The sequence below is a fragment of the Bufo bufo genome, chromosome 6 (assembly GCF_905171765.1).
Source record: "Bufo bufo chromosome 6, aBufBuf1.1, whole genome shotgun sequence".
Lineage (NCBI taxonomy): Eukaryota > Metazoa > Chordata > Amphibia > Anura > Bufonidae > Bufo > Bufo bufo.
The window spans coordinates 308,642,836-308,714,924 of record NC_053394.1 but is presented as its reverse complement, the minus strand read 5'-3'; the positions used below and the strand labels follow the sequence as shown (position 1 = coordinate 308,714,924).

General features: G+C 45.4%; 2 protein-coding genes across 2 annotated transcripts in view; one reads left to right on the top strand and one right to left on the bottom strand.

Annotated features, from left to right (window-relative positions):
* Positions 1–46,042: 46,042 nt before the first annotated feature.
* Positions 46,043–65,751, top strand: SNF8 (SNF8 subunit of ESCRT-II). Its single transcript, XM_040437276.1, has 8 exons — positions 46,043–46,179; positions 49,774–49,824; positions 51,118–51,256; positions 52,135–52,239; positions 52,851–52,923; positions 59,275–59,416; positions 62,634–62,708; positions 65,573–65,751. Exons 1-8 carry the CDS (start codon positions 46,126–46,128, stop codon positions 65,708–65,710), a joined length of 777 nt encoding a protein of 258 aa, XP_040293210.1. The 5' UTR covers positions 46,043–46,125; the 3' UTR covers positions 65,711–65,751.
* Positions 65,752–70,810: 5,059 nt separating this feature from the next.
* The window catches only part of UBE2Z (ubiquitin conjugating enzyme E2 Z), a 17,766-nt gene continuing 16,487 nt past the window's right edge, over positions 70,811–72,089 (bottom strand). The window contains exon 7 of the mRNA XM_040435043.1: positions 70,811–72,089. This exon is cut by the window's right edge and continues 45 nt beyond it. Coding sequence (XP_040290977.1) covers positions 71,964–72,089 — 126 coding nt within the window. The 3' untranslated portion in view covers positions 70,811–71,963.

Genomic DNA, 72,089 nt, shown 5'->3' with positions numbered 1-72,089 from the left:
GAAGAACAGCGTACCTTGATTAAAAAGTTGATTGGAGAGGGGAAAACATATAATGAAGTGCAGAAAATGATAGGTTGCTCAGCTAAAATGATCGCAAATGCTTTAAAATGGCAACCAAAACCTGAAAAACGTGGAAGAAAGCGAAAAACTACCATTCGAATGGATAGAAGAATAGCCAAAATGGCAAGGACTCAGCCAACAATCAGCTACAGGAAGATCAAAGAAGGTCTAAAGTTACCTGTGAGAACTGTTACAATTAGAAGACGCCTATGTGAAGCCAAGCTATCTACAAGAAGCCCCCGCAAAGTCCTACTGTTGAAAAAAAGACATGTGCTGAAGAGGTTACAATTTGCCAAAGAGCACATTGACTGGCCTAAAGAGACATTTTGTGGACTGATGAAAGTAAGATTGTTCTTTTTGGGTCTAGTGGCCGGAGACAGTTTGTCAGACGACCCCCAAACACTGAATTCAAGCCACAGTACACTGTGAAGACAGTGAAGCATGGTGGCGCAAGCATCATGATATGGGGATGTTTCTCATACTACAGTGTTGGGCCTATTTATCGCATACCATGGATCATGGATCAGTTTGAATACATCAGAATACTTGAAGAGGTCATGCTGCCTTATGCTGAAGAGGAAATGCCATTGAAATGGGTGTTCCAACAAGACAACAGAGAAACATAGAATGTGTCGGCAGATAAGAACCATTTGGCCCATCTAGTCTGCCCAATATACTAAATACTATGGATAGCCCCTGGCCCTATCTTATATGAAGGATGGCCTTATGCCTATCCTATGCATGCTTAAACTCCTTCACTGTATTTGCAGCTACCACTTCTGCAGGAAGGCTATTCCATGCATCCACTACTCTCTCAGTAAAGTAATACTTTCTGATATTACTTTTAAACCTTTGCCCCTCTAATTTAAAACTATGTCCTCTTGTAGCAGTTTTTATTCTTTTAAATATTCTCTCCTCTTTTACCTTGTTGATTCCCTTTATGTATTTAAAAGTTTCTATCATATCCCCTCTGTCTCGTCTTTCTTCCAAGCTATACATGTTAAGGTCCTTTAATCTTTCCTGGTAAGTTTTATCCTGCAATCCATGTACCAGTTTAGTAGCTCTTCTCTGAACTCTCTCCAAAGTATCAATATCCTTCTGGAGATATGGTCTCCAGTACTGAGCACAATACTCCAAATGAGGTCTCACTAGTGCTCTGTAGAGCGGCATGAGCACCTCCCTCTTTCTACTGGTAAATATACACCCAAGCATTCTGCTAGCATTTCCTGCTGCTCTATGACATTGTCTGCCTACCTTTAAGTCTTCTGAAATAATGATCCCTAAATCCCTTTCCTCAGATACTGAAGTTAGGACTGTATCACTGATTTTATATTCTGCTCTTGGGTTTTTACGCCCCAGGTGCATTATCTTGCACTTATCAACATAAAATTTTAGTTGCCAGATTTTTGACCATTCCTCTAGTTTTCCTAAATGCTTTTCCATTTGGTGTATCCCTCCAGGAACATCAACCCTGTTACAAATCTTTGTGTCATCAGCAAAAAGACACACCTTACCATCGAGGCAATCTGCAATTTTGCTGATAAAGATATTAAACAATATGGGTCCCAGAACAGATCCCTGAGATACTCCATCGACTACAACCCTCTGTTGTCTGTCCCTCAGCCCCCAAACACACCAGTAAACGTGCAACATCTTGGTTCCAGACCAAAAAGATTCACATTATGGAGTGGCCAGCCCAATCTCCGGATCTTAAGCCAATAGAAAACTTGTGGATGAAATAAAAAATGCAGTTTCTGAGGCAAAGCCAAGAAATAGAGAAAAACTGTGGAATGTAGTCCAATCATCCTGGGCTGGAATACCTGTTCGCAGGGGCAAAAAGTTGGTTGACACCATGCAACACAGATGTACAGCAATTCTCAGAAACAGTGGTTATACAACTAAATATTAGTTAAGTGATTCGAAGGAAAGAAAATCTTCAAACATTTTTCAGTTTATATAGTGGATGTTTGAGTTTGTAAAGAAGAATAAAACAATGCTATTTTTTTTAACAGTTTAATACTCACTTTCCTTCAATTGTTTTAGATGAACAACACAAATTTTATATATTTTTCTTCATGTTTTAATTTGGAATAGAATGTGTAGTGTTCCCAATGCATTTGTGTGTATGGAAATAGAAGCTATTAGAAGGATTTTGAGCTTTATTCACTTTTCTAAACACACTGCTATTATTTTGAACACAACTGTATATGTATATATATTGGCCCCTTATAACGCCAATAGGGATATATATATATTCCCTGTATGGAAATATATACACTGCTCAAAAAAATAAAGGGAACACTTAAACAACACAATGTAACTCCAAGTCAATCACACTTCTGTGAAATTAAACTGTCCACTTAGGAAGCAACACTGAGTGACAATCAATTTCACATGCTGTTGTGCAAATGGGATAGACAACAGGTGGAAATTATAGGCAATTAGCAAGACACCCCCAATAAAGGAGTGGTTCTGCAGGTGGTAACCACAGACCACTTCTCAGTTCCTATGCTCCCTGGCTGATGTTTTGGTCACTTTTGAATGCTGCCGGTGCTTTCACTCTAGTGGTAGCATGAGACGGAGTCTACAACCCACACAAGTGGCTCAGGTAGTGCAGCTTATCCAGGATGGCACATCAATGCGAGCTGTGGCAAGAAGGTTTGCTGTGTCTGTCAGCGTAGTGTCCAGAGCATGGAGGCGCTACCAGGAGACAGGCCAGTACATCAGGAGATGTGGAGGAGGCCGTAGGAGGGCAACAACCCAGCAGCAGGACCGCTACCTCCGCCATTGTGCAAGGAGGAACAGGAGGAGCACTGCCATAGCCCTGCAAAATGACCTCCAGCAGGCCACAAATGTGCATGTGTCTGCTCAAACAGTCAGAAACAGACTCCATGAGGGTGATATGAGGGCCCGACGTCCACAGGTGGGAGTTGTGCTTACAGCCCAACACCGTGCAGGACGTTTGGCATTTTCCAGAGAACACCAAGATTGGCAAATTCGCCACTGGAGCCCTGTGCTCTTCACAGATGAAAGCAGGTTCACACTGAGCACATGTGACAGACGTGACATAGTCTGGAGACGCCGTGGAGAACGTTCTGCTGCCTGCAACATCCTCCAGTATGACCGGTTTGGCATTGGGTCAGTAATGGTGTGGGGTGGCATTTCTTTGGAGGGCCGCACAGCCCTCCATGTGCTCGCCAGAGGTAGCCTGACTGCCATTAGGTACCGAGATGAGATCCTCAGACCCCTTGTGAGACCATATACTGGTACGGTTGGCCCTGGGTTCCTCCTAATGCAAGACAATGCTAGACCTCGTGTGGCTGGAGTGTGTCAGCAGTTCCTGCAAGACGAAGGCATTGATGCTATGGACTGGTCCGCCTGTTCCCAAGACCTGAATCCAATTGAGCACTTCTGGGACATCATGTCTCTCTCTATCCACCAACGTCACGTTGCACCACAGACTGTCCAGGAGTTGGCAGATGCTTTAGTCCAGGTCTGGGAGGAGATCCCTCAGGAGACCGTCCGCTACCTCATCAGGAGCATGCACAGGCGTTGTAGGGAGGTCATACAGGCACGTGGAGGCCACACACACTACTGAGCCTCATTTTGACTTGTTTTAAGGACATTACATCAAAGTTGGATCAGCCTGTAGTGTGTTTTTCCACTTTAATTTTGAGTGTGACTCCAAATCCAGACCTCCATGGGTTGAAAAATGTGATTTCCATTTTTTTATTTTTGTGTGATTTTGTTGTCAGCACATTCAACTATGTAAAGAACAAAGTATTTCAGAAGAATATTTAATTAAGTCAGATCTAGGATGTGTTATTTTTGTGTTCCCTTTATTTTTTTGAGCAGTGTATATTGGCCCTGTATCGCCAATGGGGACATATGGATCCCCTGTATGTGGGCCCAGTATATGGGTATATATGTGGGCTTATATCTGCCCATTTATGCCCCAGGTTTATCTCATGTATATACAGTTGCAAGAAAAAGTATATGAACCCTTTGGAATGATATGGATTTCTGCACAAATTGGTCATAAAATGTGATCGGATCTTCATCTAAGTCACAACAATAGACAATCACAGTCTGCTTAAACTAATAACCCACAAAGAATTAAATGTTACCATGTTTTTATTGAACACACCATGTAAATATTCACAGTGCAGGTGGAAAAAGTATGTGAACCCCTAGACTAATGACATCTCCAAGAGCTAATTGGAGTGAGGTGTCATCCAACTCGAGTCCAATCAATGAGATGAGATTGGAGGTGTTGGTTACAGCTGCCCTGCCCTATAAAAAACATACACCAGTTTTGGGTTTGCTTTACACAAGAAGCATTGCCTGATGTGAATGATGCCTCGCAGAAAAGAGCTCTCAGAAGACCTACGATTAAGAATTGTTGACTTGCATAAAGCTGGAAAGGGTTATAAAAGTATTTCCAAAAGCCTTGCTGTTCATCAGTCCACGGTAACACAAATTGTCTATAAATGGAGAAAGTTCAGCACTGCTGCTACTCTCCCTAGGAGTGGCCGTCCTGTAAAGATGACTGCAAGAGCACAGCGTAGACTGCTTAATGAGGTGAAGAAGAATCCTACAGTGTCAGCTAAAGACTTACAAAAGTCTCTGGCATATGCTAACATCCCTGTTGGCGAATCTACGATACGTAAAACACTAAACAAGAATGGATTTCATGGGAGGATACCACAGAGGAAGCCACTGCTGTCCAAAAAAAACATTGCTGCACGTTTACAGTTTACACAAGAGCACCTTGATGTTCCACAGCAGTACTGGCAAAATATTCTGTGGACAGATGAAACCAAAGTTGAGTTGTTTGGAAGAAACACACAACACTATGTGTGGAGAAAAAGAGGCACAGCACACCAACATCAAAACCTCATCCCAACTGTGAAGTATGGTGGTGGGGGCATCATGGTTTGGGGCTGCTTTGCTGCGTCAGGGCCTGGACATATTGCTATCATTGAAGGAAAAATGAATTCCCAAGTTTATCAAGACATTTTGCAGGAGAACTTAAGGCCATCTGTCCACCAGCTGAAGCTCAACAGAAAATGGGTGTTGCAAAAGGACAACGACCCAAAGCATAGAAGTAAATAAACAACAGAATGGGTTAAACAGAGGAAAATACGCCTTCTGGAGTGGCCCAGTCAGAGTCCTGACCTCAACCCGATTGAGATGCTGTGGCATGACCTCAAGAAAGCGATTCACACCAGACATCCCAAGAATATTGCGGAACTGAAGCAGTTCTGTAAAGAGGAATGGTCAAGAATTACTCCTGACCGTTGTGCACGTCTGATCTGCAACTACAGGAAACGTTTGGTTGAAGTTATTGCTGCCAAAGGAGGTTCAACCAGTTATTAAATACAAGGGTTCACATACTTTTTCCACCTGCACTGTGAATGTTTACATGGTGTGTTCAATAAAAACATGGTAACATTTAATTCTTTGTGTGTTATTAGTTTAAGCAGACTGTGATTGTCTATTGTTGTGACTTAGATGAAGATCAGATCACATTTTATGACCAATTTGTGCAGAAATCCATATCATTCCAAAGGGTTCACATACTTTTTTTTTGCAACTGTATATATACAGTATGTATACATGTATATGCCCCAAGTATCTATATAGATATATATAAATACTTATGTAATGCGGCCAGAATATCCCCCATTCCCCCCCCCCCCCCCCCCCCCCCCCGGAATGCGCCTGCAGGAGGGAGAGGCTGACAACTGGACAATTATGCCCAGTTTCGGCCATTTCAAATGACAGAGGATCAATAAAGATGTTATGCATAACAGGGACAGGGGAACAAAGAGCTCCCCTGCCCCTGTATGCAGTGTACCTCCGGCGTTGAAATTAAAGCGTCGGAGGTATGCGATATCTCCACAGGCGGGAGGATCAAAGGATCCCCCGGCCTGGAAGCACGCTCCAGGATGCACAGGCTGGCGCGGTGACGTCATATCACTGCGCCGTCCCACGTGGACTGGACTGCAGCGCGGGAAGGCAAAAGCGAGCACGCCGGGTTTAAATAACCCGGCAGCGCTGCGCTACAGGCAGTTATCCCCCGCCACCCCAGAAGGGAGGAGAGCGCAGGCTGTGCTCTGGAAGAGGCGGTGTTGCACTCCAAGTTGAGCCGTGCAGCCCGATAGTGTAATGTGTGTAATAATTAGGTAGTGTTTGGGGTGGAATTGTGTATTATATTGTACAGTGTGTAGTGTAGTTTAGGTATTGTAGTGCTATTACTGTACTGTGGTATGTATATATATTTATAACCATTGATATATAAACATATATAGATATAGCGTAATAGACTGTATTTGTATTGTGTAATAAATATTTCTTTATTATTTATAATACATTGTTTGTAGTCTTTTGTTGTAGCCGCAGTAGTAAATCGCATGTAGTTCAGTAAATAGGTAAGGCAACAGAGATAGTTAGTTAGCTAGACAATTAGCTAAAGAGTTAGCTTTATTTAAGATATAAATAGGCGGAATCATCGATAGACGACTCACGCCTATTTATGAATATTAGTTATTGATATTAACCAAAATATCAATAATTAATAGTCCCTTTTAACATTGGCGAGCCAGGCCCACTGCTAGGAATTTGTATCTGTGTTGGGTTCTGGTGAGGAAAATCGCTTACGCTGTGAACTAGTCAGGGGGGCGGGGCGCAGTCAGTGGATTCTGAGCGTTCAGTGCCTGATAGTTCGGACAGGTAAAGCGGTTTTCTCAATCAGAATTAGACACAGGGCAATATCTACAGCAGAGAACCTAAAATCTTTCTGATTTTTGTGTATTAACGATTTTCTGATTGCCTTGCACGCCCATGGAGCACTTGCAACCATCCTGAGAAGAAGTCATCACATATCGTCACGGGAAGAGAACCATCACCGTTGGAGCTGATCAGAAGAAGTCTGGCTGGTCGGTAGAAGGCGTTCCGGATACAGGACCTTCTCCATGCAGCACACAAAGGACAAGAAAGTACAGCACCAAAGAAGATGGCCTCTCATCAAAAAGTGAGTATGGACTTCTCCACACTGATACACCTAGCAAAACACAGCACTTTTAACCCCATCCTCCCCACCACTAACAAGTCAGCAGAAATGCTGTGGTCCGATTTGTTAGCACAGGCTTGTAGTTATGACAAGTGTAAGGGGTAGCTCTCTTTCAGGGGGTCACACTCACAGATATCTTCACAAACACCAGGATTTAAGGGCCAAAACTGTGTTTTATTGCAGCACGTCCGCGTAAACATAAACAGTTATACAAAATAAACTCCTGCCCGTCTGGGCTCTACCTAAACACATAGGTTTCCCTGACTCACCTCTAAGTACCGCTTAGTGTTAGGGTCTCGGGCTCCAAGCCTTAGCAGGTTCCGCTCATCAAGCGTCAGTCCACACAGGGAAGAGATCAGGCTTCGCATAGCCTTGTGGCCCCTCAGCCCTCCTGACTGAGACCACACACAGAGCCTCTGCTCCAGTATCACACACCCTTCCCCTTTCTCAGACTAACACCATGGGAGGTGCTTTATGCTTCACCTGCGATCACCTTCCTGCTAGGGAAAAACCTGCCCCGGGCTTGGGGGGGGGGGGTGGATTGGAAGGTCCCACTGCCAAAACCTACCATCCTAATCCAAGTAAAACCCAGCCCGGAATAAACAAAGAAAATAGCTCCACCAACTATATTTAGTGAAACCAGCGTCATTCTGGATTTCACCCACCTCAGCCAGTTGAGGAACCTGGGAGAGATAAACTCCCCTTCCGGGACTTTCCCATGCATTTTACAGTTCACATCGCCACACAAGCTATGTGTTAACAAAAGGACGGTATTGAACAAGGCAACCAAACGGCTTCAGATGCTAGCCAAACTTGTTCATACATTTGAGGTTAGCAACTGCAAGCCAAAGCAAGTTGCGCTGGTGTCTTGGTCAACAGAGACAATTCCTCCGACCATTCACTGCCAATGCTGTGCCAGTAATTCGAACCAGGTTTTGGCATTGCGGGCACAGCTGGCGGAGAATGTACCGTCTACCGTTGACTGAGATGCGTAGATGGCTAATATACAGTCACAGTTAGTAGAGCTGCAGAAGCAGAAGGAGGAAATTGAGGCAAAGTTGACTCAGTCTTATACTGAGATCAAGGCCTTCAAGGAGCGGGCTGCCTCTACTGACGTGACGGTAGCCAAATTGAAGGCTGAGGTTGCTGTAAGGTCCCAGCTAATGACTGGCATGCAACAAGTCATCACCAATTTGGTGCCGGCCCTATCTTTTTCTGTAAAGTCAGGGCCAGAATCTCCCAAAACTTTTCCTAAGCCATACAGGGCAAACCTAAGCCATACAGGGCAAACATTCAATGCTTTGTCTGTGGTAGCTTAGGTCATATAGCGAAGCACTGCAAAATAGGTAAGAGCAAAACACAAAGGAGAGGAAGCCAGGTCAGGTGCTTCAGGTGTGGGAAAAAAGGACACATTGCAAGGAATTGCCCTTGTGCAAGTAATTGCAATGTGTCCAACAGTAGTATTAGCCAGGTAACAAATTGTGCAGTGGGGTCTAGTCAGCTTGGCCATAAAGGGGTCACCTCTCAGCGGCATATGCCTCACTAGCTGCTGAGGGATCAGAATGGCCAAGCTAGGCTAGGCAATATTTGACACCCCTGTACTATTTGTTACACCATTTGTTCCCTGTGTATGTCCATGTTATGTGTTTTTGTTATCTGTTTGTATGTTTTTCTTGATGTTGGTGGTGGTAGTCCTTGTATACGAATGTGTTTCGCCCCGCTGATTTTTGTAGTTTATATTCCTTGCTGTGAGTCCTGTCGCTGCTGTTTTTGATTCATTCTTGTGTCCCCTTTGAGTAAAACTGAGTTATACTGTGGGTGACATTGGAACACGGTTTTGTGGGATGTCACGATGTGCAAACCAGGGTTTCAGTAGGGCTGTGTTATACTGGGGACTGGGGCAGACAGACAACATTGGTGTAAGGTTGTGCTGCGCACTTAATTCTAGTCCGATCAGAAAACACAGCTCTGATTGGGATTGGACACAGAGTGATTGGCAGCAGAGGACTGTGTTTTTGTGTTGTGGAGTCCTGAAGAGTGTTTTGGATCTGTTCAAACTGCCAGTTCAGTTGATGTACTGCTCCAAATCAATGTTAAATGAATACATGCACGGAAAGATCAAACTGAGACACACACAGCTGGGAGTCAAAGCAAGATCTCTGGTTTATTGCGGAACAGCAGACAGTATATAGGACAGCGAATATAGAACAGAAAGGAGTGGGGGGTGTAAGGTGGCATTTATCTTTTCTATTGGCTATAAACTCTGTATTTTCTGTCACATCTATGTGCAAGAAGAAGTCCCCCCCCCCTCCCCTCTAGATGGGGGAAGCTGCTTGCTTGAGATGAACAGAAATTGTCTTGAGGTACATAATGAAGTATGAAAGTAAGATTCTTGTTCTAGTCGTTGGCTGGGTGCCTGGCCGCCATTTTCGCTAAGGTATAGTTCTCAACAAGCAAGTATCCATTTTGTCTCAATATTTCATAACAAGAGTCTAGGCAGGACTCATGCCATTGATTCCGCTAGCCTCCACAAGACAGGATGACAGGGGGAAATCATCCTGAGTACACATGAGTAAGACAGGGATACTGTGCCATCAATTATAAGATGGTTCTTTTTCCACAGCTCCCTTCGGATATCCTAACTTCTTAGTGTGGCCATCCTTATCTGGCCTAAAACCAGACATCTGGGCACCCTACCTTTTGTACCCACACAGTTGCACACAATCAGGTAATAGTGTTACAGTTAAAGGGGTTATCCAAACTATAGAATGCTCCCCCATATGCCATGAGATATTGGTGGCATACCAAATGCCTCCAAATGTCAGATAGGTGTAGGTCCCACCTATGGGACCTGTGCCTATCCCCAGAATGAGCCCCCGAAAGTGAAAGAGAGCTCTCCGTGAATTTCTATGGGAGGTCTAAAAATGGCTGAGCGAGCGCGCTTGGCTATTTTTAGAAGTTCCATAGAAATGAATGAAGAGAGCACCACGCAAGCTTGGCCACCCCTCCATTCATTTCTATGGGACTGCAGGAGATAGCTATTTTTGGCAGTCCCATAGAAATGAATGGAGGGCGGCTGCTCATGGAGTTTTCTCTAGCTTCTTATTAAGTAAAAGTTTAGATATGCGGGGAATACTTTTATTAGTTAAGGATTTCAAAACACGTCAAAAGACCCAGGAAGTTCAGAGTCCTGAAATCAACCATTTAAGATTTCACAGCATGTTGTAATTGATAATAATAACATTCAATATCAGAAAGTGAATGTGTCATCTTTATTTCTTCAAAGCCTAGCAATTTATCACCAACAAAAAGTTGCCCTGAACAGTCTATCCTGTAGATCTTCCAAAATGTGCACTCCCAATTAATCAAAAATGTTAGCTGAGTAGCCAAAAAATAAGAACCCAATTCTGGAATTGAGAAACCTCCTTTCCCCTCCAGGATACTGAAGAAAATGAAACTTCAATGAGGGCTGACGTCCTCTCCATTCCAGCTCTCTAAACAGATTCCCAAAGATTTTGTCTTATGAAAAATCAATACCTGTAATATATTGTATGTCTATCGTCTCATGGGGGTGACTACTGGAATAGCAGGCATAGCAGCTGCTACTTGGCCCAGCAACTAAGAAGGCCCTATCTTCTCATGGGTGAAATGCGCTTAGTGATTATTTTGGAATACAGATCACTGGAAGATCAAGGAAGGAAGACACAGGGAACGAAGTAGAAACCAAAGTAGTCTTAATCATGTCCTGACTGAGAGGGAGCCCATTCCAATTTTTGCTATGGGGCACCAAGATTACTTACTGCTTAGATGTTGTCTTTAGCCAAAAATTGAAAGGATTGATTGTCACAGGTAAAAAATAAAAATCAATAAATCCCATTAACAAAATCTTCAGGTCTATCTAATTAGTTGGGGGTTTTGTGCTCAAATCAACAAAATTAAAGCTATTAAATAAATTATCCACAGTGCTGGCGGATGTGTGTGCTCACAGCACTACTAAGCCTGGAGTTTTACAACATTCTTATCACGTCTAATGAACAGGATGGATAATAATCGCTACTAGACTACATGTTAATAGCAGGAAACCTTCCACTTAAGCAGAACCTTATCACGGCCCTAATAATATAGACAATGCAATGTGTATAATGACCCTCATACAGGAGAAGCCAAGAGTTCAAGAAGAATAATGAGCAGCCCTCATTTATAATCAATACATGATTTTTTAGCAGATCTTAGTTTTTGGACCATCGGGGAGTATTGGAGCATGAGGTTCATCAAGCAGACGGCAGACCCCAACTTCAACTCAAGACATTATAGTAGAACAGCCATTTCCGTAACTCCGGCCACTACCGACCGTAAAACTGATCCACAAAAAATGCCGTCCATGTGCATTCCGTATTTTGCGGAACGGAACAGCTTGCCCCTAATAGAACAGTACTATCCTTGTCTGTAATGTGGACAATAATAGGACATGTTCTATTTTTTTGCGGAACGGACTGCACACAGAATACCTTCAATACCTTCCGTTTTTTTGGCGGACCCCTTGAAATGAATGGTTCCGCATATGGTCCACAAAAAAAAACGGAACGGACAAGGAAAGAAAATGCATTTGTGTGCATGAGCCCTAAGAGTGAGAGGTCTGCTTGCAAAAGTTTACAATCTGTGAGGGATTACACAAAAGGTCAAATTGATTCTTTTGTAAAGAGTCCAGCCATCTTTGTACTAAATAGAGTAGTGCAGACGGATCTGCATGAGCTAGTGCATCGAGAGTGGGGATTAGTGATGAATAACGGTATTCGGTTCTGAATGGGGGTGGAGTAAACGGGGAGTCAGTTTAGGGCACATGATAAGATTGTCTAAAAAGATTTGTTTTAAGGCACCTTTAAAGTTATGGAAGTTGGAAATTAACCTGATTGTCCGGGGCAGTGCATTCCAGAGAGCTAGTGCAGGTCAAGAAAAATCTTGAAGACATGAGTGAGAGATTTGAATTGTGGAGGACGTTAATTGACTTAGATCATTGACAGAGTGGCGAGCGTGAGCAGGGTGGTAGACAGAAAAGAGGTACAGCAGAAGCTGTATAGAAGTGCAGCACTGTGGAGAGTTTTATGGGTGACAGTTTTGAACTACAGTATTTTCTGTGGCAGATGGACAACCAGTGAAGTGACTGGCAGAGGCCAGAGGCATCGGTATAGTGGTTGGACGAAAGATGAGCATGTCTGCAGCATTTAGGACGGTCTGAAAGGGGAGATCTAAATGAGGGAAAGAATGAATGAACCGGCTAAAAGTTCTGGTCCTCACAGTTTGACTGTGTGGATAAGAACCTTGTTAAATGTATGCCTGTAAGCCCCCAATATGCCCGTGCCCAATCGTGCCCCCAATAAACTTCAGGATGGCTGAGTGGCCATCCATATTCAGGGTGGTAGGTGGTAGCAGAGAGTGTCAGAGTGTTATCCAGGCTTGCCATAGTAGCTGAGCTTGACAGGTCCTGGCAGGACCCTGATCAGACGTAGTGTGAGTCACAATACACTGAAAGTGTATTGCAGTGTATTGTACAGCCATCCGACTCACTGGATCTTCAAGAACCAAGTGGATCTGGGTACAAAAACTGTAAAAAAAAAAAAAAGTTTCAAAAATAAAATCTAACTTTTTCCTATATCTGCACAGTTATAATTGGTCAAAAATGAAAAAAATAAAATATATATACACTACACATGTTTGGTATCGCCACATCCGTAACGACCTGATTTATAAAAGGATCATGTTACTTTTCCCACAAACTGGAAAATAATGTTTGAAATGTGAAACTTTGGAATGTGTGATTTAATAATGCTTGGAGGACCTTCATCTGGACATCACCCTCTCGCAGACTTCTTGATGTAATAAACAGCTTTCTATCTGGCCAGTGAAGCATCCATTATTACAGTATCTATTGATTAGTACGATTAGGTGAACTTTCTCTTGGAAAAGATTTCCATTCAGAAATCCCCTATCATAAACATCACTTGGTGATTTACATTAGCTTAATTACCGTACTCTACACACCGACGATGTGGACGAAGCACGATGTCCATTAGTTTCAGGTAGAATCCATTTAATTGGCGCTAATGAAGCACATATAATGAGTCAAGCTCTTGTACAGCTGGCATGTTCCTGGGCAGCCAATAGGCATATGTCACAGGGTATATAAAGCTGGGTCACTCAACAAGTCAGTCAGGAGTACAGGACACTGCTCACGGTAAGTAGCATGGCTTCCTTGGCTTAGGTGTCAAGAGGGCAGTCCTACTAGGTGACTGACAGCTACTTCTGTACAGTCATACAGGGACAGCTGCTAGTCACTGTTACACTGAATCTTTTCAAACAACTATTTTCAACATGACAGGTTCCCTTTAAATCTTTCTGAACCATAAGGGACATGTGCCCTGCAGTGCAATGCTCAAGGAGCAATGATAAAGGAGCAACATGATCATTGGTAATAGGGATAGGTAGGCCTCCAACATCTTGTCCCCGCTATGGTCTAAACCAGTGATCCAGCTTTTGCAAAACTACAACTCCCATTGTGCCCTGATAGTTACAATCTGCCAGGGTATGATAGAAATTGTAGTTTTGCAACAGATGGAGAGCCACAGGTTAGGGAACTTTAGTCTAAACCTGTGTAATAGAGCCAAAAACTATATTGTGTTATTATTGGCACTTTTATGTAAGCACTACATGGCAGTATTATGTAGGCATGTGTGCGGTATTCTATTTCAGCAATGTGTAGTGAAAATATTTTATGCACACAAAAATAGAAGTTAAATATTTCTTCTTCTATGCAGATTACAAACAAAATGATGACCCCAAAATATTTAGCAGTCTTTTTCACCTTTATTGCCTTCAACACCATAGACTGTGAAGAAACTAATATCAGGTAAGTAGTATGCTTCTCTATATTGTATGGGGTGGCCAATAAAGGCTACAGAACTCTGCAGTTTATCTACACTTTCTTATTATGATTGCTAGGAAGATTTATAAGAGGGAAAGGGGAGAACCCTCTGGATAACTGGAAAGCATCCCATGAAAGTTTAGAGAACCACATTCTGTCCTGTGCTGATTGCATCTTTTCTCTCTTCTAGGGCATCAGTGAGCAGTGAGGTTGCACAGCCCGTACAGAGACGATACTCAGAGGCCATTCTAGCCAGTGACTACAGCAGATCGGTTGATAACATGCTCAAAAAGAATTTTGTGGACTGGTTGCTGGGCAGAAGAGAGAAGAAAAGCAAGTATGTTGCCTAATTTATATACCAAATCCTGGTTGGTCATGTTCCATTCACACTACTGTCTTGATAATTGAGGCAGTTCCTTACCCCCTTGCTTACGGTGCAGTCCCCTGTAGGTGTTCCACCCCTAGGCACACGCGCATTTTTAAGTTGTCGGAAGGTACTTTTCAGCAGCATCTTCCCTATATTTCATTAACCCTGAATAAAGTGCTTTATACAGGTTTTTCCAGCCTAGATAATGGTGGCATATTTCTAGGTTATGCCATAGTTGGTGAAGATCGAAGCTCTGGTTCTCCTACCAAGCACAAGAACAAAGACCCAGAGATTTGTAGGAATTGTAGCACAGCCCCATTCACTTGATTGGGGTTGGGTTCCAATGCCAAGCACATAGCTGTGGGCACATGGGGCAGATGCTGTACAGAAGAAACTGCCTGCCTTCTGCCAAAGCTGCTTGAATGAGCATATCTTCATGTAAGCTGGAACTTCAGCATTTCTCAGTTGCAGTAAAGTCTGCCTCCCCTGGACACAGCTATATGTCCATATATATGACTATAATATATAGTGTTTAATAAAATAGTGCCTTCCAGCTGCCTAATAAAGAAAATGCACAAAAATGCAGTGTAAGCTACCAGCACCATGTTATAGAGCAGGAAGAGCTGAGCAGATTTAAACATAGTTTTATGGGGAAAGATTCAGTAAAACGTGTGTTTTATTCATTTAAATTCCTGCTCATTCTGGGCTTTGAAGTCGAGGAGGCGGTCCTTTCTGTAATTGACAGCCTTCCCTCTATGACTTTGTATTCAGAGATAGCTGTCATTTACTGATAGGCCCACCTCCTCTACTTCAAAGCCCAGAATGAGCAGGGATTTAAATGAATAAAACACACGTTTTACTGAATCTTTCATTTTACTCAATCTGCTCAGCTCCTCCTGCTCTATAATCTGCTGCCTGCAGCTCAAACACAATATTCAACGTGACAGGTTCCCTTTAAGTGCTTTTTTTTTTTTGTAAAGACGGGTACCTGACGCATGACTATTCTCTTCCATAGCAATATTTCTGACTTTGCTAAAAGACAGGTGGATTTCCAGATTCCAGATTTCGACTCCGACTCAATAGAAGATTTTGAAGGAAACAAGAAATTTATACCTTGGCTCTTGAAATACAAGCAGATGAACAGGTAAATCAGTGAAAATGATTATTTTCCATTAAACCTCATATACAGGAATCGCCTGAACACACGGTACCATCACCTGAATCAGCAGATAATATGTAATTTGGTTGCTCCATTGCAGTGCTCAGAATGATGTGACTGCTGCAGTGTGCCAGAAAACTTTGGATCTACTCATGGCAATGGATTTATGCAATGCTAGGTGAGTTTTAAACTACTAATGTGTATAAATCTGAATAAAGGTGCATGTGTATTGGAAAATACAACATGTTTAAATACATTGTGTGTGATGGATGTACAGGTCTGGAAAGGCATAGAGGGAATTGGTTCCAGAAATAATACACCTGGTGTATATGTTTATGTTCTTTTGGCAGTGATGCCCCTCCTTAATAATATAATAAATTTATACAGGGTTCACATTAATAGCAATTCTCTGTTATTGTAAATGACGTCACTTGCTATGGCTCGAATACTGCTTTAAAGGGTTTTTCCAGGGGAAAAATATTGCTGACAAAGGATAGGTCATCAATATCTTTGTAGTGGGGGTTTAAGGGTACTTTCACACTAACGTTAATATTTTCCGGTATTGAGATCCATCATAGGGTCTGAATACCGGAAAACAATGCTTCCGTCTTGTCCCCATTCATTGTCAATGGGGACAAAAAGTAACTCAACAGAACGGAGTGCTTCAAAATGCCTTCCGTTCTCATACCTGAGAGCAAACTGCAGCATCCTGCTTTCCGTCCTGGGATGCAGAGCAAAACAGGGACGGATCAGTTTTCTCTGACACAATAGAAAACGGATCCGTCCCCCATTGACTTTTAATGGAGTTCATGACGGATCTGTCTTGGCTATGTTAAAGATAATACAACTGGATCCAGATGGATGTATCATGAGTAACTGAAGCGTTTTTGCTGAACCCTGCTAGATCCAGCAAAAACGCTAGGGTGAAAGTAGCCTAACTCCCGGTACCACTGCCAATCAGCTGAAGAAGCGCACATCCGGTGAGCGCAATAGCCTCTTTCTTGGCCAGTGACATCATGTTCATCGATCACATGGCCTATGCGTAACTCAGTCTCATTCAAGTGAATGAGCCTGAGCTGCAATACCAGCCACAGTCCCTATACAATGTATAGAGAAGATGTACTCGTATGCTGTAAGGAGGCCACATCACTCACCACAGCACCCCTGCCTCTTCAAATAACTGACCAGCGGGGGCTGCTGGGAGTCGGACACCCACCGATCACATATTGATGATCTATCCTGAGGGTAGGTCATCAATATTGTACTCCCAGAAAACAGAACCACAATGGATTTTATTCAAACAGATCCCATGAAACCTAACAGATCCCATTGGCCTATAATGGGGTCCATCAAGTTTCCTGTGTTTTTCTCTGCAAGACTATTGCTGATTACTCTACTTGTACCATGAAATATTTTTAACATAGCACATGGGACAGTCTGTTTTTTTTTGTTGGCATACTACTACATATCAGTATGGAGAAAGGTGTGTTGGATAGAACATTTTTCTAATACAAGGATTTTTTTTTTTACCTCCACAGATTCCCCTAATCAGTATCGCACCTCCCAATTCAGTACTGGCTGTTGAAGAGACTGTGGAATTATTTGCAGCTTTAATACAGGCAATGAATGCGTATTCACAATGCAATAAAACGTTCATATAAAAAGAATCAGCTGTCTAGTATTTCTTCCACTTTTGTATAGAGATGTTACTATGAAGAGACTGTAATAGCTGACTGTCCATGTGAGTGGGAACTCATCTGAGGAGCTGAGATAAAGATTATAGAGTTGCAAATCATAAAACTTCAACTTGACTGTCTTTTGGGGGTTATTTATTTTTTAATTGTATCTTTATTAGTCTTTGAGGGTTATACAGGTTGGAGTAGATCTTCTTTTCCTGCATAATCCTGTTGTTTTTGGTTAGTCATTCTTTGAGGTATCTGGGAGATGATAATCTATGGCAAAATAACATGCATATTTGAGGTAAACATGAATATTGGGGTCTCGGCTGACAGCTTATTGGCTGAAATATGAACCATACAGTAAGGTGTACGTCATATCACATCTAGACAAGGTTCATTCAAAAACCTTACATTACCATTAATGTAGTCAATGGAGCTTCTTTCAGATAGCAGCCAAGGGTCTAGCTCCTAGCATATCTAGCAAACAGATGATTTTGCTAGGAGAAGCCATGACAGACAAGTAATGTAGTATAACAGGGCACGCGTGGGTGGACTGGGAACTTAAAGTGGTCCTGGAAAAATAACTAAAAGTGGCCTTATGTTGTAGGTGGGTCCAAATTGACAAAAGATGGTATAACACAAGTAGGCAGAAACAACACAAGTAGGCAGGGCCCGCAATACTGTAGTGCAGCCCAAATTACCACCCCAGCAGAAGCAGATACCACAGTGCAGCACAAAATACTGGTGCCCTCGCCACAGTATTTAACTGTATTACTGAGGACAGTAATAAAGTGGAGTTCAGAAGGGCACCTGCATATGTTGGCCAAGTGCATAAGTGTCTGATGGTCCTAGCATTAAATAATGCTTAGAGCAACAGATCGTTATGTTCCCGGCTGGAGGCTGTGAAGAGGGCTCAGGTGGCCCCTTGGGCCACACAGAAATTTCCCTGTAGGGCCTATAGCCAGTTCACTCCTGACGACACAGAGGCTATTCAGTTGAATGTCAGTCCATGAAATACTGTACACGGATGGCTTCAAGCCGCCAGAGTTACTCCTACAGTGCCGCATTTCTATTTTGGCTCATAAAGGGGAGACAACAACTTTAATGGTATTTTCACAGGAAAAACTGCATGCTGCCAGAATTGTCATGGTTTTGCAATGTGGTAATTGGCTTTGTCGTTTTTATACGTTTCCGCCAAATCATGGCAAAACCTTTAAGTTTTCAGATGCAGTTTTGAAGTGGTGTCACCGCCAGATCTCTGAGAAGTTCTGACAGACGTTCTTCAGTACCTCTTGCATGATGTTCTTTTGTTTTGTCATCTCTTTTCCCTCTCCCAGCTGTCATCTATTAGCAGTGATTGCCTCCCTTTATATCCCCTCCCATACTGCCTCACTTTGCGGTTTATACTACTTCCTGGATTGTGTTCACTGCTAGATGCTGCAACTGCTTGTTCCTCAGATAAGTCTATTCTTTTATTTGTGTTTTCCTGTTTGCTTGATTCTAGGTGACCCTGACTCCCTCCGTATTGAGTGCAGGGAGCCGGTGGTCGTGTCCCCTCACTATTATAGGGTTTTCAGGTGTCACTCAGTCTAGGTACGAGGGCATGCAATTTTCTATCATAAAGATCTTTGCATGGGCTGAGCAGTCAGGGAGAGCTCTAGGGCTTTTAAAGGGCTCACCCATATGTTCCTTAGTTTGGGATCAAGTCAGTCGGATCTTTATTTGTGACTTCTAGTTTTCTGCAACACCATCCGTAACAAGTGGTTTTCAACAGCCCTTCAATTGCTATGTATGAATATAACCTAAAACCATACTTGCTGGGAGGTTGCTAAAATAGGTGACCCACAGCTGAGCAAGGAGGTCTCTGTGAAAGTCTTCTGGTGCCTGCCATTAGGGGACGTTTTGTGTATATTGTGGGGTTTCGCTCTGGTAGACAGGATTAGCGGACACAGTATAGAGGCAACAAACACTGAACTGTTTGATCCAAAGAATTTCTTTGGATCAAACAGTTCAGTGTTTTAGTCACACTTTAGGCAAGTGACAAAACAAGCAGTCATAATCAAAACAAAAAGTCACCTTGCGGTGTTGGTGGTAATTCACACCATGCGACAATTCTGCCTTAAAGAGTCCTTGACCATAGCAGACACAAGACTCCCAGATCCCAACACAGAGACACGGCTTCTGAGGAAGACAACAGGATGCTCCTCCCCGTTGACTTCCTGAGACAGTACAGCATCGAGGCCTACTTCGGAGGCATCGGTCTGTACTATAAACTCCCCTTTGAAGTCAGGCGTCACCAAAACCGGGGACCCGCACAGGGCCGACTTTAAAGCAGAGAAAGCCTCCTCCAACAGATCATGCCAGCGAACCATTATTGACTTGTGTCCCTTCAAGAGTCCTGTCAAGGGCGTGGCTAGAGTAGCAAAGTGGGGAACAAACCTCATGTAATAGCCCACCATTCCCAGGAATTACTTTATTTGCCTAGTGGTGACAGGTCGGGGCCAAATCCATATAGCCTCTATTTTGTTCACTTGGGGTCTGATGACTCCGAGCCAAATGACATACCCTAGGTACTTAGTCTCTTCTAACCCTATCGTACATTTTTTTGGGTTAGCGGTTAGGCCAGCTTTCTGAAGGGAGTCCACTACAGCCTGCACTTTGGGTAGGTGACTTTCCCAGTCGGTACTGTGTGGATGACAATATCGTCCAGGTAAGCCGAAGCATACTGACAATGTGGACGAAGCACGATGTCCATTAGTCGCCGAAAAGTGTCAGGGGTGCCATGCAGACCAAAGGGTAAGACCTTATATTGATACAGTCCCTCAGGCGTGATGAAGGCAGTTTTCTCTTTGGCAGCCTCTGTTAAGGGCACCTGCCAGTATCCTTTCGTGAGGTCCAAAACAGAAAAATACCCTGCTTGTCCTAACCTCTGGATGAGCTCATCCACCCGGGGCATGTGATACGCATCGAATTTGGAAACCTCGTTAAGTTTTCGAAAGTCGTTACAAAACCGCAACGTCCCGTCCAGCTTCGGTATCAATACTATAGGACTGGCCCACTCACTTTTCAAGGGCATTGCCAGGAGACACCTGACCGATCCAGTGCTGGAGAGGGTATGGCAAAGCCCTCCAGAACAAATCGGCCAACAGACGATCCAGCATAGCAGTGGGACTCACCACGTCAGGCTGTAGCCATTTTTGCAAGAGGTGAAGTAAGTTATAATACTGGAGTCTTGCAGGCTCAGCCGGGTTGAACCCCCACTGATGCACCCGCTGGGCCCGGACCAATACATTTACCTCCAGTCTTACATTTCAATGTAAATTAATGCCGGATCCGGCATTCTGTCAAGTGTTCCGGAATTTTGGCCGGAGAAAATACCGCAGCATGCTGCAGTATTTTCTCCGGCCAAATACCGTAGGAGGGACTGAACTGAAGACATCCTAATGCATACTGAACGGAATGTTTTCTATTTAGAATGCATTAGGATAAAACTGAAGTGTTTTTTTTCCGGTATTGAGCCCCTGTGACGGAACTCAATAATGGAAAAACTTTAACGCTAGTGTGAAAGTACCCTAAGAAACTGTGTAAAAAAAATAAGTTAACTATAGCATCCCATATAGCCTTTAAATTACTTTAATTTTGGAAATGAAAGTGGGCACATAGAAAGCCAGTAATATTTCATACCAGAGGACTAAACACAGATAAAACTAAACCTGCTCTATAACATGGCTCCAGTAAGGTGCAACTCTATTCTAGGCGCAATCCTCCCCTTCCGCACTCTTTGCACTTCACTCTAACTTTTACAGTTGAACTTAATGTGACCTTCTCTAAACTTTTGAATGCACGTGTCCAACTGTTCAATGTTTCAATACTTTTCGCACATCTTGCTGTTCTCTAACATGGAGCGGCAAAATTCACAACAGGTGTTTGATCCATGAATCACTCAATAAATTTCCTGGTTCAATTAGAATTGGTATTCAAACAGTCCTCCTCATCATGCTATTCACATTTTGACATCATGAGCAGGGCCGTCTTTAATATTGATTGGACCCTGGGCAAGAATGTACTTGGGCCCCCTGGATCCTGCCCCCCCGCACTTTGCTGTACTTGCTATACAGCAGCACTTACCTGTCACGTCCAGGGCCTCCAGGTGACGTCTCCTCTCTGTCATCATCTTCTCTGTAGATCTTCTCTCTCATCATCTTCTCCACTCGGTCTGGACAACTTCTCTCAGCCGCCTCGTCTCTGCAGAGTGTGACACACAGACATCTTAGCTTCCTCACATTCTATCATTATCCCCCAACTGGAGTCCCCACAGTGTTATCCTGCTGCTTGATGTAGCTATAGGGGGTGCAGAGGTAGCAGTCGCTACCGGGCCCAGGAGCATGAAGTGGCCCAAAGACACTTGTGCCGCATAAGAAGACACACAAAGCACTGAGGGAAGAGGGGCCCAAGCTGAACTCTTGCACCGGAGCCCATGAGCCTTTAGTTACGCCCCTGCCCCCCCCCCCCAATACCCCCAAATAATATCCTGAAGAAACATTACTGCCCCCATAGTAATAGTGCTCCTCATAGTCCCACCAATAGTAATTCCCTTCTAGAATGCCCTCATTAGTAACACTGCCCCAACCGTGATAATGCTCCTCAACAATGCCCCCATTATTAGAAGAGCCCTCCCATATTAATAATACCCTCACAGAGTCCCCAGTAGAAATAAGGCCATCTATTGCTGCCCCAGTGGTAATAAAGCTCCCTACAGACCCCTCGGTAGTAATAAGGCCCCCATAGTGCGCTTAGTAGAAAAAAGGCAGATCTATAAGACCCTCCTATAGAGCCCCCAGTAGTAATAAGACCATCTATAATGTCCCCTGGATCTGCAGTGCCCCCTGCAGTTATAATCCTCCCTCCACCATACAGTCCCATGTAAATAACATCACCTCCTCCCCAGCCGCCTCCAATGCACAATCCCATGTAAACATCACCCCCTAAGGCTACTTTCACACTTGCGTTCGTGCGGATCTGTCCTGTACTTGTACAGGACGGATCCGCACCGATAATACAAACAAATGCATCCGTTCAGGACCGATTCGTTTGTATTAGATTTGAATTTCTAAGTCCCAATACGGATCCGTCCTGACTTACATTCAAAGTCAATGGGGGACAGATCCGTTTACAATTGCACCATTTTGTGTCAATGCAAAGGGATCCGTCCCCATTTACTTACATTGTAAGTCAGGACGGATGCGTTTGGCTCCGCAATGCCATGCGGACACAAAAACGCTGCTTGCAGCATTTTGGGGTCCGCCTCCAAAACGGAACGGTGTGCCGTACGGAGCTGAACGAATGCATTATGAATAAATCCGCATCCATTCAGAATGCATTGGGTTAAACTGATGCATTTGGGGCTGCTTGTGAGAGCCTTGAAACGGATCTCACAAGCGGATCCCCAAACGCAAGTGTGAACGTAGCCTAAACATTAAGTCCCATGTACATAAACATCATTCCCCCCACCATCCACTTTCAACATACAGTCCCATGTAAATAACATCACTCCCTCCCCCAGCCACCTCAAGCACACAGTTCCATGTCAATAACATCCCTCCCTTCAGCCCTAACATACATCCTAGTTAAATAACTACAACCCCCAGAATTGCTCTGCCTCTCCCTTCACTTACCTCTCCTCATATACAGACATCAGCATTAGGCTCCTTCTCCTCTTCACTCCGGTCCAATCCTGCACTGGTCACATGATGGTGACATCATCCAGGTCATCCTATCACACCCTGTTTTGCTGATCACATGACCTGTGATGTCACCACAGGTCCTTCACCTCTTCCCAGTGTATTAGATTCAATTGTATTGCCGTTCTGTGTACGGCAATACAGTTGTATCTAGCAGGCAGGCAGGACATCCGGGGCCTGGAACAAAACATCCGGGGCCCAGGCCCTGACTGTTTTAACCTAGCGACGCCACTAGTGAATGGGAGTCGGGAAACGGAGCTCCCTTGGGCCCCCAGGAGCAACTGGGCCCGGGGCAGCTGCCCCTTTTGCCCTGCGGCAAAGACGGCCCTGATCATGAGACCAAGAGGACACCTAACAAGTGATCAACAGTACCTCACTATTGCGAGGCTTTAAGCAGGATGTTCTCAGACGGAAGTGTAGAGGCTCGTAACTCTGTACCCCAGAACCTCAATGAGCTGAGGGCCGTCCTTCAAGAAGAGTGCCATGCCTTAGCAGACAATAAGTCGACTTGTGAACAGCAAGAGACGTCGTTGTCAAGCTGTAATTGATGCTGAAGGCCACATATGTTACTGAGATATTGAAATTTTTTGGTGAGGGCATACATATAAAATTAATTTCTGTCTGTCTGTTCTTTGTGCATGCCCAAACGACTGGACCAATCTGCACCACATTTGCAACATATGTGCAACGGTAGTCTGGGAAGGTTTTCGTAAAGGTCTCAGCTCTCTAGAACGCATCGTTTTTGAGTTATTCCCAAAAAATGTATTAGCCAATAGGAGCTTGCAGGTTCTTCACTCATATCCTAACTACCCTACATACAGTCACATGACCCTTATTAGCCAATATAAACTAGTAGGTCTTTCAGTCTTCGCCTCACTGGCATACACAAAGTTTTACACCAGGTTTTCATAATAACGTAATTTTTCTTCACTGTTATAGGCTTCTGTTAAGGGGGCGGGGCGCTCTGGAGATCACTGCTAAGGGGGCGGGGAGCTGTGAAGGTCAGCGTTAAGGAGGCAGGGTGCTGTGGAAGTCACTGTTAAAGTGGTGGAGTGCTGTGGAGGTCACATTTTAAGGGGGCGGGCAGCTGTGGAGGTCAATGTTAAGAGGACGGGGCCCTGTAGTGGTCACTAATAAGGGGTGGGGTGCTGTGGAAGTTACTGTAAAGGGGTGGGTTGCTGTGGAGGTCATATTTAAAGGGGTGGAGCTCTGTGTAGGGTCACTGTAAAGGGTGTGGGCCACTGTAGAGGTCAATGTTAAGTGAGTGGGCCGCTGTGGAGGTCACTGTTTAGGGTGAGGGGTGCTGTGGTGGTCAATGTTAAGGGGGCCGGGTGCTGAGAAGGTCACTGTTAAGGGGGTGGGGCACTGTAGAGGTCACTGTTGATATCTTTTAATCACACACACAAATATTGAATGAAATAGTCGAAATATATACCCGTGCAAAGTCGGATCATTCTTCTAGTATATATATATAACCCTGCCTTGCACCTCATGGCAATCACTAACATCAAGGGCACCCCTAAACATCATCAGATAGGAGAACCCCCAACATCAGCGAGTAACCCAAAGGGATTAACAGGTGTGCCCTTCCTATCACTGCAGGGCCCAGGGAGCATCAGAACTGTGAGCACCAATACTCCCATCTGGCCGCATTCACACACGCCCCTGCGGCACGCTGCAGTAGGCTCTCCCTACAGGAACTGCACTCTAGATACTAGAACAGAGTATTTAAAGGGAAGACCTGCCAGGAGCAACTCCAGTCTAGACAGATCATTGCTGAAATGACTAGACTGGAGCTGCTTGCAGGACCTACTCATAGAAACTCCGTTCTAGTGCATTCCCTACAGAAGAGGCTAGAGTGGAGGACCCTGGAGCAATGAGGAACATTTATCAATATTGCTGCAGACCAGTTTATTATTATTCACACACTCACCCTTTTTATTTTTTGCTTATTAGCTTTTTGACTGTTACTCAGTTTTGTAGTGATACAAATATTAAAACTCTAACATGAATTTTTTTACTTACTTTTAAGGCGCCTGCAGATCCACTGTATGATTATTAGGCTACCCTTGCATTATGTCCGCTTTTTACGCGAAGACTTTTCCTGCAGTAATACAGTACAAGCAAAGTCAATGAGATTTGCCAATTCTCATGTACAGTGAGGAACAGAAGTATTTGAACACCCTGCGATTTTGCAAGTTCTCCCACTTAAAAATCATGGAGGGGTCTGAAATTTACATTGTAGGTGCATTCCCACTCTGAGAGACAGAAAAAATAAATCAGGAAATCACATTGTATGATTTTTAAAGAATTTATTTGTCTTGCACTGCTAAACATAAGTATTTGAACAGCTGAGAAACAGCAAGAATTCTGGCTCTCAAAGACCTGTTACTGTGCCTTTAAAAAGTCCACCTCTACTCCACTCATTAATCTAACTTAGTAGCACCTGTCTGAGCTCTTTAACCCCTTAAGGACCCAGGACGTACCGGTACGCCCTATTTCCCGAGTCCTTAAGGACCCAGGACGTACCGGTACGTCCTGACTTAAAATCTGTATTCCGGCGCCCCAGGGGTTAATCGGAACGGGATTTCGGCTGAAATCATTCAGCCGGCATCCCGTAACAATGCAGGGGGGGGGTCATTTGACCCCCCGTATGGGCGATCGCAGCAAACCGCAGGTCAATTCAGACCTGCGGTTTGCTGCGCTTTTTGCAGTTTCTGATCCCCGCGGGCCCTGACCGCGGGGATCAGAAACTTTTGAGTGCCTAAAATCATTACCCCCCCCCTGCACCCCTGCACGATTTTATGCTGGTGGGTGGTGCGGGGGGGGGGGGGGTGTCGCATGCGGTGGGGGCGTTGCAGGAAGCGGGCGGTGCGGCAGGTGGGATCGCGATCCCCCGCCCGCCTCCCATGAATGATCGTTGGCTTCTAGTGGTTATACCAGGGTGCCAGCACATTGCTGGCACCCTGGTATAAACGGCTGACATCTGTGTAGATGTCAGCCGTTTAACCCTTTCCATACCGCGGTCCGTACGGACCGCTGTATGGAAAAAGTTAACTGTCATCGGTCAGGGAGCTCCCTCCCTCTCCATCGGGGGGCTGCTGTGCCTTTGCAGCCCCCCGATGGAGAGGGAGAGAGCCCCCAGAGAGCCCCCCTCAGCCCTGTGCTCACCCTTCCCCGTCTGCGAAGTTCTGAGCAGACGGGGGAAGGTTCCCATGGCAACAGGACGCCTGCTCAGGCGTCCTGCTGTCCATGGTGCTGAACAGATCTGTGCTAAAAGCATAGATCTGTTCAGTGTAAGTAAAATACAGTACAGAACAATATATATTGTACTGTACTGTATTATACAGACATCAGACCCACTGGATCTTCAAGAACCAAGTGGGTCTGGGTCACAAAAATGTAAAAAAAAGTGAAAAAAGTTAAGATAAAAAAAAAAAACATTTATCACTGAATAAAAATTAAAAAAATAAAATACACTAAACATATTAGGTATCGCCGCGTCCGTAACGACCTGATCGATAAAACGGTCATGTTACTTTCCCCGCACGGTGAACGCCATAAAAATAAAAAAATAAAAACTATGAGAAAATTGAAATTTTGCCCACCTTACTTCCCAAAAAAGGTAATAAAAGTGATCAAAAAAGTTGCATGTACGCCAAAATAGTACCAATCAAACCGTCATCTCATCCCGCAAAAAATGAGACCCTACTCAAGATAATCGCCCAAAAACTGAAAAACTATGGCTCTTAGACTATGGAAACACTAAAACATGATTTTTTTTGTTTCAAAAATGAAATCATTGTGTAAAACTTACATAAATAAAAAAAAGTATACATATTAGGTATCGCCGCGTCCGTATCGACCGGCTCTATAAAAATATCACATGACCTAACCCCTCAGGTGACCACCGTAAAAAAATAAAAACAAAAACGGTGTAAAAAAAGCCATTTTTTGCCATCTTATGTCACAAAAAGTGTAATAGCGAGCGATCAAAAAGTCATATGCACCCCAAAATAGTGCCAATCAAACCGTCATCTCATCCCGCAAAAAATGAGACCCTACTCAAGATAATCGCCCAAAAACTGAAAAAACTATGGCTCTTAGACTATGGAGACACTAAAACACTTTTTTGGTTTTAAAAATGAAGTTATTGTATAAAACTTACATAAATAAAAAAAATAGTATACATATTAGGTATCGCCGCGTCCGTGACAACCTGCTCTATAAAATTACCACATGATAAAACCTGTCAGATGAATGTTGTAAATAACAAAAAAAAAAAGTGCCAAAAAAGCTATTTCTTGTTACCTTGCTGCACAAAAAGTGTAATATAGAGCAACCAAAAATCATATGTACCCTAAACTAGTACCAGCAAAACTGCCACCCTATACCGTAGTTTCTAAAATGGAGTCACTTTTTGGGAGTTTCTACTCTAGGGGTGCATCAGGGGGCTTCAAATGGGACATGGTGTCAAAAAACCAGTCCAGCAAAATCTGCCTTCCAAAAACCGTATGGCATTCCTTTCCTTCTGCGCCCTGCCGTGTGCCCGTACAGCGGTTTACGACCACATATGGGGTGTTTCTGTAAACTACAGAATAAGGGCCATAAATAATGAGTTTTGTTTGGCTGTTAACCCTTGCTTTGTAACTGGAAAAAAAATATTAAAATGGAAAATCTCCCAAAAATTTTAAATTTTGAAATTGTGTCTCTATTTTCCATTAAATCTTGTGCAATACCTAAAGGGTTAACAACGTTTGTAAAATCAGTTTTGAATAGCTTGAGGGGTGTAGTTTCTTAGATGTGGTCACTTTTATGGAATTTCTACTCTAGGGGTGCATCAGGGGGCTTCAAATGGGACATGGTGTCAAAAAACCAGTCCAGCAAAACCTGCCTTCCAAAAACCAAACCGCGCACCTTTCACTCTACGCCCTACTGTGTGGCCGTACAGTAGTTTACGGCCACATATGGGGTGTTTCTGTAAACAGCAGAGTCAGGGCAATAAAGATACAGTCTTGTTTGGCTGTTAACCCTTGCTTTGTTAGTGGAAAAAATGGGTTAAAATTGAAAATTAGGCAAAAAAATGAAATTCTCAAATTTCATCCCCATTTGCCAATAACTCTTGTGCAACACCTAAAGGGTTAACGACGTATGTAAAATCAGTTTTGAATACCTTGAGGGGTGTAGTTTCTTAGATGGGGTCACTTTTAGGGAGTTTCTCCTCTAGGGGTGCATCAGGGGGCTTCAAATGGAACATGGTGTCAAAAAAACAGTCCATAAAAATCAGCCTTCCAAAAACCATACAGCGCACCTTTCACTCTACGCCCCGCTGTGTAGCCGTACAGTAGTTTACGGCCACATATTGGGTGTTTCTGTAAACGGCAGAGTCAGGGCAATAAAGATACAGTCTTGTTTGGCTGTTAACCCTTGCTTTGTTAGTGGAAAAAATGGGTTAAAATGAAAAATTTGACAAAAAAATTAAATTCTCAAATTTCCTCCCCATTTGCCAATAACTCTTGCGCAACACCTAAAGGGTTAACAATGTATGCAAAATCAGTTTTGAATACCTTGAGGGGTGTAGTTTCTTAGATGGGGTCATTTTTGGGTGGTTTCTATTATGTAAGCCTCGCAAAGTGACTTCAGAGCTGTAGTGGTCCCTAAAAATTGAGTTTTTGTAAATTTCTGAAAAATTTTAAGATTTGCTTCTAAACTTCTAAGCCTTGTAACATCCCCAAAAAATAAAATATCATTCCCAAAACAATTCAAACATGAAGTAGACATATGGGGAATGTAAAGTCATCACAATCTTTTGGGGTATTACTATGTATTACAGAAGTAGAGAAACTGAAACTTTGAAATTTGAAAATGTTTCCAAATTTTTGGTAAATTAGGTATTTTTTTTGTGCAAAAAAAATAATTTTTTTGACTTCATTTTACCAGTGTCATAAAGTACAATATGTGACGAAAAAACAATCTCAGAACGGCCTGGATAAGTCAAAGCGTTTTAAAGTTATGAGCACTTAAAGTGACACTGGTCAGATTTGCAAAAAATGGCCTGGTCCTTAAGGTGAAAATGAGCCCGGTCCTTAAGGGGTTAAAGACACCTGTCTACCCCACAGTCAGTCAGACGCCAACTACTACCATGGGCAAGACCAAAGAGCTGTCAAAAGACACCAGAGACAAAATTGTGGACCTCCACAAGGCTGGAAAGGGCTACGGGACAATTACCAAGCACCTTGGTGAAAATAGATCAACTGTTGGAGCAATTGTTAGAAAATGGAAGAGGCTAAAGACGACTGTCAGTCTCCCTCGGACTGGGGCTCCATGCAAGACCTCACCTTGTGGCGTATCACAGATAAGAAAGGTGAGGAATCAGCCCAGAACTACAAGGGAGGAGCTGGTCAATGACATGAAGAGAGCTGGGACCACAGTTTCAAAGGTCACTGTCGGTAGAACACTACGCCGTCATGGTTTCAAATCATGCATTGCACGGAAGGGTCTCCTGCTCGAGTCATCATATGTCCAGGCCCGCCTGAAGTTTGCCAATGACCATCTGGATGATCCAGAGGAGGCATGGGAGAAAGTCATGTGGTCAGATGAGCCCAAAGTAGAACTTTTTGGTCTAAACTTCACTCGTCGTGTTTAGAGGGAAAAAAAGGATGAGTTGCATCCCAAGAACATCATCCCTACTGTGAAGTATGGGGGTGGTAACATCATGCTTTGGGGGTGCTTTTCTGCGAAGGGGACAGGATGACTGCACTGTATTAAGGAGAGGATGAATGGGGCCATTTATTGTGAGATTTTGAGCAACAACCTCCTTCCCTCAGTCAGAGCATTGAAAATTGGTAGTGGCTGGGTCTTCCAACATGACAACGACCCAAAGCACACAGCCAGGATAACCAAGGAGTGGCTCTGTAAGAAGCATATCAAGGTTCTGGAGTGGCCTAGCCAGTCTCCAGACCTAAATCCAATAGAACATCTTTGGAGGGAGCCGAAACTCCATGTTGCTCAGAGACAGCCCCGAAACCTGACAGATCTAGAGGAGATCTGTGTGGAGGAGTGGGCCAAAATCCTTGTAGCAGTGTGTGCAAACCTGGTCAAGAACTACAGGAAACGTCTGACCTCTGTAATTGCAAACAAAGGCTTCTGTACCAAATATTAACACTGATTTTCTCAGGTGTTCAAATACTTACTGTATGTTCAGCAGTGCAAGACAAATAAATTCTTTAAAAATCATACAATGTGTTTTCCTGAATTTTTTTCTTTTTTATTCTGTCTCTCAGAGTGGGAATGTGCCTACAATGTGAATTTCAGACCCCTCCATGATTTCTAAGTGGGAGAACTTGCAAAATCACAGGGTGTTCAAATACTTCTGTTCCTCACTGTACTTTTGTGTATTTTTTACATGAAGAAATTGACCTGCCATGTGGATTTTAAAATCCTCAGCATGTCAATTGTTTGTGTATTTCCACACCTTATGTATAGTGGTTTCCCTGTAGACCTCAATGAGATTGCTAAACAGAAAATCAGCACCAAAAAACTGCAATAGTGCAGATTTATATGTGTTTTGATGCTGTTTCACGCAGATTTTCTGCATACAAATCTGCAACTTTGTACTTCTTCTGCCATTTTGACCGTGAGCAAGTCAAAAAAAACACCGAGACATGCACTATTTTGGTCTGTGATGGCATCAGAGTTCTGTGATTTCCATGTTCTAGTTTTCAGCCTGACAGTGTACGTGGAATACAGATGACACACAAAGGGCAAAGAAAGACACACACCATCACGGATAACTCACTGACCATCTTGTCACGGACATGTGAAAGGGGCCTTACTGTACTTAAGAGGGCTTTCAGAAGGTGACAGATTCCTTTTGAAATGTCCTGCGCTGCCACTCCAATCCCTGCTGGGCCTGCAGCAGTCACGTCCTGTTCATCAGTCGTAGGACGCAACAGCCAAACACCAGCGCTGAGGCAAAGGATTGGCTGTAGTAATCAAGGGACCAATGAACATGTCATAATCAGTACAGGGGATCAGTAATGGACACTGATGTTGCGGGATATTTTAAAGGAACTGTCACCTCGTTTTACCCTGTAGAGCTGCGGACATGCACGGCTAGATCGCCGCTAGCATGTCTGCAATATGCCTGTCCCATAGCGCTGAGTGCTTTTATTGTGTTTAAAAAATGATTTTATAGATATGTAAATGACCCTGGTAAGGAGCCCAAGGGGCTGTACTAACCTTCTTGGAGCCCAGCCACACCCACTTTGAAGGAGCCCAGCTCCGCCTTGCTCACAAAGTTAGATTGACGTAATCTCGCGATGAGCGAGCTTGCACATGCGCAGTTCCTTCCCTGAGGCTGATGCCAGCACAGGGAAGGAACACTTTGCCGACACTGCGCATCGCGAGATTACGGCGATCTAACTGTGAGCAAGGAGGAGATTCGGAGGACGCAGGCGGTGCTGGGCTCCTTCACGGGGGGCGTGGCTGGGCTCCAAGAAGGTTAGTACAGGCCCTTTGGCTCCTTACCAGGCTCATTTACATATCTATAAAATCTTTTTTTTTAACACAATAAAACCACTTAGAGATATAGGACAGGTATATTGCGGACATACTAGCGGCGATCTAGCCGTGCATGTCCGCAGCTCTATAGGCTAAAACGAGGTGACAGAATCCCTTTAAGGGGGAGTGATTTTTTTCCCCCCATAATTTTAAGATTTAGCATTCTGTCCCTCTCCTTCCCGCAATGGAGAACTCAGCAGGAATGTTACTTATCTCCATCCAGCCTTGGAAATTGAGAACCTGGCCATCAGGACTTGGTCCTCTCCATGAGTGCCGCGACCTCTTCCTAGGCTAGCGACGTCATGTTCATCGGTCATATAGTCTAAGCGCAGCTCAGTCCCATTTAAAGGGGTATTCCGGTAAAGTAACTTAATTTTTGAAAAACTGCATTAAGGCTGTAAGCTGTGACTCAACCAGAACCCATTCCCATACATATAACCAGAGCTTCAGTTTACCTTGCAATCCTTTTGTCTAGCTCCTGTGTGAGTCTGCAACACAGAGTATCATAGCGCCGAATCTTCCCTCACAAAACTACAATCCCCACAATCCCTAACTTTCCTGCTGTAAGTTTCTGCTTGTTCATGAGTAGAGTTGAGCGAACTTGTGTTTTAAGTTCGGCGTCTAAAGTTCGGGTTCAGGTTATCGAAGAATCGCTTTATGGATTCTGCTACCACGGACCATAACTTATGGTCCGTGGTAGCGGAATCCATAACGCGATTCTTCGATAACCCGAACTTTAGACGCCGAACTTAAAACACAAGTTCGCTCAACACTATTCATGAGTGTTGATGTCCAGTCACGCGCCCTCCTCTCAGTAATCAGCAGCACACTAACACTCCCTTTGTTTCACAAGACATTTAGCAACACACTGAGCATGCTCGACCTAACAAAGGCTCAGAACTACTGGTCGATGCCATGGTAATTATGAGGAAACACAGTGGATAGCAGAGGAAGAAAACTAGTAAATATGGGAAATTAGTCTAAAACATAAGTTATATTAAACACTCGGACAACCCCTTTAAAACTGCAGAACATATAGAACCTATCGGTACTGCCATGGAGAAGACATCAGTGGTAAAGCATACTGTATGCAAAAGTGCCAGAAAAATGCATGTGTGAAGTAAGGGAGCCAATCTCACGTTTGCCCATAGACAAAAATAGGGATCCTACGGGAAGCTTTATTGTGTGTGTGTGTGTATATATGTGTATGTATGTATATATATATATATATATATATATATATACACACACATATATACAGTACAGACCAAAAGTTTGGACACACCTTCTCATTCAAAGAGTTTTCTTTATTTTCATGACTATGAAAATTGTAGATTCACACTGAAGGCATCAAAACTATGAATTAACACATGTGGAATTATATACATAACAAAGGCCTCTTTCACACTTGCGTTGTCCGGATCCGGCGTGTACTCCACTTGCCGGAATTACACTCCGGATCCGGAAAAACGCAAGTGTACTGAAAGCATTTGAAGACGGAACCGTCTTCCAAATGCTTTCAGTGTTACTATGGCACCCAGGACGCTATTAAAGTCCTGGTTGCCATAGTAGGAGCGGGGAGCGGGGGAGCGGTATACTTACAGTCCGTGCGGCTCCCGGGGCGCTCCAGAATGACGTCAGAGCGCCCCATGCGCATGGATGACGTGATCCATGCGATCACGTGATCCATGCGCTTGGGGCGCCCTGACGTCACTCTGGAGCGCCCGGGGAGCGCACGGACGGTAAGTACACTGCTCCCTCGCTCCCCGCTACACTTACCATGGCTGTCAGGACTTTAGCGTCCCGGCAGCCATGGTAACCACTCTGAAAAAGCTAAATGTCGGCTCCGGCAATGCGCCGAAACGACGTTTAGCTTAAGGCCGGATCCGGATCAATGCCTTCCAATGGGCATTAATTCCGGATCCGGCCTTGCGGCAAGTGTTCCGGATTTTTGGCCGGAGCAAAAAGCGCAGCATGCTGCTGTATTTTCTCCGGCCAACAAACGTTCCGTACCGGAACTGAAGACATCCTGATGCATCCTGAACGGATTACTCTCCATTCAGAATGCATTAGGATAATCCTGATCAGGATTCTTCCGGCATAGAGCCCCGACGACGGAACTCTATGCCGGAAGACAATAACGCAGGTGTGAAAGAGCCCAAACAAGTGTGAAACAACTGAAAATATGTCATATTCTAGGTTCTTCAAAGTAGCCACCTTTTGCTTGGATTACTGCTTTGCACACTCTTGGCATTCTCTTGATGAGCTTCAAGAGGTAGTCCCCTGAAATGGTTTTCACTTCACAGGTGTGCCCTGTCAGGTTTAATAAGTGGGATTTCTTGCCTTATAAATGGGGTTGGGACTAGGGATGAGCGAACCCGAACTGTATAGTTCGGGTTCGTACCGAATTTTGGGGTGTCCGTGACACGGACCCGAACCCGAACATTTTCGTAAAAGTCTGGGTTCGGGTTCGGTGTTCGGCGCTTTCTTGGCGCTTTTTGAAAGGCTGCAAAGCAGCCAATCAACAAGCGTCATACTACTTGGCCCAAGAGGCCATCACAGCCATGCCTACTATTGGCATGGCTGTGATTGGCCAGTGCACCATGTGACCCAGCCTCTATTTAAGCTGGAGTCACGTAGCGCCGCACGTCACTCTGCTATGATCAGTATAGGGAGAGGTTGCAGCTGCGACGTTAGGGCGAGATTAGGCAGATTAACTCCTGTTAATGTCACCGAAGTACATTTAACCATCAACAGTCTGGTTATTTTTTGGCCATATACTACATCAGCTGCAGGCTGAGCCTGTGTCACCCAAGTGCATTTAACCATCAACAGTCTGATTATTTTTTGGCCATATTCTACATCAGCTGCAGGCTGAGCCTGTGTCACCCAAGTGCATTTAACCATCAACAGTGTGGTTATTTTTTGGCCATATATTACATCAGGGGCAAGTTGAGCCTGTCACCCAGCGCCTAAAAAATAGACCTGACATTTCTATTCAACCAAATCTGCACAGTTTTAGCTGGTCAAGTTATTTGTAGTGACCGTAAAAGCAGACTTTTTGTTCTGGGTTGAAAAAGCATTCCCAAATTTGCCATTCTCAAAATAACTAGTTTGTGGTATTTGAGGCCTACTTGAAATCTATCCCAAAAAGAAAATCTTACATTGAAGGTATTGATAGTGTCATTCAGAAAAACCTAAGACACGCGCTAGCGTGCTGATAGAAGTGTCATTCTGTGATTAAACCTATAACTGTCACACAGCGCAAAAAAAAACAGGTCTCACATCTCTATTCAACCAAATCTGCACAGTTTTAGCTGGTCAAGTTATTTGTAGTGACCGTAAAAGCAGACTTTTTGTTCTGGGTTGAAAAGGCATTCCCAAATTTGCCATTCTCAAAATAACTAGTTTGTGGTATTTGAGGCCTACTTGAAATCTATCCCAAAAAGAAAATCTTACATTGAAGGTATTGATAGTGTCATTCAGAAAAACCTAAGACACACGCTAGCGTGCTGATAGAAGTGTCATTCTGTGATTAAACCTATAACTGTCAGAAGCGCAAAAAAAAACAGGTCTCACATCTCTATTCAACCAAATCTGCACAGTTTTAGCTGGTCAAGTTATTTGTAGTGACCGTAAAAGCAGACTTTTTGTTCTAGGTTGAAAAAGCATTCCCAAATTTGCCATTCTCAAAATTGTGGTGAACGGGAACAATGAGGAAAACATCTAATAAGGGACGCGGACGTGGACATGGTCGTGGTGGTGTTAGTGGACCCTCTGGTGCTGGGAGAGGACGTGGCCGTTCTGCCACAGCCACACGTCCTAGTGAACCAACTACCTCAGGTCCCAGTAGCCAGCAGAATTTACAGCGATATTTGGTGGGGCCCAATGCCGTTCTAAGGATGGTAAGGCCTGAGCAGGTACAGGCATTAGTCAATTGGGTGGCCGACAGTGGATCCAGCACGTTCACATTATCTCCCACCCAGTCTTCTGCAGAAAGCGCACAGATGGCGCATGAAAACCAAGCCCATCGGTCTGTCACATCACCCCCCATGCATATCAGGGAAACTGTCTGAGCCTCAAGTTATGCAGCAGTCTCTTATGCTGTTTGAAGACTCTGCTGCCAGGGTTTCCCAAGGGCATCCACCTAGCCCTTCCCCAGGGGTGGAAGAGATAGAATGCACTAACGCACAACCACTTATTTTTCCTGATGATGAGGACATGGGAATACCACCTCAGCACGTCTCTGATGATGACGAAACACAGGTGCCAACTGCTGCGTCTTTCTGCAGTGTGCAGACTGAACAGGAGGTCAGGGATCAAGACTGGGTGGAAGACGATGCAGGGGACGATGAGGTCCTAGACCCCACATGGAATGAAGGTCGTGCCACTGACTTTCACAGTTCGGAGGAAGAGGCAGTGGTGAGACCGAGCCAACAGCGTAGCAAAAGTGGGCAAAATCAGAACACCCGCCGCCAAGAGACTCCGCCTGCTACTGACCGCCGCTATCTGGGACCGAGCACCCCAAAGGCAGCTTCAAGGAGTTCCCTGGCATGGCACTTCTTCAAACAATGTGCTGACGACAAGACCCGAGTGGTTTGCACGCTGTGCCATCAGAGCCTGAAGCGAGGCATTAACGTTCTGAACCTTAGCACAACCTGCATGACCAGGCACCTGCATGCAAAGCATGAACTGCAGTGGAGTAAACACCTTAAAAACAAGGAAGTCACTCAGGCTCCCCCTGCTACCTCTTCTGCTGCTGCCGCCTCGGCCTCTTCTGCTGCTGTTGCCGCCGCCTCGGCCTCTTCCTCCGCCTCTGGAGGAACGTTGGCACCTGCCGCCCAGCAAACATGGGATGTACCACCAACACCACCACCTGCGTCACCAAGCATCTTAACCATGTCACACGGCAGCGTTCAGCTCTCCATCTCACAAACATTTGAGAGAAAGCGTAAATTCTCACCTAGCCACCCTCGATCCCTGGCCCTGAATGCCAGCATTTCTAAACTACTGGCCTATGAAATGCTGTCATTTAGGCTGGTGGACACACACAGCTTCAAACAGCTCATGTCACTTGCTGTCCCACAGTATGTTGTTCCCAGCCGCCACTACTTCTCCAAGAGAGCCGTGCCTTCCCTGCACAAACAAGTGTCCGATAAAATCAAGTGTGCACTGCGCAACGCCATCTGTGGCAAGGTCCACCTAACCACAGATACGTGGACCAGTAAGCACGGCCAGGGACGCTATATCTCCCTAACTGCACACTGGGTAAATGTAGTGGCGGCTGGGCCCCAGGCGGAGAGCTATTTGGCGCACGTCCTTCCGCCGCCAAGGATCGCAGGGCAACATTCTTTGCCTCCTGTCTCCTCCTCCTACTCAGCTTCCTCCTCCTCTTCTTCCACCTGCTCATCCAGTCAGCCACACACCTTCACCACCAACTTCAGCACAGCACGGGGTAAACGTCAGCAGGCCATTCTGAAACTCATATGTTTGGGGGACAGGCCCCACACCGCACAGGAGTTGTGGCGGGGTATAGAACAACAGACCGACGAGTGGTTGCTGCCGGTGAGCCTCAAGCCCGGCCTGGTGGTGTGCGATAATGGGCGAAATCTCGTTGCAGCTCTGGGACTAGCCGGTTTGAAGCACATCCCTTGCCTGGCGCATGTGCTGAATTTGGTGGTGCAGAAGTTCATTCGCAACTACCCCGACATGTCAGAGCTGCTGCATAAAGTGCGGGCCGTCTGTTCGCGCTTCCGGCGTTCACACCCTGCCGCTGCTCGCCTGTCTGCGCTACAGCGTAACTTCGGCCTTCCCGCTCACCGCCTCATATGCGACGTGCCCACCAGCTGGAACTCCACCTTGTATATGCTGGACAGACTGTGCGAGCAGCAGCAGGCCATAGTGGAGTTTCAGCTGCAGCACGCACGGGTCAGTCGCACTGCGGATCAGACCCACTTCACCACCAATGACTGGGCCTCCATGCGAGACCTGTGTGCCCTGTTGCGCTGTTTCGAGTACTCCACCAACATGGCCAGTGGCGATGACGCCGTTATCAGCGTTACAATACCACTTCTATGTCTCCTTGAGAAAACACTTAGGGCGATGATGGAAGAGGAGGTGGCCCAGGAGGAAGAGGAGGAAGAGGGGTCATTTTTAGCACTTTCAGGCCAGTCTCTTCGAAGTGACTCAGAGGGAGGTTTTTTGCAACACCAGAGGCCAGGTACAAATGTGGCCAGACAGGGCCCACTACTGGAGGACGAGGATGAGGAGGAGGTGGAGGAGGATGAGGATGAAGCATGCTCACAGCGGGGTGGCACCCAAAGGAGCTCGGGCCCATCACTGGTGCGTGGCTGGGGGGAAACACAGGACGATGACGATACGCCTCCCACAGAGGACAGCTTGTCCTTACCTCTGGGCAGCCTGGCACACATGAGCGACTACATGCTGCAGTGCCTGCGCAACGACAGCAGAGTTGCCCACATTTTAACGTGTGCGGACTACTGGGTTGCCACCCTGCTGGATCCCCGGTACAAAGACAATGTGCCCACCTTACTTCCTACACTGGAGAGTGATAGGAAGATGCGCGAGTACAAGCGCACGTTGGTAGACGCGCTACTGAGAGCATTCCCAAATGTCACAGGGGAACCAGTGGAAGCCCAAGGCGAAGGCAGAGGAGGAGCAAGAGGTCGCCAACGCAGCTGTGTCACGCCCAGCTCCTCTGAGGGCAGGGTTAGCATGGCAGAGATGTGGAAAAGTTTTGTCAACACGCCACAGCTAAGTGCACCACCACCTGATACGGAACGTGTTAGCAGGAGGCAACATTTCACTAACATGGTGGAACAGTACCTGTGCACACCCCTCCACGTACTGACTGATGGTTCGGCCCCATTCAACTTCTGGGTCTCCAAATTGTCCACGTGGCCAGAGCTAGCCTTTTATGCCTTGGAGGTGCTGGCCTGCCCGGCGGCCAGCGTTTTGTCTGAACGTGTATTCAGCACGGCAGGGGGCGTCATTACAGACAAACGCAGCTGCCTGTCTACAGCCAATGTGGACAAGCTGACGTTCATAAAAATGAACCAGGCATGGATCCCACAGGACCTGTCCATCCCTTGTGCAGATTAGATATTAACTACCTCCCCTTAACAATATATTATTCTACTCCAGGGCACTTCCTCATTCAATACTATTTTTAATTTCATTTTACCATTATATTGCGGGGCAACCCAAAGTTGAATGAACCTCTCCTCTGTCTGGGTGCCGGGGCCTAAATGTGTGACAGTGGCCTGTTCCAGTGGTGGGTGACGTGAAGCCTGATTCTCTGCTATGACATGAATACAGATTCTGCGCTGACATAAGGCCAGATTCTCTGTTACGGGACCGCTCTCCTCTGCCTGGGTGCCTGGGCCTAAATGTGTGACAGTGGCCTGTTCCAGTGGTGCGTGACGTGAAGCCTGATTCTCTGGTATGACATGAAGACAGATTCTGCGCTGACATAAGGCCAGATTCTCTGTTACGGGACCGCTCTCCTCTGTCTGGGTGTCGGGGCCTAAATGTGTGACAGTGGCCTGTTCCAGTGGTGGGTGACGTGAAGCCTGATTCTCTGCTATGACATGAATACAGATTCTGCGCTGACATAAGGCCAGATTCTCTGTTACGGGACCTCTCTCCTCTGCCTGGGTGCCTGGGCCTAAATGTGTGACAGTGGCCTGTTCCAGTGGTGGCTGACGTGAAGCCTGATTCTCTGCTATGACATGAAGACAGATTCTGCGCTGACATAAGGCCAGATTCTCTGTTACGGGACCGCTCTCCTCTGTCTGGGTGCCGGGGCCTAAATGTGTGACAGTGGCCTGTTCCAGTGGTGGGTGACGTGAAGCCTGATTCTCTGCTATGACATGAATACAGATTCTGCGCTGACATAAGGCCAGATTCTCTGTTACGGGACCTCTCTCCTCTGCCTGGGTGCCTGGGCCTAAATGTGTGACAGTGGCCTGTTCCAGTGGTGGGTGACGTGAAGCCTGATTCTCTGCTATGACATGAATACAGATTCTGCGCTGACATAAGGCCAGATTCTCTGTTACGGGACCGCTCTCCTCTGTCTGGGTGCCGGGGCCTAAATGTGTGACAGTGGCCTGTTCCAGTGGTGGGTGACGTGAAGCCTGATTCTCTGCTATGACATGAATACAGATTCTGCGCTGACATAAGGCCAGATTCTCTGTTACGGGACCTCTCTCCTCTGCCTGGGTGCCTGGGCCTAAATGTGTGACAGTGGCCTGTTCCAGTGGTGGGTGACGTGAAGCCTGATTCTCTGCTATGACATGAATACAGATTCTGCGCTGACATAAGGCCAGATTCTCTGTTACGGGACCGCTCTCCTCTGTCTGGGTGCCGGGGCCTAAATGTGTGACAGTGGCCTGTTCCAGTGGTGGGTGACGTGAAGCCTGATTCTCTGCTATGACATGAAGACAGATTCTGCGCTGACATAAGGCCAGATTCTCTGTTACGGGACCGCTCTCCTCTGTCTGGGTGCCGGGGCCTAAATGTGTGACAGTGGCCTGTTCCAGTGGTGGGTGACGTGAAGCCTGATTCTCTGCTATGACATGAAGACTGATTCTGCGCTGACATGAAGCCAGATTCTCTGCTATGGCATGAAGAGACTGATTCTCTGCTGACATGAAGCCAGATTCTTTGCTATGGCATGAAGAGACTGATTCTCTGCTGACGTGAAGACAGATTCTCTGCTATGGGACCTCTGTCCAATTGATATTGGTTCATTTTTATTTTTTTAATTTTAATTTTAATTCATTTCCCTATCCACATTTGTTTGCAGGGGATTTACCTACATGTTGCTGCCTTTTTCAGCCCTCTAGCTCTTTCCTGGGCTGTTTTACAGCCTTTTTAGTGCCCAAAAGTTCGGGTCCCCATTGACTTCAATGGGGTTCGGGTTCGGGACGAAGTTCGGTTCGGGTTCGGATCCCGAACCCGAACATTTACGGGAAGTTCGGCCGAACTTCTCGAACCCGAACATCCAGGTGTTCGCTCAACTCTAGTTGGGACCATCAGTTGCGTTGAGGAGAAGTCAGGTGGATACACAGCTGATAGTCCTACTGAATAGACTGTTAATATTTGTATTATGGCAAGAAAAAAGCAGCTAAGTAAAGAATAACGAGTGGCCATCATTACTTTAAGAAATGAAGGTCAGTCAGTCAGCCGAAAAATTGGGAAAACTTTGAAAGTAAGGGCTATTTGACCATGAAGGAGAGTGATGGGGTGCTGCACAAGATGACCTGGCCTCCACAGTCACCGGACCTGAACCCAATCGAGATGGTTTGGGGTGAGCTGGACCGCAGAGTGAAGGCAAAAGGGCCAACAAGTGCTAAGCATCTCTGGGAACTCCTTCAAGACTGTTGGAAGACCATTTCAGGGGACTACCTCTTGAAGCTCATCAAGAGAATGCCAAGAGTGTGCAAAGCAGTAATCCAAGCAATAGGTGGCTACTTTGAAGAACCTAGAATATGACATATTTTCAGTTGTTTCACACTTGTTTGTTATGTATATAATTCCACATGTGTTAATTCATAGTTTTGATGCCTTCATAGTCATGAAAATAAAGAAAACTCTTTGAATGAGAAGGTGTGTCCAAACTTTTGGTCTGTACTGTATATATATATATATATATATATATATATATATATATATATATATATAAAACAAAAAACTGAACCCAAACAAAAAAATCTAAACTTTCTAATACAACTGTTTTATTAAAAATATATAATCACAACCCACACATTAAAAGAGATAGAAACATCTTTAAATATCAATATTAAGAATAGGGAGAATGTTATACCAGGCAAGGAAAACGTTAGCGGCAAAATGGATACAATCAATACCTCCAGATATCTCGGAATACGTTACTAGATTAAATATGGTGATTCGCCTGGAAAAGAGAGTATACCAAAAAAGGAAAAAATCTGTCCAAATTTGAGGCGATATTGGGAAGCTGGATTGATAATTCTGGATGCTGTAGTCCCTGGTTGGCGCTCACAAGAGGTTTACTGTGTGCTAGGTGACTGAGTGTGGAGAATAAGTATGAATTGGAAATAAAAATGGAAAAAAGTTCACAGTGGTTATTGCATGTGCTATGTGTATGCCAAAAATGGTTGCAGGTCAGCTTAAAAGGAGTTAGGGTATGGTTTAAAGTGGATATGGATGCTTGTAGGAGATATTCTATGTGCATGTATGTAATTGGAAGACAGTGTTGGGTGATGGTTGCTAATGAGTTTTACGGTGCCGACACCCCAGAGGAGGAGATGAAACTTGCTAATAGTGGAGGGCCTTGCGCTATTCACGATTGGCATTTCTAAATATTACAGAAGGAATTGATGGGATTACCATAAATGTGTCCTGCTCTTGTAGGGTTAGAGGAGGAGGGGGTTACTTGTTAATGGGAGGTTTTATTGACCACCTTAAGGGTGTTTATATTGTAAGACTATATGCTTGGATATATCACTTGACTATGTATTCATATGTTTTGTACTTCATTTATTGTATGTATCTGACAATGGATATACTTTTTGTCTACAAGCATGACATAATGATGTTAAAAAGATTGAAAAACAATAATAAAGAACTATCTGATTTAAAAAATATATATATAAATATTAAAGAGCATCTGTAACTATGATCAGCCATATTGGAGCAGGCATACTGCCTTGTAGGGTTGATCATGCTAAATTAAATGAGCCCTCTATTACTGAAATATGATGGATCGTTGCAGCAAAATCGTTACTCTTATGCAAATGAAGTGCTCGGAGCATTGGGGCCTGGCCTAGCCCCCCAGAGCACCATTTCACCTCTACCTCTGCCTCTCCCCCATCGCTATTCTAATTTACAGGGCCAAGCATCCTCACTGTCCGGATGCCTGGCCCTGTAATCTCGCACTTGAGCAGGCGAGACTTCATTGGTACATGCGCATTTGATCTCACAAGGCTCTTCCTGCTGAGATCTGCACTGCGCAGGCACATAGGCAGTCGGTCTCCTCTCAGTAATGTCTTCTCCTCCAGGAGTAAACCGACATCCTCGGTGGTTGCACAGTGCAGATTTCAGCGGGGAGAGCCTGGTGAGATCAACTGTGCATGTGCCGATGAAGTCTATTGTAACATGATGCTTGAATAAAAGATATGTCATTGAAAAAAGCGAGTGCTGGGTCTTCTTGTATTTTACAAAATATTGGGACTGACCCTGCTACGTGCCGACCGCACTTTCTTTGCATCACAGCTTGGCCCTGTCAGTTAGGCCAGCAGGGGAATAGCGTTGGGGTAAGAGGTTAAATGGTGCTCCGAGGAGCTAGGCCAGCCCCCTACCGCAGTGCCCTGAACACCTCATTTGAATAAGAATAACAGTAATGCTGCTGTCTATCAGACTGCAATAATAGAAGGCTCATTTAATTCACCATGATCAACCCTACTGGGCATTATGCCTGCTTTAAAGGGATTCTGTCAGCACAATCCTGGACTATTCTGTGGAATACTATATAAGTAGTGCCACAGATAAATACTCCAGATCGCCCTTTTTTCTCTCTAATGCTCCCTATTACCCCAATGTCAGCGCTCAAAGCTGTGCTGAAATACACAGTCTGGACTTCCGAGTGCTGACAGGTACAGGGGGCAGCACTTATCTGCAGTTCTACATGAGTGGTCCAAGATCGTGGTGACAGATGCCCTTCAACAAACTGAAGCCACTTTGTAAATTGCCATTAAAACAACAGGGAGGGAGGCTGCGGCTGCTGTTCAGTGTACAGTCGTGGCCAAAAGTTTTGAGAATGACACAAATATTAGTTTTCACAAAGTTTGCTGCTAAACTGCTTTTAGATCTTTGTCTCAGTTGTTTCTGTGATGTAGTGAAATATAATTACACGCACTTCATACGTTTCAAAGGCTTTTATCGACAATTACATGACATTTAAGCCTCTTTCACAATACCGTTTTTTTTTTCCGTTTTGCAGGCCGTTTTTTGCGTTCTGTATACGAAACCATTCATTTCAATGGTTCCGCAAAAAAAACGGAATGTACTCAGTATGCATTCCGTTTCCGTTCCGTTGAAAGATAGAACATGTCCTATATTTGGCCGCAAATCACGTTCCGTGGCTCCATTAAAGTCAATGGGTCCGCAAAAAAAACTGAACACATACGGAAATGCATCCGTATGTCTTCCGTATCCGTTCTGTTTTTTGCGGAACCATCTATTGAAAATGTTATGCCCAGCCCAATTTTCTCAATGTAATTACTTTATACTGTATATGCCATACGGAAAAACGGAACGAAAAAACGGAACCGAAACGGAAACACAAAAAACGGAGAAACGGATCCGTGAAAAACGGAACGCAAAACACTGAAATCGACATACTGTAGTGTGAAAGAGGCCTTATGCAAAGAGTCAGTATTTGCAGTGTTGGCCCTTCTTTTTCAGGACCTCTGCAATTCGACTGGGCATGCTCTCAATCAACTTCTGGGCCAATTCCTGACTGATAGCAACCCATTCTTTCATAACCACTTCTTGGAGTTTGTCATAAGTAGTGGGTTTTTGTTTGTCCACCTGCCTCTTGAGGATTGACCACAAGTTCTCAATGGGATTAAGATCTGGGGAGTTTCCAGGCCATAGACCCAAAATGTCAACGTTTTGGTCCCCGAGCCACTTAGTTATCACTTTTGCCTTATGACACAGTGCTCCATCGTGCTGGAAAATGCATTGTTCTTCACCAAACTGTTGTTGGATTGTTGGAAGAAGTTGCTGTTGGAGGGTGTTTTGGTACCATTCTTCATTCATGGCTGTGTTTTTGGGCAAAATTGTGAGTGAGCCCACTCCCTTGGATGAGAAGCAACCCCACACATGAATGGTCTCAGGATGCTTTACTGTTGGCATGACACAGGACTGATGGTAGCGCTCACCTTTTCTTCTCTGGACAAGCCTTTTTCCAGATGCCCCAAACAATCGGAAAGAGGCTTCATCGGAGAATATGACTTTGCCCCAGTCCTCAGCAGTCCATTCACCATACTTTCTGCAGAAGATCAATCTGTCCCTGATGGTTTTTTTGGAGAGAAGTGGCTTCTTTGCTGCCCTTCTTGACACCAGGCCATCTTCCAAAAGTCTTCGCCTCACTGTGCGTGCAGATGCGCTCACACCTGCCTGCTGCCATTCCTGAGCAAGCTCTGCACTGGTGGCACTCCGATCCTGCAGCTGAATGCTCTTTAGGAGACGATCCTGGCGCTTGCTGGACTTTCTTGGACGCCCTGAAGCCTTCTTAACAAGAATTGAACCTCTTTCCTTGAAGTTCTTGATGATCCTATAAATTGTTGAAAGAGGTGCAATCTTAGTAGCCACAATATCCTTGCCTGTGAAGCCATTTTTATGTAACGCAATGATGGCTGCACGCGTTTCTTTGCAGGTCACCATGGTTAACAATGGAAGAACAATGATTTCAAGCATCACCCTCCTTTTAACATGTCAAGTCTGCCATTTTAACCCAATCAGCCTGACATAATGATCTCCAGCCTTGTGCTCGTCAACATTCTCACCTGAGTTAACAAGACGATTACTGAAATGATCTCAGCAGGTCCTTTAATGACAGCAATGAAATGCAGTGGAAAGGTTTTTTTGGGATTGAGTTAATTTTCATGGCAAAGAAGGACTATGCAATTCATCCGATCACTCTTCATAACATTCTGGAGTATATGCAAATTGCTATTATAAAAACTTAAGCATCAACTTTTCCAATTTCCAATATTTATGTAATTATCAAAACTTTTGGCCACGACTGTACATGAGTGGTCCAAGATCGTGGTAACAGATGCCCTTCAATAAACTGAAGCCACTTTGTAAATTGCCATTAAAACAACAGGGAGGGAGGCTGCGGCTGCTGTTCAGTGTACATGTCAGGGGCTCATCAGGGTCACGACCACGTCTCCAAGTGCTTGGCCAGCCGGGGGCGCTGTAACATTGAGCGTTCATAGGCTGGGGAGGAAAAAAGATTAACAGAGAAAAAAGTCACACAATCATCAGCATCCCTATGAACACAGCTTTATATCGATCTGGAAAATCTGACTCCCCTTCAACGTGCAGTCCAACGTAAATAACATCACTCCGCTCCATCCAGTCCTAACCAACATACAGTCCCATGTAAATAACATAGCTAATCTCCTTTAAGCCCCTTCAACATAGAGTCCCATTCTGCAGAACATCCCTCCCCTCCAATGTACAGTGCCAGGTAAATAACATCACTCCCCTCTGTCCAGCCCTCTCCAACCTACAGTCCCATGTAAATAACATAGCTAATCCCCTTTCAGCCCTTCCAACATACAGTCCCATGTAACGAACATCTCCCATCCAGCCTTCTGCCCCATGTAAATAACAGAAGACGACCGCTCACCTCACCAACGTGTTTCCTCTGTAATCTGGGAGGCCCCGCCCACTAGACCACGGGTCTCCTCCTCTTCCTGTGACGTCATACCCACCAGGAGAAACTCCATTCTAGTCACTCCCGGAAGTGAAGCTGTGAGCCGCAATCATGCACCGGAGAGGGGTGGGAGCGGGGGCGATAGCCAAGAAGAAGCTGGCGGAGGTGAACGGACTTGGGGTTAACCGGGTCGTGGGCTCCCAGCTTGTAAATGTGTAGACATGAGGCAGGCTCGTATTGTGCCCGGTGTTCCCCAGTGCAGAGCTGACAAGACTGTACTGTAAATGCCAGTGGTGACTATCCTGTACACCTAGTGCTTTCCGTACCGTGACGTCACCAGACACGTCATGGGCAATACTTGTTCAAAATGGCTGCCGGGGAGTAGTACTGTTACCCATAGCAACCAGTCAGCTTCTGTTATGTGATTGGACCTGGTCCCTCTCTAGTTGTTGCAAATCTACAACCCTGCGGGGTGCATCCTGGGAGTTGTAGTTTCCCAGCAGCTGGAGATCCCCACTGTGTGCGGATTCTGTTTCTGTATCACTTTAGTTAATGCATTATTATGAGTCTTAGGTTTCAGCCAGTGGAAACCATCACAGACGTGTGACCTTTCCATTAGCGTTTAGGGGATGAAAGAAGACTGGTGCCTTGCAGCGCAGGGTTCCAATCTGCATGGAGTTTGTATGTTCTCCCCGTGTATGCGTCTGTTTCCTCCCACACTCCAAAAGTATACAAATAGGCAAACTGGCTCCCTATGAAATTGACCCTGGGGTGGTTGTGTGTTGGGGCAGCCACTGACTTCCCAGGGAGTCGTCCCGGCCACACGACTTTGAGTCTCTGTGAGAAAAGTGCATTACTAATGTCATTGTCTCAGATAATTAAAAATCTCCGAGAAGCCCCTGAATGGTATAATAAGTGATGATATACTTCTCTCTTTCTCTGCCACCATTTCCCCCAACATTGCCACTGCTTGTTTGCAGACTGCACTGGTGACTTACATGTGACCACTGCAGCCAGCCACTGTCTTCAGCAGCCTACAACTGAGGACAGTGATTGGTTGCAGCAATCACATGGCATATACTTGCATGACACTGATGCAGTCTTTAAACAAGTAGCGGCTGGAGGACTGGACAGTGCTGGCATGGAACAGCACTGGAAAAAGAGGTAAGTATGGCACCATTTTTCTATTTGAAGGAGTTGTGCAAGAAACCCTAGCTCCCACACCACACCAAACACATACTCTCACTCACTATCTCTACTGGATCTCTAAATCAGGCATCCTCAAACTGCGGCCCTCCAGCTGTTGTAAAACTACAACTCCCACAATGCCCTGCTGTAGGCTGATACCTGTAGGTTGTTCGGGCATGCTGGGAGTTGTAGTTTTGAAACAGCTGGAGGGCCGCAGTTTGAGGATGCCTGGTCTAGAGAGAAGATTACTTACCTGCTTCCTGGTGCTGGCTCCCCACTCCTTCTCCGTCAGGCCTGCAATGCTCCGCTGCACTCCCTCAATGTCAACGTCCGGTTTGACATTGCCACAGCCAATCACTGGCCGTGGTGGTGACCGTCTCCCCTTACATCTTGACAAATGGTAACCTGGTGCAATGGGATCCGGTCTCTGCTGCAGCGATGTCAAACCGGATGTTCACACAGCCCAATTCTTGAACAACCCCTTTAGGACGCCTAACCGATTTACTCGTTTGGAATCACCACAAAAATGCACACCAGATTGGGCTTCCTGATTATGGAGCAGGCCCATTTGGCTGCATCTACTGCACCTTGTATACGAACATGCTACTAATGAAGCCACATGGTCTGAGACACTTAAAGGGGTTGTGGCATTTATCATGTGGAAAAGGTTAAAACAAGGCACTTACTAATGTATTGTGATTACCCATATTGCCTCCTTTGCTGGCTGGATTAATTTTTTCATCACATTATAGACTGCTCGTCTGCATGGTTACGACCGCCCTGCAACCGACCAGTGGAGGTTATGCTTGCACACTATGGGAAAAAGTGCCGACCTCTCTGTTGGCCGGGACCATGGGAGCGCACGTAGGCTGGTGCTTTTTTTCTATAGTGTGCTAGCACGGCCACCGATGATGGTATACAGGGTGGTCGTAACCATGGAAACGAGCAGTGTATAATGTTATTGAAAAATGAATCAAGCCAGCAAAGGAGGCAATATGGACAATCACAATACATTAGTTACTGCCATGTATTAACTTTCTCTACTTGATAAATGCTATTTGCTGAAGTGAGACATCCCCTTTAATTTGCTTAGACCAGTGTTTCCCAACCAGTGTGCCTCCAGCTGTTGCAAAACTACACCTCCCAGCATGCCCGCACAGCCAAAGGCTGTGCGGGCATGCTGGGAGGTGTAGTTTTGCAATAGCTGGAGGCACGCTGGTTGGGAAACACTGGCTTAGAGGGAGCAGCTCCTTGAAAGGCGTTTTGGGTAGAGAGGAGTTCCGGCGATGGCTTGTGACTGCTGTCTCTAAATTGCCTACGTACATAGGGGGGAATTTATCAAGCCCTGCACTCTAGAAATCACAAACAAGTCACAACATACATTGCACTTGCACTACATTTATTATTACTGTGCAACGTTTTCATAAATTTGGCGCACGGCCACATGGCACCTCTGATCTAACAACTAAAATCAAATACACCTACAATGATGAATCCCCCCTTAAGATACACAGATGAAATTTAGGAGCATCACAGTCTAAAGCTGGCCATGCATCTAAGGCGTCATGCACACAACTTTGTGTGTTTTTCGGTCTGTGTATTGTGGATCCACAAAATATGGATACTGTCCATGTTGCATCCACGTTTTTGGTGGACCCATTGACTTAAGTGGCATTGTGCTGCCAAGTATAGGACATATTATATACTTTTGTAGAATGGACACATGATGCGGAAAGGACACGGATCATCTGTGTGCTTTCTGCATCCGTATATCTGTTCTGCAAAAAGATAGGATACATCTGCAAAACGTGGACCACCGATACATTAAAGTCAGAGGGTTCGCAAAAAAAAAAAATGCTAATGGCATACGGACCACATCCATATTGCGAATCTGTGATATGCAGGTCGCAAAACAGATATGGTCGTGTGCATGAGGCATATTACTGTATTATTTGTTCCCTGGGAGATCTCTTTTATCTCTCCTTATGGCAGCAAACATACATGCTTATAGCTTTCTAATTTAAAGGGGTTGTCCCATGAAAAATGTTGTACAATTTTTAAACCAGCTCCTGGATCTGAATACTTTTGTAATTGCATGTAATTAAAAATTCAGCATAGCCACTGAGTTATTCAATAAAATGTATCTGTATAGCGCCACCTGCTGTTTGTTTTTTCTTATTTCTTTGACCCGCTTACTGAGATGGCCGCACATGCTCAGTTTCATCCTTCAACTGCCTCCTGAGCTGTGATAGGATGAGCATGGACACGCCCTCTTAGCTGCAGCAGAAAGGACACGCCCCTTGAGCTGTGAACTTGATATAAATCTAGCAGAACAATGATTGGGGAGATCTCTGGATCCATGTGAGGTACAGGGCTGGTTCTAGATTAGTTAGAAAGAGATTTGCATGTACTATGTGATGTCTGATTTTCTTTTTTTACATTAGTCATGGGATAACCCCTGTAATTGAGCCATACACCTAGAACAGCATTCTGGTGATAGATGATCTTTTCCATTTAGTTGGAAGAAAAATGCATTGTATAAAATTCTAATAAGCTCTCCACTCTTTCCAGGCCAAGTACAAGGAACGAGGGACTGTCTTGGCAGAGGACCAGCTTGTACAGGTGACTCCGCACTCTTCTATTGCTGGACATGCAGAGAAGTCAGGAGGGTCTGCATTGCTGTCGTAGCATTACCAGGGGTTTCACTGGTGATTGCGATATATTTTCCCCATGAAAGCTGATATGGCTGACAGGAGGTAACTGCTTCTGATGCCATGAACAGAACGGAGGAGAAATCTGGACCACAATTTTGTGAGGGAGACGAGATAGAGACTGCCCTGTTACTGCACCTATACCTAATGCTGGGTTCACACGTGAGCGTACCTTGTTGCGCTCCGTATGCACGATTTTATCGGGCGTCTCACATACGCGGCTCTGAAACAAGCAAACGCCCATTGTCGCGCGTTCCCGGAAGTCTATGTACGGGAACGCGCGACCATACGCCCCAAAGAAGCTCCTGTACTTCTTGGGGCGTAGGGCGTTTTACAGCGCGTTCGTACGCGCTGTAAAACGCTCAGGTGAGAACCATTCCCATAGGGAATCATTTGTTCTTGCCTGTTGAGCGTTTTACAGCGCGTAGGAACGCGCTGTAAAACGCTCAGGTGTGAACCCAGCGTAAGAATTCAGGCTCACGGTCCTACTTTCTTTTTTTGGATGAGGGTACACTTTTCTTTGTATCTATATCTAGCGGTAGTAGGCAGCAGACGATATGGTGTCACTTCTGACAGAGAATTTCCAAGATATTCCATTAATGTTCAGTTGGTGAGGGTCCGATCTCTGCAGTCAGTGGGGGAGATTTATCAAAACTGGTGCAAAGGAAAACAGACTTAGTTGCCCATAGTAACTAATCAGAGTCCACCTTTCATTTTCCTAAAGAACTCTGAAAAATAAAATGTGGAATCTGATTGGTTGCTACAGTTAACTAAGCCAGTATTACTTTGTGCCATTTTTGACAAATGTCCCCCAATGTGTACTATGCGGGCTTGAAAAACACAAGCAGTGCACTACTTTTTTTTTTACCCCATTCTAGCAATTGGTGGCGGTCACTTCATTTGAACTCTCATCAATGGGTCATTTATATCCTAGTACTTGTATCAGCAACCTCCGGCACTCCATCTGTGGTGAAACAGCCACTCCCAGCATGCACACTTGCTTGGCTGCTCTTGGCACTCCCATAGAAGTGAATGGAGCGAGCTGGGAGTTGTAGTTTTACAACAGCTGGAGTGCCAGAGGTTGCTGACCCTTGTCCTAGTGATATGCCACCAATGTCTGTACTGATAAAGGTAGGTCAGATCCTGTTAATGGCTGGCTGTGAATCACTCATTATTCCTCTCATTGTTCCTCTCATTATTGTAGATGTCTAAGCAGCTAGAAATGTTCAAGACAAATCTAGAAGAATTTGCCAGTAAACACAAACAGGAAATTCGGAAGAACCCCCAGTTCCGGGTTCAGTTTCAAGATATGTGCGCGACGATTGGAGTGGACCCTCTGGCCTGTAAGTTCTAGCTGTCCTTTCAGTCATTTACACAACATGGGGTTTAGGTCTGTTGTAGTAAGAGATATATCATGTCAGACTTCTATCACCCAAGTAGAACTGCAGCTATCAATTATTTTATTCTATTGATTAATCCAGCAATTAATCGAGTACTCAAATAAGAAAAAAAACTAATTAAAATAAAGTTTTCCTTTATAAAAACTCATCAGAACCCCGTGCCATCAGTCCTCAGCGCTATCAGTCCCGCCCATGCCATCATTTCCCCCCCCGTGCCATCAGATTCCCCAGTGCCATCAGCTTCCCCCAGTGCCACCAGTCCTCTGCCATCAGCCCCCCATGCCATCAGCTCCTCCCATGCCATCAGTCCTCTGTGCCATCAGCCCCCTATTCCATCACTCCTCCGTGCCCTCAGCTCCTCCCATTCCATCAGTCCTCCGTGCCCTCAGCTCCCCAGTGCCACCATCTCTGATCCTAGCCATCAGTCAAATACTTACCTTTCCTGTAGGGGCGCCGCCAACACTCCACAGATCTTCCATCTTCTTCTTTGCGCGGTACACTGTCCTCCTGATGTCAGATGGCATTAGGTCATAGTGCGTGCTTAATGTCCTGATGTGTGTATGTCAAGAGGAGGGTGCGGGCCGGCGGGTGACCACGGAATGGTGAGTAATAGCAAATGCTTCACTCACGCTCTGTGGTCACATGACACAAACGAATCCTTGATGCAAAAAATTTGCATCGAGGATTTTGTTACTCAATTTACTCAAGTACTGGTTGCAGCCCTACACCCAAGTCTTGTCGTTGGATTATCATTGATAATATAGTTTAGAAATCCTCATATTCTAGAACGGTTTGAGTGACCGCTGTGTATTGTTTTCCAGCTGGTAAAGGCTTCTGGTCAGAAATGCTGGGTGTCGGAGATTTCTACTATGAGCTTGGTGTCCAGATAGTAGAAGTCTGTCTGGCTCTAAAGCATCAGAATGGAGGTAAGTGTTAGGCGGGGGCCGCGCATGCTTATGGCTGAGGGTGGGGGTGATGCTACAGGGACTAGACTTGTCTAGTCCGTTATCCCCCTCCTGGGTGATCAGACAAATGTGTGCTCCATTATATATATTTTTAATATCATACTGTAACACATACAGCTGCTACTGGAGTCTCCTCATATAAAAATGAAGCGATCATAGTCCTATTTCCCTCCGACAGGGAAAAACTGAGGGCACTTTTATAAAATCAGTGGAGAAATGGAAAAGCTGTCCTGAGCAACCAATCAGATTCCAGGATTTATTTTTCAAAGATTCCTACGAAAATGAAATCGGCAATCTTATTGGTTGCACAGTGATTGGCTGCAGTGGTCTCATGCACTGCACCTACACATCGCTGTCACCAGAGCCATGAGCTGTGACCCCTTTTCATGGACATATTTAGGGTCTCAGCTCAGAAACCCCCAATGTAAAATTCTAACTTTCCAGAATATCGGAAAATTGAGATCTGCTTCTGTTTCTTACTATGTTCCACTTACAGATGGGCTTTGCAGACTGTGTGTGGCCTGTCATACACAGCACATTCCTCCCTGTAACTTCTAATTATTTGTTCCTAGGTCTGATAACCCTGGCTGAGCTCCACCAGCAAGTTTTGAAGGGAAGAGGGAAGCTGGCTCAGGATGTCAGTCAGTGAGTAGCCATTATGTGCAGCGGGGTCATTGGGGAATGGACTTTTATATTATATCTGTATTTGTTACACTAAATGGTTTCTGATCATGGAATATATTGTAATATTTGGCAAAGACCCTGAGCTATAACCCTTTTTGGGTTAATAAGGAGATTTTTGTATCCCTTACCAGTAAAATCTCTTTCTCGCTCTTCATTGGGGGACACAGGAACCGTGGGTATAGCTATGTCCTCTAGGAGGCATTGACACTAGTAAAAGCTGTTAGCTCCTCCCCTGGCAGCTATACCCCCTCCAGCCTGGAGAGAGAGCTTCAGTTTGTGTACAAGCCGTAGGAGAAGCAAGCCAACTAAAGAGAAAACACGTGGAAAACCAACCATGTCAAAGGACCCAATGGGGTCCAAACCAGCAACAGCTACAACTGTGGCCGGACAACAATATTGGGTGGGTGCTGTGTCCCCCAATGAAGAGCGAGAAAGAGATTTTACTGGTAAGTTATACAAAAATCTCCTTTTCTCGCCCATATTCATTGGGGGACACAGGAACCGTGGGACGTCCGAAAGCAGTCCACAGGGAGGGAAAAAGCCACAGACCCATGGAAGCAAGCGTCCCTGCAGGTATCTAAGAACTGTCTCCTGCGAGACCTGCGACCCACGCAGCGACCGTTGATGCATAAGTATGCACCTGGTAATTTCTTGTGAACATGTGTAAGGAGGACCGGAACCGCCTTACACAACTGTGCAGCCGAAGCGCGATTCCGCCTAGCCCAAGAAGCGCTCACTGCATTGGGAGAGCGAGCCGTGACTTCTAAAGGTGGAACCCTGCTCCGGGCGCGGTATGCGTCAGCACTTGCAGACCGATCCAACGTGCAATCGCCCATTGGAGGCCGCCAATCCCTAGCGAGGACCTCCTGGAGAGAAAAGGGGGTCCGTACGCCGAGAGGGACTGGAGGCTGCTAACAATGAGTAGAGCTCTGACAACGTCCATAATGTAACTCCCTTCCGTAGGGTGCGAAGGAAGGGACAGTAAATGGAGGGACAATTTCGTCATTGATATGGAAGTCAGAGACCACCTTCAGGAGAAGAAGGAATGGGCCGGAGAACTGCTGTATCATTGAGAAGAACCAGGAAGGGGATCTTGCAAGAGAGCACACCCAACTTAGACACCCACCTGATGGATGTGATAGCCACAAGAAAAACTTCCTTCTAGGACAGGAGCCGGAGTAAGAACTCCCGCAAGGGTTCAAGTGGAGAAGACTGGAAGGCTGAGAGAACTACATACAGACCCAAGGCTGTAAGGACGGTACAGAGGAACCGTATGTGCCCCTCCCAGAAGGAAGGTCCCCATGGGCACCCGGGAAACCAGAGTACCCTGGCAGCTGCCCCAGGACAGAAGCGCCAACACCTGACCCATCAAGGAACTAAGGCTAAACCAAGGTCCAACCCTGAATGTAGAAGGATAGGACCGTGGGGAGCGAAAAAACAGGAAAGGAGGGGATGTCCCGGCTTTCACAGAAGCCCAGGAAGGACCTCCAGGTCCGATAATAGATCCTGGGCGATGCAGACTTTCTGTCCTGAATCATAGTGCGGAAGACATCCGCTGAAAAGCCTCTCCACGTCAGAATGGAGGTTTTAATAGCCACGCCGTCATCGAAAGAAGGTCGTCTCTGAGTGGCAGTGACCAAGGGACGTCTCCAGGAAGGAGAACGAGGTCAGCATACCATGCGCGACGGGGTCAACCCGGAGTGACCTAGGATTTGTCGGAATGTCCTCCATCCGGATCCTCCGTAGAACCCTGGGAAGGAGGAGAAGAAACACGTAAGGCGGGAGAACTCCCACCAAGGAGAATCAGGGCGTCCACGCCGCATGCTTCCGGAACTCTGGCTCTGGAGAGAAAGGTGGGAAGCTTTCGTGTAGATACCGTTAGCACACCCAGACTAATGGAAGAGTCCCTGTAGGAGAAGGAATGTGGAGGGCGCCACAGCCCACCAGTCGGACCGGATCGTGCCTGGAATGAAAGGCCACCAAACTAATACCCTGTGCAAATGCAGATGAGGGAAAGTAGCAACGTAGGAACTACCAAGGCATGTGGAATGGCTATGAACCTTGAGGCAGAGGAGGAAAAGACAGGAGAAGAATAGGCTAGGTTTAAGCCCATTCCCCGTCTGAGACCAGCGCTATACAGAAGTAGCCAAGGATTAAGGGGCTGTGCAAAAAAACTCTGCCTAAGGAGGAAGCCAGGCAAGGGGAGTCTCACTGTATTGCTAGCCCCATACCCCCGCAGAGGCCACCGAATTCCGTGTTAAGAGTCCACCGCCTGACGAAAGAGCTATGCAGAGCTGTGAGCAACACCTCTCCCACAGTAGTAGCCAGCGCTTGCCCAGTAAGCGCAAAACTGAGGGGGAGGCCTGAGACTATCTGTAGAAGCCACGTACCATACTGCCCCAGTTAAGTAGAGCTAACCTTAAAACTCTACCTGGAAGGACGCAGAACAGGTGCAACTGCCAAGCTAGCGCCAGGGTAGGACCCCTACCTGAGGGGGATGTCCCACTGGAACGACCACAAACTCGAGCATTAGAAAAGCTGCACCTGTGGAGTAGAACAAGCTGTAGGAGCTAAACCTGAGTGATAGCATAACCACTTTCCCAGGGAAGGGGGAGTGGTGGATAGAGAATACGAAAACACTCGACTCGCTGGAACGTACTTCCCATATATGTGCAATGGTGTATGCACTACGTATTGATGCGGACAAAACCGTGACCGACTGGAACAACGGAGGCCCATGGAGATGGGGGGTCTCTAGGACATAAAGTGATGCTAGGAACCCACTGAGAAGACAGAGGATGTTATAATCATGCGCGAAACCAGCACCAAAGGAAGGAATAGCCACCGTGTCCACTGGTGGCACCCATATAGCACCAAGGTAAGAGTGTCAGGCACCTGCGAGTACCGACTGTTGCCACGCCCCCCTTGGAAATAAGCGAAGGCACCTAGAACCGTGGTGCTGCAGAATTGCAGCATCCGAAGATGTTTAGTTATTCCACGCTATTGGATCACTTGCGGAAGGGGGTAATGCAACAGAAGCACGGTGATGTACAACACTCCGCCTATGGAAGGATAGTGCGACAGTCGGAACCGTATTCAATGGTAGTGCAATTAGCTACCTAAGGAAGGTGTAAGCTACGGCAAGTACTAGCCAGTCGTAGGGAGAATACCCCACCTATGAAGGGGGGCGAATGCCCACGGCGAGAACTAGTGCATATGGCGAGTCCTGTACCACGTGGGAGTGCAATAGTTGCACCTAAGTACGGGGGTAATGCATACAGCCCACATTGTAACCAGTGATAATGTCATCGCGCCATGAATGGATTTGCATATGGCAGGTCCCGAACCCCATGTCATTGTACTTAGTCCGCCTATGGCAGGGGATAATGTATAAGGCAGGTGCTGTATCGCGAAGTAGTGCAATTACTCCACCTAAGGAAGGGTTAATGCATATGACAAGTACTACTGGCCAGCTTAGACACAATCTCAGAAGATTGCTTCGGACTCATGTCAGTGTCTGATTGGTGATTGTCTCCCCCCTTCCTCTCCTCTCCGGACGGACCCTCCCCAGTGAGGGAGGGTGTGTCTGAGCGTAACACAGGGAGGAAGGGTGAGGTTGCGAGGAGAAAAGATGCGCTGTGTTCCGCTCGCGCGTAGGTCTACTCCTCAGAATCTAGGGGACTTATCAACCAAACTACCCAGCGGGTGGGATGGGAGCTTGTAGAGGTCCGTCTTCCGGAATTCGCAGGAGGTGCAGTATCAATCAAGCGACTCCGGAGGTGGACTGCATAGGTGGAGAATTATCCCCCAAACGACCCGGGAGGGTGGATGGGAAGGTCAGAGGTCCTTAATTGAATGGCGCCGGCGAAGAATTATCAACCAAATGACCCCAGAGGGTGGACTGGGAGTCCCAGCGGACCCCTACTGGATTACGCAGGTGGGAAATTATCAACCAAACGACCCAAGAGGGGCGATTGGGAAGTCAGAGGTTCCTTACTGAATGAGCTGGTGGAGAATTATCAACCAAACTACCCCGCTATTGAATTGCGCAGGCGCAGAATTATCAACCAAACGACCACGGAGGGTGGATTGGGAATGTCAGAGGTCCTCTACTGAATTTTGCAGGTGGAGAATTATCAACCAAACGACCCAGAAGGGTGAATTGGGAATTCCAGAGGCTCTCACTGTAAGGCTACATTTACACGTCAGTATTTTTCTATAATCCGATTTTCTGTCCGTTTTTTGCGGATCCGTTGTTCCTGAAAATGTTTCCGTATGTCATCCGTTTTTTGCGGATCCGCAAAAAACGGAAACATGTATAAATTTCAATAAGCAAATAAAGTTGTTAGGATTTCTTTAAAAAATAAAAAAAAATTTAAATGTAATTTCCAGGAACGGAAAATGTTTCCGTATGTCATCCGTATGTCATCCGTTTTTTGCGGATCCGCAAAAAACGGAAACATGTATAAATTTCAATAAGCAAATAAAGTTGTTAGGATTTCTTTAAAAAAAAATAAAAAAAAAAATTTTATGTAATTTCCAGGAACGGAAACATTGTGCTGTCCGTTTTTTTCCAGGACCCATTGAAAATGAATGGGTCCAGATCTGTTCCAGAAAAAACGGAACAGATCAGGAAAGAAAAAACGGACGTGTGAATGGACCCTAATGCGGAGGTGAGAATCATCAACGCCCACAGAGGATGGATTGGAATCCTTCAGAGGTCCAGCACTAAATGCGCAGGTGGAATTATCAACCAAATGACCCGGATGGTGGATTGGGAATATCAGCTGTCCTCCACGGGATTTGCAGAGGAGGAGAATTATCAACCAAACGGCAGGGCGGATTGGGAACTATGAGAGGTGCTCCTGATCCGAGATAGGACACGGGCCCAGTGTGGTACCGCACAGACAGGGTGGTCTTGCGGTAATGAGGGGTGTGGAGGGGGCCGTATGGACGCACATCTCTTTTATTTTTTTTTTAAACTAAGATGACTGCCTCAATGACAAGAGGAAGGGTTAATTACTCCACATGAGGAACATTTCACTGGGAGTGGCACGCCCCCTTAGAACTCTATCTCTCCCCAGATATGCCGGACCGCAGAGGGACCAAGCACCGCGATATGAGCCCGCCCGGCAACGGACGAAGGCTCCACCCTGCGGGCCGTGCCAAAAAATATGGCGGCCGGAACACCATGCGGTGCACGGTCGAGTTGTTCCTGATGCTGTTTAACCCCTTCCGGAGCGGCGCGCTCGGCGTCCGCTCCGGAACTCTGGTCATGGCGGTAAGGTCCATAGTTCGATTAGTGGATCGCTCCGCATCCACTGCATTGAGAGCACAGCACTGGCGGAGACTGTCCGGCCGTTTATGTGCCCCTCCGCTCGGACTCCCGCCATAGAAAAATGCCTGCCAGGTGGTTCCACCTATATTAACCCCCTATGGGCCGTCCTGCTAGGCAATGAATAAAAACTGCCAGAGGGGGAAGAAGGGAATGGCTGCAGGGTGCTGGGCTATTGAAGTCCTGCGCCTTGTTAACCTCTGTATTACTGTCACCCCTTCAGCTACTGACACCGTAGTGGCAGGACGCTGGAAAAGGGGGCTTGGATGGGTGACCCCTTGGCTGGCGGGATGCAGGGGAGCGAGGCTGCCCTGGTCCACCTTGTCTTCTGTGGGGGAGGCAGCAGTGCGGGTGACTGGCACTGGCGCAACTCGACCCCGGGAGAACAGGGAGGCGAGGTGTCCACTGTTTTCCCATCTGAAAAAGAAGGGAAAAAAATAAACTAAAATAAAAAATCTTTAGGAGGTCTTGCCTCCTATTGACACTAGAAAAAACGGAAGCTCTCTCTCCAGGCTGGAGGGGGTATAGCTGCCAGGGGAGGAGCTAACAGCTTTTACTAGTGTCAACGCCTCCTAGAGGACATAGCTATATCCATGGTTCCTGTGTCCCCCAATGAATATGGGCGAGAAAATACATTTACCAGTCACCTCAAGAAGTATGTTATTGAAGATGTCTCCATGTCGGTTTTCTGAAAATGCAAATGATCAATAGGTGATATATATGAGTGGGAGAAAACAATCACACCCTTCCATGGTTAATCCAAAAAAGAGAAAGACTTAGTAGAGTCAAAGCGTCGCTGTGCTGGGTCAATAATCGAATTGTGTTGTACTTTTTCCATTTTTACCCTTTACAAAGTTCTATGTATTTGCATTGGTGTTTGACTTTATTGTATATCCATGGACACTCTTTGTGGATGGTGTCATTACATCTTCTTCTTCGTCTTTTGCACATTTCACCAAACTCATTTCTTCTTTTAGGGATGATATTATCAGAGCAATTAAAAAATTAAAAGTCCTCGGCAGTGGTTTTGGTATCATCCCGGTTGGCGGAAGTTACCTGGTGCAGTCAGTTCCAGCTGAACTGAACATGGATCACACGGTGGTTTTACAGCTGGCAGAGGTCAGTAAGATGATGTCTCTATTTGCTGGTCAGGCAGCAGTTGGTGGCGGTTTACATCTGGGTCTGTGGATATAAGACTGAGGAAGTGAATTTAAACTCCTCTTGTACCTCACTGTTATTTTTGAATACACTCCTCAGATCTGTGGTGGTGGTTGTAGACGTTTAAGATAATTAAAAGTGTTTTCGGACTTTTTTTATACTGATGACCTATCCTTAGGATAGGCCATCAGTATCTGATAGGCAGAGGCCCGACACACAAGACCTTCGCTGATCAGATGTTTGAGGAGAACTCGGTGTACTGGTGAGTGTCATTGCCTTCTAGTCCTCACCACTTACCAAGCACATTGCTGTCCATTGTAAACGGCTGTGCTTTGTATCACAGCTTAGCCCCATTCACTTGAATAGGACTGAGCTGCACCTAGGCCACTTGTCCAGTGAACGTGATGTTGAACAGCTGATCGCCGGGGGTCCCGATCACCGCTCAGATACTGATGACCTCTCAGTATAAAAAAGTTAGAAAACCCCTTTAAGGGTTTTCAATTCCATGATGTACATAGGAGTCAGTTACTAGATACAGTGTAATGAAAGACATTATCTCAGCACCAGAGGGGTTGTTCCACAAATAAATATTACTTTACTCTTTCAGATCAGGCAAAACCATCAAAAAAATTATAGAAAGCTCCTATTTTTAGACATTGCTGTTGCATGCTTGTTATGGCATCCCCTGGTATTCTTTTGGTTACATCTCAGAATGTCCACCTAAGACCACCCAGATCCTCTTCTACACCAGCACTTTGGGTTTTTTAGTGACACAATGTTTTTCTAGTATTTTTCACATTTTTCAGGCTTTGGTAAAACTCCTGAAAAATCCCCGCAACCAAAGCATGCAGCGACTGGTAAAAATGCACCACAAAAAATTCTGAGCTTGTATGTTTGGTTTTGTATGTAATGTTATCCAACAAAAACATCTGGATGCAGCATGTAATAGCAATGTCTACACACTGGAGCATTTAATTAATGCCAATTGAAAAAAATACATTTTGCATCATCCAACAAGTAAATTGATATTTATTTGTGGGGGAACCCCTTGCAGCTTAGAATTAAAGTCGAACTAAAAAGTGATGGCACCCATTTTTATGCCGCAGGGCTTGACCACTAATGGGAATGGGTCTACACTATAGCACCACACACTGAGGCATGTATGGATGTAGCTGTGTAGCTACCGTACATTATGCCGCCCCACACCATTATCCCAGGAGCAGGACCAGTGTGTCCCTTGTGAAGACCAATCTTTGGCTATCATTGCGTGAGACAAAAGCAGGGCTCATGGCTGAAGAGGATAAACCTTCATTCCTGCATCCGTTGCCGTCTTGCTGTGCACCATGATAGCCTTTGAGAGTGGTGGTGTGAGGTCTATGAACCACCTATAGCTGGACGTCTGGCTCGTAGCCCATTGTCATGCAAATGCCTTCTGATGGTTTCTGTAGACACTGTCAACCTAGGTTCGGGATGTGACATCCAATTTCATTTGCAGTACAGAATGGATCACTATGCGCTTTTCTTCTAATCGGATGATCCGTCTGCAGAGGTTCTCCTCTGTGCGCCTCTTGCTGTCATTCCAGTTCGTCATTGTTCTTCCACCGGGACACACAACATTGAACGGTGCTGACATCAAAGCCTAGGTGCATAGTGATCGGCCGAGTCCTAAACCAAGGTCTCTCATAGGGCTGCAATGATTACTCAATGTAATCGACACAAAAAAAATTTTTTGATCATGTGACCACGGAGCATGAGTGAAGTCAAACCCATCACTCACCGCTCCGTGGTCTCCCGTCGGTACTGCGCTGCACTGTCCTTGGCCTGGCGTGCACACATCGTCAGTGTGCGCTGCTTAACGCTGTGTGACGTCAAGTCCCAGTGCATTTTGGGAAGAAGAAGAAGAAGACGCTGCGGTCCTTCTCCTGCGGACTCCATATCAGTGAGCTGCGCACCCTGCCAGGAAAGGTAAGTATTACAGAGGGAGGGGGGAACATGGAGGGGCTGATGGCACTGGGGGACATGACATGGTGGGGTTGATGGCATGGAGGGGCTGATGGCACTGGGGGACAGGATGGTATGGAGGGGCTGATGGCACTGGGGGACATGACATGGTGGGGCTGATGGCAGTGGGGGACATGATGGCATGGAGGGGCTGATGGCACTGGGGGACAGGATTGTATGGAGGGGCTGATGGCACTAGGGGACATGGCATGGAGGGGCTGATGGCACTGGGGGACAGGATGGCATGGAGGGGCTGATGGCACTGGGGGACAGGATGGTATGGAGGGGCTGATGGCAGTAGGGGACATGGTATGTAGGGGCTGATGGCACTGGGGAACATGATGGCATGGAGGGGCTGATGGCAGTGGGGGACATGGCATAGAGGGGCTGATGGCACAGGGGGGAGCTGATAGCATGGAAGGGGCTGATGGTGCTGAGGACTGATGGCACGGGGGGGGGGGGGTTGATTTTTCATAAAGTAAAATGTTCTTTTAATAAAAAAAAATTCTTATTAGAGTACTTGACTAATCGTTGGATTAATCGATAGAATACTTGATTACTAAAATAATCGATAGTGGCAGCCCTAGTCTCTCAGATCAAGGATTCTGTCGTTGTCAGTTTGCAACAAGTGGAGATAACTGGCACGTCGACGAACCAGGAGGCATCGCACAATCATCCCACACGACTTGATCCGATTTTTGTGATTTCATGTGGCTAAACTTTGCTTTCAATCTGGCTTTTATGCCTCTCCTACATGCCCCAGATTGGAGCTAGAGGCTTGAAAAGGTGATCATTTGCAGATCTTAGCGACAAATGCTACTTCTTTGATTTGCATAACCTTACGGCTTGTCTTTCTTGGTGTTGCAATTTTAATGTTGAGGAGGAATTGGGAACTTTTTAAATCTGTTGGTGTAATATGCACCGAATTCATCAAATGTCACACATGTTTGATACATCATTAAACAGGAAACTTTTGTGCGACTAATTAACATACCTAGCCATGCCCACCTTTCAAAACTGGAGTGGTGTAAAAATGCTAAATGTTTGCACAGATAGACCCAAAAAGTCACAAAAGCAACTTTCTGAAGCCAGAATTCTGGAGTATGCAGGACTTGATGAATTCCCAAAAATATTTGTATAGCTAAATGTGTTTATCACTTGACTTTTTCTTCTGCAGAAGAAGGGCTATGTAACAGTCAGTGAAATAAGGTCAAGTTTAAATTGGGAGAAGGAAAGAGCTAAACACGTCCTGGTAAGTGATGTCCCTTCTGTATCGTTAGCTTGAGATATATAGGGCAGTGTGACTGCTCTACACAAGTAGCATTGTCCATTATCTTTCTATTGTGTAGACATTTAACAAACTGCACAAATAATCCATATTGCCCAGAGAAGTTGATTGGATGCTTATGGGGTCTGATGAATGCCACCCTTCTGTGTATCATCCTGTTGGGTTATAAAGACCAGCTCAGTGTAATCCCTGCCAAATCTTTAGTGCGGTGCTGTAGGCCTCTTTCACACGAGCGTGTCCAGATGCGTTGCAGCAAACCCGCACGAGTAGGTACGCAATTGCAGTCAGTTTTGACTGCGATTGCGTTCCGTTGTTGAGTTTTTATCGCGCGGGTGCAATGCGTTTTGCACGCGCGTGATAAAAAACTGAATGTGGTACCCAGACCCGAACTTCTTCACAGAAGTTCGGGTTTGGGATCGGTGTTGTGTAGATTGTATTATTTTCCCTTATAACATGGTTCTAAGGGAAAATAATAGCATTCTGAATACAGAATGCATAGTACAATAGGGCTGGAGGGGTTAAATTTTTTAAAAAAAATAATTAAACTCTCCTTTAACCCTCTTGTTCGCGCAGCCGGCATCTCTTCTGTCTTCATCTTTGCTGTGCACAGGAAAAGGACCTTTGATGATGTCACTACGCTCATCACATGGTCCGTCACATGATCCATCACCATGGCAAAATATCATGTGACTGACCATGTGATGAGCGTAGTGATGTCATCAAAAGGTCCTATTCCTCAAAGAAGACGACAGAGATGCCGGTTGCGCGAACAAGAGGATTAAAGGAGAGTTAAATAATTTTAAAAAAATTTTTATCCCCTCCAGCCCTATTGTACTATGCATTCTGTATTCAGAATGCTATTATTTTACCTTATAACCATGTTATAAGGGAAAATAATAAAGATCGGGTCCCGATTGTCTCCTAGCAACCGTGTGTGAAAATCGCACCGCATCCGCACTTGCTTGCAATTTTCACGCAGCCCCATTCACTTCTATGGGGTCTGCATTGCGTGAAAAGCGCAGAATATAGAACATGCTGCGATTTTCACGCAACACACAAGTGATGCGTGAAAATCACTGCTCGTGTGCACAGCCCCAAGGAATGAATAGGTCCGGATTCAATGCGTTCACCTCACGCATTGCACCCGCGCGGAATACTCACTCGTGTGAAAGAGGCCTTAAGATGAGTCCACACATTGCATATTTGTTGCAGACTTTCAGCTGTGAAATCCACACCAAAGTACAATCAAATGTAAAGGTGCATTTAGACGGTCCGATGAGCAGCAGATTGTCAAGAAGGAAGCGTTCCTTCCCGACAGTCAGCTGCTCACGACCATATGCATGGGTCCGCAAATGATGTGGACAGCACACGGTGTGCTGTCCACATCCATTGTTCCATTCCACAGCCACGCAAAAAAGATAGAGCATGTCCTATTCTTGTCTTGCAATTGCATTTCTATCATAGTGCCACCCATGTGCGGTCCGTAAATTGCAGAACACACATGGGTCGGTATCCATGTTTTTCTTGGATCTGCAAAGATCACCTCCACAGTATGAGAACAAGTGGTTGCTATTGCTAGTCCTCATACAGCTGCATTGTTTCTGGGAAGTAGATCGCTGTTTAGACACCAAGATCTGTTACCCAGAAACGATAATTTAGGTGCCTGAAGGAACGGTTTCACCTGATGATCGAGTGTTTCGCTCACCGTTAGACGGGCAGCTTGTCGGGATCGAGTGTTCACAGGAATGTTCGTTCACGATTATCTGGCCATCTAAAGCCATCTTAAAAGGCCAAGGTCACAGATAGTTAGCCATATATTTCCCTCTGGAAAGTCTCATCCTACAGTTTTCTGTGGGATCGTTCATGGTATCCCAGCGCACAAGTTGTCAGACAATTCTGGACAGAAAAACACTGCATGCAGCTTTATTATCTGTCTGGTGCTGTCAGGCAACGGATGCCAGACCGTGCTCAAAGTGCACATACACATCAGTTGCGTCTGGCTCCGGCAGAAAAAAACTGACTCACGTGTGCCCCACCCTCACGGATTCTAAGAATGCTGTGTATTTCTAATCTGCAGCGTGATTGTTTTGTTCTGGATATGCTGCAGATTTCATCCATTGCTATATGAGTGAAATCCGTAGCCGTATGCGGAATGAAATCTGCATATAAGTAATGCTGTCACTGAACACGAGATCTTCATTATCGCAGAGATTGTTTTTATAAAATCTGATTTATACTGGAGAAAGATAGAGAATACAGTGTGTCCGCTGCCAAGCAGCTGAGCCCTTTATCAGCCCTAAGGTTGGTGGCCATTAATTGGATCGGATGGAAGATGCAGCTGTTGTCCAATGTATGCTTAGAAACCAATCAAGCTCATAGCACTGATTGGCACTGTGCCAATGGGTGGTTGCAGCTGGGAAGAAGTTATATCATGCCAGACTTGTGAAGGTTCTTAATTCATTTATGAATGCGCATGCGGCATAGTTGTTGCAGAGGTTTCTACGACTGAAAATCAGTTCCATTCATCTGAAGCGAGTTGTTTTGGTGCAAGCACACAGATTAGGGATGAGCGAATTGATTCATTCCTCAGACTTCTTGAGCAGCGAGGCTCCCCTTCACAGGGCCAGACATCTCACACCTGCGCTGTTGCTCCAAGTAGCGTTGCAGATGCAAACTGTGCATGTGTTGCTACACTTTCAGTACGTAAAGAGACAGTTGCAGAAATTTCTGCAACTCATCTGCTGCATGTTATTAATATTGTAACTGAACACGTATAAAAATCGAGAAGCACGAGAGATGCTGAGTGATTACTTTGTCTCCCCCTCCAGGAGCATTTACTAAAGGAAGGCTTGGCCTGGATTGACTCACAAGCAGGAGAAGAGCCCCACTACTGGCTGCCAGCTCTCTTTTCTGAACTTTATTGTCAACAGATCACCCCAGATGAGAGCATGGTGGGGGCTCCGTGACATCCGTCACTGATGACAGAAATCTCCACTACCTCAGACTCCTCTGTCTACAAAATAAAAAAGAAGAAGAAGCCTCTGAGGGAGTTATTTTCTGCTCGGTGTATCTGACATGGGCTGCAGAAGAGATGTATATCTGACCTGTAACTTGGCACTTCTATCCCCCATTCCTATCGGACTACTGGAGGTGTGAGATATACAGCGACTGAGCGCAGGACGGTGAGTTCATGTCCAGCCCATCTGTGCACCAGGACAGGCTGTACTTGATACATATGCAGAGGGTCTCTAGTATTCCTTCCCACGTTTTCGAGGCTCCGAGTATCCAGCATGGGAGGAATGGGCCTATAGCAGTTATGGATCCTAGCCTGGATGAAGAGCAATCTTATGTATCCATGTAATATACTTTCTATCAATAAAATTTTGGAATATGTAAGTTGTCAGCAGCATGTTCTGTATTTGCTGGTTTCCCCCACAAGGCTCATTCATTGAAGTGGATGAGTCTGTGGGGAAAGACGGACCGCACTTGGACGCCATCCTTAGGCCTCATGCACACAGCCGCCGTTTTTGCAGCTCGGATGCGGACAGCACTCCGTGTGCTGTCCACATCCGTTGCTCCGTTCCGTGGCCTTGCTAAAAAAAATAACATGTCCTATTCTTGTCCACACTTTGCAGACAAGAATAGGCAATATTGAAGGCTGTCCGTGCCGTTCCGCAAATTGCGGAACGCGCACGGACGCCATCAGTGTTTTGCAGACCGCAAAACACACCACGGTCGTTTGCATGAGGCCTTATGCAGTCTGTTTTAAATATCATCTGTGTTCACTGATGGGAACATGAAGGAGGCCGGTCAGTGCTTAATATATGCCAATGCAGCAGGGGACTGTAATCTCTACTGGTAAGGTAAGTCCTTCACCCTGGCAGCAAGCTCCACAGTCGCACAGATGACAAAATAATCCAACTCCATCGTAAAGATTCAGATGGGAATTTCTTTATTCATAGAAGATTCGGGTTTAGATACTTAGTCCTCTTACCTGTGACAAACTCCTCTGAAATGGCTCGCAATGAACATCACTACATAACAGAAGCAAGCAGTGTTCTTGAGCGTTTAACAGTAGGGAAGGGAATATTGAATGGAGGTTGGAAATGAGTTGCCTGACCAATCAGAACTGCACTATAAATACCAAGAGAATGTCATTTTTTAAACGAGCAATCCTTTTAACAACTGACACACACAAGAATTGTAGAACAGTACAATGTCACGAAGTACCTGCTCTGTAATTCACCAGACTGATACATATGTACCCAATGTTTCAGAATCCATCTACTGTAAAGGAGAATTGCAGTTTCCATAAATGAATGTTTTTTTTCATGCTTTCTGAATCGATTCCCAAAAGTTTAAGACAAGCAATAGGAACCCTTATTACTTGGTCCTGTCATACAGGTGTACGGTAAAGGTAACTAGCCAAGCATCTGTATGATCATCACAGGGGCAAAGCAAAGCAGATTTTTATTCCCTGGAAACAAGTAGAGATGTTGATAAATGAGGAAACAATACAGAAACTACGGGCAGATGGATTAATGTCCTAAATTTAGACGGTATAAAACTAAACTAGATGGTAAAATAATGGCTCGTCATTCACCATTTTATGACTTTTAGCTGCACCTCCTTTTCAAGAGACTCAAAACTGTCCAGCGAGGCATAAGAAGTGTCTAAAACACAGCACGAACGCTGTTTAATTAGTAAATCTACCCAATTGTGTCGTTTTTCATTAAACAGATATAATTCTCCGTTCACACTTCAGTTATTTGGTCTTCAGTTGGCCCTGTGCATGATCTAAAACCAGGTGCAGGTCTTTCCATTACGCCTCACCTCTGTGTAGGTTTCACCATAGGGGCTTACGCACACGACCGTGTCTGTTTTGCACTCCGCAAAACACAGATTCCAGCCGTGTGCATTCCGTATTTTGCGGAACAGAACGTTCAATAGAGCAGTCCTATCCTTGTTCGTGATATGGACAAAAATAGGACATTTTTTTTGTTCACGGGGCCACGGTACAGACGCGTGGATGAGGACGGCACACACAGTGCTATCCGCATCTTTTGCAGGCAAAGAAGTGAACGGGTTCGCATCTAACCCGCAAAAAATGCAGATCACATGCAAATCCAAACTACTCATGTGCATGAGGCCTAACTGATGGAAATAACTGAAGTGTGAACTTAGCCTAAGGCTACATGCACACGACCGTATGTGTTTTGCGGTCCGCAAATTGCGGATCCGCAAAAAAAAGGATGGCGTTCCATCCGTTTTTTTTTTTGCGGATCCATTGTAATAATGCCTATCCTTGTCCGCAAACTAGAAAAAAAATAGGACATGCACTATTTTGTTTGCGGAGCAACGGAACGGACATACTGATGCGGACAGCACACAGTGTGCTGTCCGCGTTTTTTGCGGACCCATTAAAATGAATGGGTCCGCAACCTATCCGCAAAAAAAAACGGATCGGACACGGAAACAAAATACGGTCGTGTGCATGAGGCCTAACATGGATTTGCTAAGCCGGAATACTCCTGTTTCTTCACACCAATAACCACTTTAATGTGGCTTACATATTAGAGAATTACATAACGAGTAAAATGCTTTGATTAACCAGATCTGTAGTCCACCCCAAGTTGCTAACCTTGGCTTAATTCACTTTACAACTATAAAAAAAAAAATTCTGAATAAAAAACTATAGTGCCTTTGACTAACCAGAGAAATCATGATTATTATTTTTTTTCCTGTAATATGACCTGACATGTGGATACTATACGTCAATTGCATCAAGAAATACCATTAAACTCTGCATCATCAAGAGCAATGTAATGTCACATAATCACCTCCAGCGAGTTATAATGAACAGACAGCAGGACTTATCTGTAAGTATTTTCCACTTTGTAGTGGTGGTAGAGCCGGTAAAGCACAAACAGCCGCGCTGGGTGTAAAGGCTTTGTTCACACATTGCAGGTTTGATCAGTCTTTGTAAGCCAAAACCAGAGCTGGATAAACATGGTGGAAATATTAAAAGGGGTTATCCAAGACCTATAATGCCCCCCACAGAGGTTGTACTTACCTCGCTCTGATGCCGCCATGGCCGCTGCTGCATCTCATCATGCATGATTTCATCCACGTGACAGGGGAGGGCAGCCAATAGCAGGCCGCGATGGGAATGAGCCTCCCTAGCATCGTGGTCGACACAAGGGAGGCTTATTCCGTCGCGGCCTGCTATTGGCTGCCCCCAACGTTGGATGTCTTAATCAGCGTGATGGGGAGATGCAGCGGCGGCCGTGTCAGCATCAGAAGCGACGCGGTAAGTACAGCCTCTGTGAGGGGCCCAGGCATATGGGGGGGGGAACAACTATAGCTCTTGGACAACCCCTTTAAGGAAAGAGCTCTACTTTACTTTTTTTTTTTTTCTTCTTACTACCCAGCCCTGATTTCAGCAAAATTCTTATCAAATCTGCAATGTGTGAATAATGCCTTACAATGATCTCGTTTCATCTACCTCAACTTTTAAGGCTGCTTCACACGAGCGGATCATCCGCAGCGTGAATGAGAGCCAAGCCCCGCACCGGACAGCAGAGACACGGAGCATTAACATGACTGATAATGCTCCATGCCTCTGTGACCTTTTTACTACAAAATCACGGTGACAACTTTATCTCACTGTGATTTTGTAGTAAAAATCATGTTAATGCTCCGTGTCTCTGCTGTGGGGCTTGGCTCTCATTCACGCTGTGGATGACACGCACCGCATCCGCTCGTGTGAAACAGCCCTTACAACAACCTGGACTACATGTGATGCTTTTTGCTCAAGTGTCTGCACCTTCTTGCAGAATGGCTACTACAGGTACCTTGACACAAAGTGATTATCGGTACGATAGAGCAACGGACAAGTCGTTTCTAGGTGTAGTGAACGATTCAACAATTACCTTTTAGACATGACGATTATTGTTCAAAACATCGTAGTTGCGATCGCATAATCCATCGTTGGTAAAACAGACTGCAGCATTCACACAAAGCTATTTTGTGCCTGATTGTCTATGAAGGTATGAATGTATCTCGACAGGACACAGCCGGAGGGCGAAAAGGACAAAAGCAGTAAACAACTCATTGAAGCGCTAGTAAAGGGAAGGTCCACCTTTTAACACTGTTGGTTTTAAATCCAACATTCTGTGCTGAATAGCTCCTTAATATATATATATATAATTTATTTATTTATTTAGAGGTTTGAGCCTCGTTTTTCTGATACAGAGCTATAGGATTAAACTCTGGCTGCCACCAGTCACACTAGTAGGGAAGCCTTTTTCAAATCTCATTCACTTTCCTGGTACTGTATTACAATGCAGATTTTCTGCACGAAAATTCAAGCGGAAAAACCGAACATAATCCGCTCTGTGTGCACTTACCCTAATGATCTCTGCAGGCAGCTAGATAGTTTTTTTTTCTTAAGCGGTCCTGTCAGCTCTCCCGCCATGGACCTCTTAAGCAAAAAAAATAAAAAATTCTAGAGAATTTTTTATTTTATTTTTTTATTAGTAAGGGACCATTCACACGACACATTGTGACACTGTCAATCCACTGCATATACTGTGGCAGAAACCACAGCGGTTTGTGCCACATTTATTCAATTGAGATGCTGTGTATCTGCCAAGAGAGGACAGCCGCCGCGCCATGAAGGGATACTTCCCTTCCTTGGGCTGTTTCAGCTACCGGGCCATGAACTGCAGCACTGCCTCCCATTGCAAACCATGGGAGATAGAACACACGGCCAATGGAGGAATTTCGGTGTGTGAATGGGCCCTTTGTTGTGCTGCTCCTCTGTTATGACTCCCAGAAATGTATGTATGTATAAATTGACATTTCCAGATGGTGGGGTGGCAGTGTACATTGACAGTGAAGACAGACTGTGTAGGGACCACAATATGGGGAATACAATCATTTACTAAAACAGACTTTTCAGGCATGATGACAGGTCCTCATTAACCTAGGGCTGTGCAGGTGATTGGGAGACAAAGAGCACCAGCCATAATGCAAAAATTAAATCACCATACACTAAGAGGGCCTATTTAGACAGAATTGTGTTTAATGGTGGACATTCATATTGAGGATTAGGATAACACCAGCCATATAGACTTTGATAATTTTAATAGAGGACTGCAGTTCTTTCCTCAATTCTGAGAAGTCACTATGATCCTCCCCAGGCAGACATAGCCGTGTATATAATACTCACTAGGCACTTGACTTCGATGCGATCTAGCATGAGAGTGAGCATACCGTCTACAATAATCCTCCTGTCTAAGATCTGCAGTAACCACACAGGAACTAGACACCTTCAGTTTTTCTGAGCATGCGCCATAGAAACAGGACCTCATTTTTTCACTGAAAATGTGGCAATTACAGAAATTTGGAAAACACATATAAGGTATTGATAAAATAACCCAGAAGGTTAAAAATTGACATGATGTCAGCACCAGCTTTTTCTAAGGCTTTTATAGGTATGTAGGCTCTATTCACATCTTGACATTGTAAAATTCCATTGACCATTTTTGTCAAATTATTGGTATATTTTCAGTTGGTCACACAGATTTTTCATCTGTTGAGATGAACATTCTTATCCATCGCGTGATATTCCCAACACATGTAGATGTGAACGGACCATAATGAATGCGTTTAGTAACAGAATCACATTGCTCACCCGGATTTACAGCAATCACAAATAAACGCTACAAAAACATAAAAAGAAGAAACTTTGCTCCATTCCTGTCGGAAACCTATGGGTAATAATAGAAATAAGAACACAACGAAGTGGTAAAATACAGAGTGCTGGTTCTCAGGGGGATGAAAACATAAAAAAACGGTTCACGGCGTCTGTCATGTGGTTACTCCTGTGGCTTCGCAAGGTTTAGCTCTCTGGACTTGAACTCTTTGGCTTGTACGGGCCGATAAATGACCATTTCACAAAGAACATAAGGATTAGTAAAAGTGCTGCCTTCATGTCTGATCCAAGCTCCAATAGTCCAAGCCCCAGTGCTGCGTTATCTATAAACCGACCACAGGTCATCTTTCCGTAGCGCTGGCAGAGAGATTGACCGACTCTGCTTCCAAACAGCCGCCAAAAGCATAAGTGGCTTTGTGCTCAACAAAGTCATATTATCCAGCATCACAGCTAGTGCGATGTGACGACACTCAATGCTCTACGTCTTACATTCCTATACCTTATGGGTTGGAACTTCCTTGTGTGTCCATGTCTGTCTCAGAAGAGCTGGAGTCTGAGTCTATATCCACAGTCTCACGCCTGTGTTTTTCCCGCACTCTCTGATGGATAAGCTGTAGACGACTGAG

Coding starts and splice junctions, on each gene's coding strand:
- SNF8 (XM_040437276.1), top strand. CDS start 46,126: ATGCACCGGAGAGGGGTGGGAGCGGGGGCGATAGCCAAGAAGAAGCTG. Junction 49,825..51,117: donor CAGAGGACCAGCTTGTACAG/GTGACTCCGCAC, acceptor TCATTATTGTAG/ATGTCTAAGCAGCTAGAAAT. Junction 62,709..65,572: donor AAAGAGCTAAACACGTCCTG/GTAAGTGATGTC, acceptor CTCCCCCTCCAG/GAGCATTTACTAAAGGAAGG.